This window comes from Vipera berus, assembly GCF_964194415.1.
Source record: "Vipera berus genome assembly, chromosome: 4".
NCBI classification, from domain to species: Eukaryota; Metazoa; Chordata; class Lepidosauria; order Squamata; family Viperidae; genus Vipera; species Vipera berus.
In genome coordinates this window covers 56,218,546-56,289,645 of record NC_138206.1, presented here as the reverse complement: position 1 = coordinate 56,289,645, position 71,100 = coordinate 56,218,546, and the positions used below count along the sequence as shown (strand labels likewise).

Sequence of the window (71,100 nt, the reverse complement as noted above, 5' to 3'; positions counted from 1 at the left end):
TAATAATAATAATAATAATAATAATAATAATAATAATAATAATAATAATAATAATAATAATAATAATAATAAAAAAAAATTTAATTTCTATACCGCCGGACTCAGGGCGGTGTACAGGGCAAATACAGTAAAAATACAATGTACAAAAGTTAAAAAAGAATTAAATAATACAGCCCAATTCCAATAAAATTAATACAGTTAATGTTAAAATACCCCAACCCTTCAGACCAGGCCGGCTTGTTCAAATAAATATGTTTTTAGGTCACGTCGAAAGGAGCGAAGGTCGGGAGCCATCCGGTGCTCCACCGGTAAATGGTTCCAAAGGTCTGGCGTGCCCACAGAGAACGCCCTTCCCCTGGGGGCCGCCAGTCGACACTCTTTGACCGACGGCACCCTAAGGAGGCCCTCTCTGTGGGAGCGCACTGGACGAAGGGAAGTCAATGCCGGCAGCAGGTGCTCCCGTAAGTAATCTGGACCCATGCCATTTAGGGCTTTATAGGTCATTACCAGCACCTTGAATCTTACCCGGAGGGCAACCGGAAGCCAATGCAGCTCGCGGAGTAGAGGTGTTACATGGGAGTATTGGGAAACCACCACCACCACTCGCGCGGCTGCATTCTGCACCAGCTGAAGCCTCCGAGTAGTCCTCAAGGGCAGCCCCATGTAGAGAGCATTGCAGTAGTCCAAATGAGAGGTCACGAGCGCATGAGTGACTGTGCGCAAGGCATCCTGGTCCAGATAGGGCCGCAACTGGCGCACCAGGCGAACCTGGGCGAAGGCCCCCCTAGTCACAGCTCCTATATGATCTTCCAAAGAGAGCTGTGAGTCTAGGAGGACACCCAAGTTGCGAGCCCTATCTACGGGGGGTAAAGTCTCAACCCCCCATGGTTAGAGATGGAATAATCTGAAATTCCCGAGATGCCGGCACGCACAGCCACTCAGTCTTGTCAGGGTTGAGCCGAAGCCTGTTCCTCCCCATCCAGACCTGAACCGCCTCCAGGCAACGGGGCATCACATCGAGGGCATCACTGGGGTGGTTTGGGGTAGAGATGAAGAGCTGGGTATCATCAGCATATTGATGATACCCAACCCCAAAACCACGAATGATCTCACCCAGCGGCTTCATATAGATGTTGAACAAGAGAGGCGAGAGGACCGACCCCTGAGGAACTCCACAAATGAGAGGCCTCGAGGTCGACCTCTGCCCCCCTGCCAACACCGACTGTGAGCATCCCAGAAGGTAGGAGGAGAACCACTGAAGAACAGTGCCTCCCACTCCCAACCCCCTGAGACGCCGCAGCAAGATACCATGGTAGATGGTATCAAAAGCTGCTGAGAGGTCTAATAGGACTAGGACAGAGGAGCAACCCCTGTCCCGAGCCCGCCAGAGATCATTTACCAGAGCGACCAATGCCGTCTCCGTGCTGTGCCCGGGCCTGAAACCCGATTGGTATGGGTCCAGGAACAATGGGAGCTGATGCGCCACCACGCTTTCAACAACCTTTGCAAGAAAGCAAAGGTTGGCGACCGGTCGAAAGTTGTTTAATACAGCTGGGTCCAAGGCAGGCTTCTTGAGGAGAGGTTTCACCACTGCCTCCTTCAAGGCAGCGGGAAAACTACCCTCACTCAAGGAAGAAGTTATCACTGCCTGGATCCAGCCTCGTGTCCCCTCCTGAGCCGCATAAACCAGCCAGGAGGGGCACGGGTCCAATAAACACGTGGTGGAGCTCAGCTTCCCCATGATCCTGTCCACTTCGTCCAGAGTCACAGGATCAAACTCCTCCCAGATAATATCAACAAGACCGCCCATGTCCTCATTGTCAGACTCTGCCCAGTCGGAGTCCAAACCGGTCCGGATCCGAGCGATTTTGTCCGACAGATGTTGGCTAAACTCCTTGGCATGGCCCTGCAAGGGCTCCTTCCTCACCTCCTGATTAAGAAGGGAACGGGTCACCCTAAACAGAGCGGCCGGGCAGTTATCTGTGGACACGATGAGGGTAGCAAAGTAATTAGACCTTGCCCTCCTCATCGCTGCGAGATAAGACCTTGTAAAGAACCTTAGTCGCAATCGGTCAGATTCAGACCGGCTGGATCTCCAACAGCTCTCTAGGCCCCGTCTCCGACGCTTCATCTCCCTGAGCTCCGCGGAAAACCATGGAGCCCACTGGGATCTGCACCAGGTCAGGGGCCGCATGGGTACAACTCGGTCGAGTGCCTCCGTGGCTGCCTTTTCCCAGGCTTCCACAAGGGCGTCGGCCGAGCTGTGAGCAAAGGAGGCAGGTGGGGACCCCAGCGCTGCCTGGAACCTCTCAGGGTCCATTAAGCGCCTAGGATGGAACCATCTCATTGGTTCAACAATCCCATGACGGGGAGTGGCAAAACGGAAGACCAACCGCAAGAGATGATGATCGGTCCATGACAGGGGCATAACAATTGGAGAACCCCCACCCAGATCATCTAACCACCGTCCAGATAGAAAAAACAAATCGGGCGTGTGGCCCCCCCACATGAGTTGGGCCCTGAATTACTTGCATCAGGTCCATGGCCGTCATGGAAGCCATGAACTCCCGAGCTAACTCAGATGATCTTCCCAGGGATGGTAGATTAAAGTCACCCAAAATCATAAATTTGGGGAACTCAATCACCAACCCCGAGAGGATGTCGAGAAGTTCAGGCAGGGCTGCTGCTGCGTGACTAGGCGAAAGGTACACCAGCAGCAAGCCCAACTGAGCTCTAGGGCCACATCTCAAGAGGAGGGACTCACACCTGCCTATTTGGACAACGGTGGCCTCCCGCGGACAAAGGGTCTCCCTCACAACTACCGCCACTCCCCCACCCCTACCCTGAGCCCGAGGCCGGTGCAGCACCCAGAAACCTGGTGGGCAGAGATCGACCAGAGGGACACCAACCTCTGAGCCCAACCAGGTCTCCGTAATGCAAGCCAGGTCCACATGCTCTCCCTCAACCAAATCCCGGATGAGAGGAGCCTTATTAACTACGGACCTGGCGTTGAAATACACAAGCCTGAGCTCAGGTGGCTGCTCATCCTTGCTCCCGGAACCACGGGCCAAAACCAGAGGGTCGGAGCACATCACCGCTTGAAGATAGCGGGGACGCACTCCCGGATGTTGATACGGCCCTCTGTTCATACACCTGCTGCCATTCCCTAACGTCGTGGGAATAGGTAGTCCCACACCCCGTTCCGGGGCCCCGGAGGCAACCAGCCCTAGCTCCCCCCGGACGTGATCATTCCCAGACCTGGCCTGAACAACAGTTGGTGGACACCGCCCAGTTTCCAACCAAACTTGTAATCCCTCCCCCCTCCCTAACCCCGTAAAAATTTAGCTAGAAAATTAACCAGGGGCCTCTTATTAAGTTTATACCGGAGGCTCCTGTCCCTGCCCAACCATCTCTCAGGGTCCCAACAATTGGGCCCTTCATCAAGAGGAGAAGTGGAGAAAAAGGCAGGTCGCACCCAGGAAGGGGGGGCACCCCTGAGGGCGAACAAGTCCGTGCAAGTGTAGCAAAGGCGAGTCATGATTGTCCAAGCAAGACCAGCAAAAGGCGATCCCATAATTAATCAGGAGGATCTAAAGTCAGAAGGTGAGTGGGTATCCAGACCGCCGACCCAGCTCCACTGCCACTCAAGCTGGGTAAACCTCCAGAACAGGTCAACCACCGTCCTCTCATGACGGTCGTAGCTCTGATCCGGGGAGCGGCCTGGAACACACACCCAGGGTAAAGCATACCCCATAGATCTCTCACCTCTAGGGGACAGCAGATGGTAAGTGTAAACCACTCTCTCACCATGACTATATACCCGGGTCCTTCTGAATCCTTTGGGCAGACAAAAGAATTAGGCAGCTTTTCGTCCAAGGCATAAAAGCCTGCTGAATCATAAAATAGCAAAATATCCCGGCAGCAGATGTTCTTCTTCGTGGGAGGAGAGGGTCAGGCGATAAGTGGGCAAACAAGGGAGGAAACCAAGATTCCCGCCGATCTTCCGCTAGGTCGCAAACTCAGTTCAGCCGGTCTCCCGGAGCACGAGCGACGTAAAGATGGTCTGTGCCGCCCAACCGTCCACAACACGAACCGTCCGCACTCCACCACTGGACCACGGGTCTCCACATCGGAGCAGCCACAGCACTCCAGCTCACCTCCACACCAGCCGCTCCAGACGCCACAGCAGTTCCTCCGCCACTCCGCCATTCCGAGCGCTGTTCCAAGCCGCAGCTCCATAGGCTCCGACCATCAGCTGATCGGCACCTTTCAGAGCGCGGCTCCTCCGGGCCTTCCAGGCTCTTCCAGGCTCCGCCGGGCTCCATCGGCACCAATAATCTGCTGATAGGTGCCTCACAGAGTGCCTCACAGAGCGCAGCTGTTCCGGGCTCCTCCAGTCCCACCAGGCTCTCCCAGGCTTCACCAGGCTCAGCCGAGGCCCCTCCAAAGGTCGCCGGAACTCACGGAGCTCACGGAGGACTGCGCCGCTGCCACTGCCGAAAACACCGCCACCGCCGAAAACGCTGCCTCCGCCGAAAACACCACCGCTGCCGAAAACGGCAAACCAACAGCCCTTTGTCTGCCTATCCTAACCCACCAACACAGAGGGCACAAAGCACCTCTGTGGGACTCCTATGGGACGCCGAGCAGCTGGAGCTCACGGAGCTCAGCCAAGCACGTCCGCCATCTTGGGCATGCTCAGTGACATTTTAGAACAATTCTTTCTTTCAGGAGTCAACTGTCAACCAGTCAGAATTGCAATTCAATATGTTTAGCCACCTTAAATCCTTCCTGTAACTTCCTCTCTCAAAGATTAGTCATAGATCAAAGTTTTTCTTTTTCTGTAGACAATTCATAAATTTAGACCACAATCAAAGTATTTCTTTTCCTTCAAACACTTTTCAGTCTTATAGCTGGCCCTGTTGTGATTCAGGGTCAGCCTGTGGGTTCGGCAGTTGGGTCGGACGATTCAGAGGATGAGGAGGGGGGTGTTGGAGAGCTTGCTGAGGGTGTTGGAGAGCTTGCTGATGAGAGCCCTCAGCCAGGCCCCTCCCACCTGGTTACGACGCAGACCCAGCTGTGTGAGCCTGACAGTGTAGATGAAGATGACCCACAGCTGGCCCTGTTCAAGGACGCCCGACGCAGGAGGCAGTCAATCAGGAGTAAACAGAGGAAGGCAATGGGGCACCTCGGAAGGAGGCAGAGAGAAGCCACGCCCTGAACTGTTTAAAAGGGGAATGCGTGGGAGGGCTGGTTTGCTGAAGGCAACCGTTTGAATAGCTCCTGTTTCATGGTTCGTGTCTTGTTTTTGCTCTGTTTGCTTTTGTGTCCATAAATTTGGCAGGCTTAGTTCCAGCTTCTTGCCTTCTTGTAAAGGGGTTCTCCCTGCCTTATCTGCAGGGCCGGTAGTAGGCTGGTACAGAACAGGCCCAGTGTACAATCGCTTCTTTATTCCCTGGCAGCTATCTTCTGAAAGGTTATTAGAGTTCATGGGAACAGATTTTTCTTTGTTTCTGGGTGTTGTCTTTAATGTGCTATGTTCTAACTGTCCGCTAGAAGTCAGCAAATCTTTGTTTTCCAGCTCTTTCAGACAAGAAATTATTCTTATTGTTTTTCTTTTTTTATAATTTCATCAAAATCCTTTGGAATATAATCTTAGCAGTTTGTTTTAGTTTCTAAATTTGATCAGATTGTAGTATTTTGAATTTAATTTCAATATGTTTCCTTCCTCCTTAAAGGTTAATTTGCTGCTTCCATCTATGGGGGAATGGGAATGTAATCCCCTCCCTTCACTTTTGGAGGTTTTCTTGATTTGGGGATCTTTCCCAGGGACTTAGTTGCAAAATAAGGGAGAGAAGATCAAGTATTCTCACCAGTTCCAAGCACACTGTTCACCGTTGTTCTGGCTAGTGCTCTTGGACTTCGGCTGCAGGTAGCTTGAGCTAGAGTAGACACTGGCATGCGGCTAGCCTTTCTCCTGTCGGGTCAGAGGGTTCCCCGGGATTGAAATGGAATGACTGCCATTGTTCTGTGATCAACGGGATGCCCCTCTTCCTTTGCCACCTCTCTGGGGTGACTTCAGCCCCATTTAGGCTCCCCTGGAAGGACGAAAACATCCACGGGATGCAGATTTTCACAATCCTGTGGCCATGTGCTACTGCACAAAAACCAGAAGTCCTGAAATACCCCAAAATGTTAATGTTTATAAATATTGTACAATAAAGGAATATTTAGAAACTAATTTTTATGGGATTTTTTTTCCCTATTTTTTCTCTGTGTGTGTATTATCAGTGAAGATTTTGGCACTTAGCTCAGAGACTCAAATCTTTTTCCGTATTGTTAAAATAATTTAATGTACTTTTTTGTAGTTAATTTGCAATCAATGATAACTGAGCAGTAACTGCATAATCTCTGCCTCATTTTTTTCCTTTTCTCCTTTCATTTGTTTGTTCATTCTTTTTTTGTTTATTTTAAAAGAAGTGAAACTTCTTTACTTTTTAATTTTCTTTTAAATATATATTTAAATATATGTTGGGCTCAGAACCTTCTTTCCAACTGCTTTGTCATTTGTCTTTCTCATAATTTCCTTGGACAATTTTTTTTTATTTGCAAGTGAATTTATTTCACCAATGGGAACTAATTTTTTCTTCTTTTTCATTCCCTCCCCCAAAAAAACCTCAGACTATTTTTTTCATTTTAAAACTGCTGTATTTATCCCTGCTTTTGTTCCTACTTTTATATATATCCAATGTCATTTTTCAATACTACCTGTCTTTTCTGCCCGTTTTCCTTCAGACAGCTCCACATGTATGTATGTATCATGCAGCTTTTCTCTCCTTAAATTCTTCTAATCATTGATGGGTGTATTCCAAGTCAAGTGCGTAAGAAGACAGGGAAATGTAAATGCTCCTCTCAAATTCTGACAGTTAAGATTGCTTAAGCAAGATGCCCACTGAATTTGGAAGTTTTTCAAAATCTTGAAACATGCTTTGTCAAGTCACAATGCAAACTGCTCCTGTTATATAAAGTATATGCCTGTTTGCAACGTAATGGTGCCTATATAAAGGGGGCAGAATTTACACTCAATATATGTTTAATCATTTGCCCTCCTGCACACATACCCTGTCAATATCCAAACTAGCAGATCTCACTTTTGTTGCTTCCAGATAAAGCAGGATGTAAAAAAATGTGATCTTCAGCTTTACAGAAGCATTTTGCATTGTCTCCTCCCTAGTGAATGAAGCAAGAAAAACAGTCTTCATTTTTCATTTTTGGAATGGGGGCTTGGGGACAAAATGTGTTGAAAGAAAAATCTTCTTCAGGATCCAGTCCAAGCAGGGAATAAACAAAATGGAGACTGCTTTAAAAAGAAGTTTGTAGTTTATTGAAGAGCAGAGCCAGACAGAAAGGTAGCGCTGGAAAACCTGACCCCGTGGAGCAGGGAGTGGTGGGTTTTTATACCTTCTTGGGCTTTTATGTTTGGAGTTGTTCCTGTGGCATGAATTTTGACTTGAGGTTCAGTGTGCCTTTCTGGTATTCTAATGGTGGTGGTTTAATCCTATTATGTCCCAAAGGTCATATCCTGCTTCCCTGTGGCTGTGGCTGATGGCTATGTCCTGTGTTGGATATTTTTTTTTTGGATGAGGGGTTGTTGAATCTAGGGATCTTTGCCTTTCTAATCCCATCAGCTCCAAGCTTCCTGGCTCCAGCCTTTCTGAAAGGATTATCACATCTGCATTTCTACAGTCCTGGTTTCTGCTGAGTTTCTGACTGGGGAGAGGGAGATGTTTCTGCCTTTTTAAGATCTTCTCTTATATTCATTTGGAGAAATATAATATTCTGCCTTTTTAATATTTCCCAAAATATTTCCTTCTCTAGGGAGCTGGGTGGATGCTGACTTCCAACAGTTGTTATAAGGCTTGTAGGGTTTAAGGAACTATCTTTCAAAGTAAATTTCCTTTTAAAAATAGGTCCTGCTCATTTTTGGAGTGCTTCTCTTGTTTGTCTGTTTATTCAGAATAGCCATATGCAAACCCTGGTTCAGTTCTCAGATCAAAAGAACCCACACATATCTGAAATAAGAGGTTCCAAGTAGGGAGGGCTAATAAAAAGGCATTGTTCACCTATTTTAATTTTTACTTAACACATTTTTAAATGTATGTCTTTAAAATGTGTAAAAATAAGGCCAACTTGAATGTTGAAGGTTTCTGAACTAGAAAGGAATAACTTGCTACTTTTTTTACCTTGATTTATCTGTCACTGCCATTTTTTAATTTGGTCAGCAGCTCATTTCTGTCTGTACATTTTCTCCTCTGCTCTCTGCACCTGTGTTATTATCTTATCATGTAACCATAGTGAATCTCACATGTCCAGCTATGTTATGGTTTCAGACTGTTTTGTGCACATGCTTAGAAAAAGTTTCCTACAGTTACTTCTTTACTTTTCTCTTCTGCCTGATGAGAGAATGTAGTCAATTTAGGTCTTTTGTTTTCTCATTAAAAGTTTTACAATAGAATATGCCTTGGATTTTCTTTCTTTGATATTCACCATGCAAATGAATCACGGTCCATCCTCCTCTGGTTAATTATTCCGCGACATTTGGTAGCAGAGGATGGTTCGTTTTTATTTTCAAGATTTATTGATAGGCTATTAGCCAGGCAGTTAGTCCGGCACTGAGGAGGCTGTGATTAATTGCTGCAAATATGCCAAGGAAAAGGAGAAAGAAGAAGGCCGGTTATCAGTCTGCTGAGGAGGAGGCAGCCGTTTCACAGAGAGATCTCCCTTCAAGTTTACAGACTCCGTTGGCATCGGCTAAACGTCTTGGAGAAGCAGCCTCTGAGCCAAGGTCAGTTTCACCGTTTTCTGTTTTTACTCTCAAGCTGATGCCCCAGTAGTAACCTATGCTCATGGGGATCAGGCTGATTATGAAAGATTTGGTGCTAGACAAAGATTTGGTGCTAGACAATGACACGCGAGGATACAATGGTGCCTGAATCTAACGTTATAGCACCATCTGCTGGTGAATCTGTTTTACATGATGCATTTCAAAGAATGCAGAATGCATTTTCACAGATGTCTCTTCATCAGGCATCGCTCCAAGCTGCCACACCTCCTCATTCATTGGGAGCTTCAGCTAGAATGCCTATTAATACTGCTACTATTCAGGTTCCTGTCTCAGATGGAGCACAGCAGCCTTCAGCCCAAGTGCAGCCTCCACTGGTTCCTCAAATACAAAGGCCAGTGCTAACTGCAGGCAAACTTAATGTAGCAGCTCAAGCGCCAGCACCGTCTGCTGGCCAGGGTGGTATTGCAGCTCAAGTACAGCCACCCCCAGCACCAGTACCTGTAGCAGCTTCAATGTAACTGCCGCAAGCCCTGGCACATGAAGGACGCTAAACCAGTGAGTATACCCATGCAAACTGACTTTCACAACTTGACACATGAACCGAGTCCTGAGTTTGAGGATCAAACACTTTATCGCTCAGTCATTGGGTTGCTGCTATATATTAGTAGTTGGACTAGACCTGACATTGCACTTAGTGTTAATCTCCTATCACGACACGTAGGCAAGGCAAAACAGTTTCATTGGACATGTGTTAAGAAATTATTGAGATATCTAAAACACACCAAAGACATGAAGTTATTGTTAGAACCCACACATACCGACTATGCAGAGTTATGTTGTTATGCAGATTCTGATTGGGCAAGTGATAAAAAATCACGTAAAAGCACTTCAGGTTATATGATGTTTTTAAATGGATGTCCTGTTTACTGGCATGTGCGTAAACAGAATTTTGTTTCTTGTTCCTCTACAGAAGCTGAGTATGCTTGTGTTTCTGATGCATGCAATTCCTTAACCTGGTTTGATGCTTTAGACATTCTTTCTCCTGTTCCCGTGACCTCCCTATGATGTTCCGGAAGGAGTCTACGACAGGCCGTGGTGAGAGGGCGGCTCTGGACTGGCTATCAATCCCCTGCTGGTGTGAGAGACTAGCAAGGTGGACTTTTGCTTCCCCAGCAATGCTGCCCTTATCCATCCCAGGCTGGATTTCATGGCTAGGTGAGAGGACAGTCATGGGCTCTTGTCTAGACCGGCTCAGGTGAGAGCAGAGCCGGATTGGCAGACTGCTGGATGAAGACACGTTCCGGACTTAATGTTTTTTACATCTGAACTAACATCTCATCAGCTTAATAACTTTTGACCCCATTTGTGAACAATGGCTCATATGGACAGTTCCATCTTACGGCTCGCGTACAGTACTCTGGATCGGACTTGTGCGCCCTCAGAGGGGTTTCTCCCTCCTGGATACGACCAGCCTTCTTTTCTAACATTCCCCTTGATGACGGACCCAATTGCCGGGGTTCCGAGAGGTGGCTGGGCTTAACTAGGGGCCTCGAGTGGAGACGTGCTAAGAGGCCCCTGATAAAATTTTTAGCGGGTTATTTTAAAAGGTTAGGGAGGGGGAGGGAGGGGAGGGTAGGGAGGGAATCTTTAACCGGCACTCAGTCTGGACCTGTTAGAGGTCCTGACGGGACGGGGTCGGGGGGGTGGCTGCTGGTTCTGGGAATGTGGGGGTGGGGCTTCAAATCCCCACGGCGATAGGGAATGGCAGCAGGTGTTTGCGCGGAGGGCCATATCAACACCTGGGATCGCGCCCCCGCTATCTCCGAGCGGTGGCACGCTCCGACCCTCCGGTTAGCACCCTCTTACCCGGGGATGAGGGTGATCAGGCCCCTGAGCTCAGGTTGGTCTATTTTAACGCTAGATCCGTAGTTAACAAAGCTCCCCTCATCCATGATCTGATCGAGGAGGAAGGTGCGGATCTAGCGTGCATCACGGAAACTTGGTTGGGTTCGGAGGGAGGGGTGCCTCTCACCGAGTTATGCCTGCCAGGTTTCCGGGTGCTGCACCAGCCACGGGCTCAGGGCAGGGGTGGTGGGGTGGCAGTGGTTATTCGGGAGACTTTGTGTCCCCGGGAGGCCACCATTGTCCAGATGGCCGGGAGCGAATCCCTCCTCTTGAGATGTGGTTCTCGGGTTCAGTTGGGTTTGTTGCTTACATACCTGGCGCCCAGCTGTGTGGCAACAGCCCTGCCTGAGCTGCTCGACACCCTCTCAGGGTTGGCGGTGGAGTTCCCCAGGCTTATAGTCCTGGGTGACTTCAACCTGCCGTCACTGGGAGGGTCGTCGGAGTTAGCTCGGGAGTTCATGGCTTCCATGACAGCCATGGGCCTGACCCAGGTTATTGAGGGCCCGACTCATGTGGGGGATCATACTCTCGACCTGGTATTCCTGTCTGGACAGTGGTTGGATGATCTGGGAGGGGGCTCCCCGTCCATCACCCCTCTGTCATGGTCAGATCACCACCTCCTGAGGCTGGTTTTCCGTCATGCCACCCCCCGCCGCTGGGCGGCGGAACCGACCAGGTGGTTCCGCCCCAGGCGCCTAATGGACCCGGATCGATTCCAGAGGGCGCTTGGGCCTATACCTATCACCCTTACCCACAGCCCAGTCGATGCTCTGGTGGAGGCCTGGGAAACGGCTGCCACCAGGGCACTTGACGGCGTTGTACCCATGCGACCTCTGACCCGGCGCAGATCCCGTTGGGCCCCATGGTTCTCTGTGGAGCTCCGGGAGATGAAGCGTCGGAGACGAGGTCTAGAGAGCGGTTGGAGATCCAGCCGATCCGAATCCGACCGATTGCAGTTAAGAACCTTTATAAGGTCTTATCTTGCGGCGATAAGGACGGCGAAGTCTAACTACTTTGCCGCCCTTATCGCGTCCGCAGATAATCGCCCGGCCGCCCTGTTTAGGGTGACTCGCTCCCTCCTTAACCAGGAGGTGAGAGAGGATCCCTTGCAGGGACGAGCCGAGGAGTTTAGTCATCATCTGGCGGACAAAATCGCTCGGATCCGGACCGGCCTGGACTCTGACTGGGCAGAGTCTGATGTGGAGGAATCAGGCGGTCTTGAGCACGTTATCTGGACTGAGTTCGACCCTGTTTCCCCTGATGATGTGGACAGGATCATGGGGAGACTGAGCACCACCACCTGTTTGTTGGATCCGTGCCCCTCCTGGCTAGCTTATGCGGCTCGGGAGGGAACACGAGGCTGGTTCCATGCAGTAATAACTGCTTCTCTGAAGGAGGGTGTCTTCCCTGCCGCCTTGAAGGAGGCGGTGGTGAGACCCCTTCTCAAGAAGCCTGCTTTGGACCCGGCTGCTTTAGACAACTACCGTCCAGTCTCCAACCTTCGCTTTCTGGCGAAGGTTGTTGAGAGTGTGGTGGCGCATCAGCTCCCTCTGTTCCTGGAGGAAACTGATTATCTGGACCCGTACCAATCGGGTTTCAGGCCCGGACACAGCACGGAGACGGCATTGGTCGCGCTGGTGAATGATCTCTGGAGGGCAAGGGACAGGGGTTGCTCCTCTGTCCTAGTCCTATTAGATCTCTCAGCGGCTTTCGATACCATCGACCATGGTATCCTGCTGCGGCGTCTCAGGGGGTTGGGAGTGGGAGGCACCGTTTTACGGTGGTTCTCCTCCTACCTCCGGGGCCGCTCGCAGTCGGTGTTGACGGGAGGGCAGAGATCCGCCCTGAGGCCTCTCATTTGTGGTGTTCCTCAGGGGTCGGTTCTCTCGCCTCTCCTGTTCAACATCTATATGAAGCCGCTGGGCGAGATCATTCGTGGCTTCGGGGTGGGGTATCACCAGTACGCTGATGATACCCAACTTTTTCTTTCCACCCCGAACCAACCCAGCGATGCCCTCTCTGTGATGTCCCGGTGCCTGGAGGCGGTTCAGGTCTGGATGGGGAGAAACAGGCTTCGTCTCAATCCCGCCAAGACTGAGTGGCTGTGCATATCGGCATCTCGGGTTAACCAAGTTATTCCACCTCTAACGATGGGGGGTAAGGTGTTACCCCCCGTTGATAGGGCTCGCAACTTGGGCGTCCTCCTGGACTCACGGCTCAATTTTGAAGATCACATAGGAGCCGTGACCAGGGGGGCTTTTGCACAGGTTTGCCTGGTGCGCCAGTTGCATCCCTATCTGGACCGAGACGCCCTACGCACAGTTACTCATGCGCTTGTGACCTCCCGTTTGGACTACTGTAACGCTCTCTACATGGGGCTGCCCTTGAAGACCACTCGGAGGCTTCAACTGGTGCAGAATGCGGCCGTGCGAGTTGTAATGGGGGTCTCCCGATACTCCCATGTAACACCTCTACTCCGCGAGCTGCATTGGCTTCCGGTTGCCCTCCGGGTGAAATTCAAGGTGCTGGTTATCACCTATAAAGCCCTACATGGCCTGGGTCCGGGGTATTTGAGGGAACACCTGCTGCCGTCATCAAACGCCCTTCGCCCAGTGCGCTCCCACAGGGAGGGTCTGCTCAGGGTCCCGCCGGTAAGAGATTGCCGGCGGGTGACACCCAGGGATAGGGCCTTCTCAGTGGGGGCGCCTGCCCTCTGGAACCAGCTGCCGGTGGAGCTGAGGACTGCTCCCGACCTCCGATCATTCCGCCGGGGCCTGAAGACCTGGCTCTTCGAGCTCTCGGGCCCAGACTGAGGAGAAATTTTAATTTGGGGTTCTTTTTAATCGACTACAGGGTCAATTTAATATTTTTTAATTTGGTTCTTAATTTTTGTATTTTGGATTTTTAATTCCCTGTAAACCGCCCTGAGTCCTCAGGGAATAGGGCGGTATATAAATATAACTAAATAAATAAACTAAATAAATAAATATCTGGACACCTCCAATTCGACCAATCACTGTGATGGAAGACAACGAATCTGTGGTTTACATATCCGAGAATCGATTTACAGGTTCCAGGTCTAGACACATTGACATCCGTTACCAAAACATAAGACAAGCAGTTAAACAAGGTTTTGTCAAATTGCAGTATGTGTCTACACATGACTAAATTGCTGATATGCTGAACAAACCACTTCCTACAGCCCAACACGAGTATCTGCGCAAGAAGATGTGCCTTATCTGATTTTCTGCTTCGCTGACAAAAGAAGGGGATGTCACTGCCATTTTTTAATTTTGTCAGCAGCTCATTTGTTCCATCACTAATGATGGGGGGGTGAGGTGTTACCCCCCGTCGATAGGGCTCGCAACCTGGGCGTCCTCTTGGATTCACGGCTCAATTTTGAAGACCAAATAGGAGCCGTGACCAGGGGGGCTTTTGCCCAGCTTCGTCTGGTGCGCCAGTTGCGGCCCTATCTGGACCAAGATGCCCTACGCACAGTCACCCATGCGCTCGTGACCTCCCGGCTAGACTACTGCAACGCTCTCTACATGGGGCTGCCCTTGAGGACCACGCGGAGGCTTCAACTGGTGCAGAATGCAGCCGCGCGAGTTGTTATGGGAGTTTCCCGATACTCCCGTGTAACACCTCTTCTCCATGAGCTGCATTGGCTTCCAGTTGCCCTCTGGGTGAGATTCAAGGTGCTGGTAATGACCTATAAAGCTCTAAACGGCTTGGGTCCGGATTATCTAAGGGAACACCTGCTGCCGGCATCAACGTCCCATCGTCCTGTGCACTCCCACAGGGAGGGCCTTCTCAGGGTGCTGGAGGTTAAGGAGTGCCGGCGGGTGATCCCCAGGGGGAGGGCATTCTCTGTGGGTGCACCTGCCCTTTGGAATGATTTACCGGTGGAACTTCGGACCGCCCCCGATCTGCGTTCATTTCGCCGGGATCTAAAAACCTGGTTTTTTGATCTATCAGGCCTGGACTGAAGGGGTTTTAGCTTTTAATATTGTTTTAATTGTTGGGCTTATGTAATTTAATCTTTTTTAATTTATACTATTTTTATATTATATTTTATGCTGCCCTGTAAACCGCCCTGAGTCCTTTGGGAATAGGGTGGTATAAAAATTTAATTAAATAAATAAATAAATTTCTGTCTGTGCATTTTCTCCTCTGCTCTCTGCACCTGTGTTATTATCTTATCATGTAACCATAGTGAATCTCACATGTCCAGCTATGTTATGGTTTCAGAGTGTTTTGTGCGCATGCTTAGAAAAAGTTTCCCACAGTTACTTCTTTACTTTTCTCTTCTGCCTGATGAGAGAATGTAGTCAGTTTAGGTCTTTTGTTTTCTCATTAAACATTTTACAATAGAATATGCCTTGGATTTTCTTTCTTTGATATTCACCATGCAAATGAATCACGGTCCATCCTCTTCTGGTCGGAACGTTAATTATTCCGCGACATTATCAGGAAAATATTTTCTCTGTATGATGTTTTCCATAAGTAACTGGGTGAAAGAAATAATGTTGCATCCCTACTCGAGCAGGGGGCTGGACTAGAAGACCTCTAAGGTCCCTTCCAACTCCATTATTCTATTATTCAAATGTCAGTCTAGGTATTCTGTAAAATGTAATACTATTATTTTAATCTTTTTAGTTCCTTGAAAGAACTCAAGGCTCTGGAGGCATTGCATTCTGTGAATGAGATGCTAAGAAAATAGCATGTTGATTAATGAACATATCAGTTCTTTAAGAAGTGAATAATAAAATGCTAGGGACCAAAATCATGGTGATCTTTTTTGATACAGAATCAGAGAAAACAACTTTTAAACATATTAGATGAAGCCTTAAATAAATCTTGATATCATACATTGTTTCTTTGTCTGACTACAGTGCCATTTCCTTTGGGACATTTAAAGTTTAATTGACTGTCTTCCCTATCATTGGTGGAATAATGGCTTCTCATGATACATCACTTCATCATATCATCCAAGAGGATAAGGCATGTGGAAAATGTAGAAAGAGTGGAAGGTCAAATGATTCTCTAGGTAGATTTAGTAAGAGCAACAAACACAGTAAAAACAGTAACTGTAGCAAAAGTTCCAACTGGTCTGGAAGTGCTCAACTTAACTGTTCCAATGACTTTTGTGATCATGCTTCAAGAACGGCTGTCAATTGCAGCAGCAACAGCACTTGTTCCAAACAGAACAACTGTGGAACTTCTCAGAATTACTATTATGAATATTTTCCCTAAAATTCCTCTGAAACCTCCATAAGCGAAGAGTGAGGAAGCTTCATCATCCCATTGCTCCAGCAGCCAGAAATTAAAAAGCGGAACTTACCAGAGAAGAAAATGGAAAATCATCTCCAGGCAAAAGGTAAGAAGGCCATTGGTCACACACAATACTACTGCATTCATTATGTTTGGGAGATTACAACTAAACAAATGGCAACTAAGGCTTTGCTGAAAAGGAAGCAGTTGTGCTATAACTGCACTTTTGCTGAGCTACCCTGATGTTTCTATACTGTAGAAAGTATATTTTTGAAAGTCATATGAGTGTTGTTAAAAATATTTAAACTGTATGTAGTTGACTAATATATTAATGTACTCCTTTCAACACCCCCAGCCAGTATTTCTTCCCTCTAAGTAATGGGAGTTGTGTTGATGGGTGTAATTCACCAGTTATTGGTAATGGGTATAGTTCACCAGTTATCATAGTCATACAGATGTCAGTGTCTCATGATTTCAATAATTAAACTAAGGGACTGGGAATAGGGTCCAGAAAAAAAGGACTTTGCAGATTTGAGTGGTCACTCTTCCATTCTTTTTGAGTCTATTACATTCAGCCTGGTGCGTCAGTTGCGGACCTATCTAGACTGGGATGCCTTACGTACGGTCACTCATGCGCTCGTGACCTCTCGTCTGGACTACTGTAACGCTCTCTACATGGGGCTACCCTTGAAGACCACTCGGAGGCTCCAACTGGTACAGAATACAGCCGCGAGAGTTGTGTTGGGAGTTTCCCGACACTCCCATGTTACACCTCTGCTCCGCGAGCTGCATTGGCTTCCAGTTGTCTTCTGGGTGAGATTCAAGGTGTTAGTAATGACCTACAAAGCCCTACATGGCATGGGTCCGGAATACCTTGGGGAGCACCTGCGGCCGGCGTCAACTTCCCTCCGCCCAGTACGCTCCCACAGAGAGGGCCTCCTCAGGGTGCCACTGGTCAAAGAATGCCGACTGGTGGCCCCCAGGGGGAGGGCGTTCTCTGTGGGCGCGCCGGATTTATGGAACCACCTTCCGGCTGAGCTCCGGATGGCGCCTGACCTCCGCTCCTTCTGGCGCGATCTCAAAACCTACCTTTTTGAACAAGCTGGCCTGGCCTGATGGGATGGGGTTGGGTTTTATAAATCGGTTTTAACTTTTTAATATGTATTAATTTATTCATGGGCACTGTTGTTTAATTGCTTTTAATTTTTGTATTTTGTTTTTTTAATATGTATTGCCCTGTTCACCGCCCTGAGTCCTTCGGGAGAAGGGCGGTATACAAATTAAATTAATAAATAAATAAATAAATTATGAGAGTTCAGTTATGATTTTTCACAATATGTTGATCAATAAATAGTTGAATCAGAGATTGACTCAAGAAATTATATAAAAGGAAGTGAATCCATGCAATGAATACATTCCAGCATTTGGCTCAGAGACTTACAGTACATAAAATTATGTGATAATTACTTTGCTCAATCTTATATTTCACCTTGATATTTTTTTAATGTAGGAGGTAAAACATTGCCTAAAAAGAAACCTCAGCATAAGACCACATTTACGACTGATCATACTATCAATGCTCAGGAGAAAAATAGCATAGCTTGCTGTCTATTGTCAGCAAGAGACCATAACATTAAAGAACTGAAAAATGAAGTGGTTGTTCTGCAGAATAAATTGGAGACATTTACTATGGAAAATAAAAACTTGCGTCTTCAGTCTCAACATTTAAAAGCTATCAGTAAATATGAAAATGCAGAGATTAACCTGCCTGATCTTTTGGCCATGCAGTCTAAGGAAGTGCTGACTCAGAGAGCACTTCTAAGAACATCTGAGGAAGAAGAGCGTAGAGCTTCCAAGAAGCTGAGAAACATTCAAGCAGAACTCTTAAAAACAATGGCTGCCTTGTGGGTTTTGCAGAAACATTCTGAAAACAAGAGACTTGAAGAGAGAGGAGAACGTAAGTGTTAATTTTTTAAATTATTATTTTAATTCCATTTATATCCCGCCCTTCTCCGAAGACTCAGGGCGGCTTACAAGCTTAGCAGTAGCCTTCATTCTATGTATATGCCTGCTTATTAGGGCTTTCACACACACCCCAAGTGGCATTATTACAAAGTCAGCTTAATTGCCCGCAACAATCTGGGTCCTCATTTTACCTACCTCGGAAGGATGGAAGGCTGAGTCAACCTTGAGCCTGGTGGGATGCGAACCTGCACTAATTGCAGGCAGCTGGTGTTACTTAAGGAGGCATTAGCCCACTGCTCCACCAAGGCTCCTTCAGTTACCCCAAAATTGGATGCCAGTGATAAGGGAATTCAGGTAACGTGCAACATACATTGCTTAGAACAACATAGCAAGGCTCTGTATACTACGAACCCAAGTTCCAGAGTAGTCCAGTCCATTAAAGTTTTTCTCCTAGTTAGATGGAAACAGTTCAACAGGCGAGGCAGATCAAAATTCCACTTTCAGACTGTCCAGCTGCAGAGCTTGTCACTGGAGAGGGAATGGTGGGATTTTCCATGGACTCACACTTTGATTCCTTCACTCTCACTGCAGTTGAGGTCAGGAGGACTTGGCATGGTTGGGACCACTTAAGATAGGTGACAGTTCTTTTCACCTGAACCCACTCTCCAGGACCAATATCGGTCAGAGATAGGTGATAGGGCAGCCTGGGCCTGTACTGGAATAGAAGTCAAAACCTGCACCAGATTATGTAAATACTGAGTAACATTCTTCTCTTCTTCATTGACATTCTTGAACCTTCGTGCAACTCCCATCCATCATTTCAAACAGGACAAGGCAAATTTTCCAGAGTTGAGTCTTGTACTAAAATGGCCTCACCACTAGATGTCACAACGTGTCCAGCCATTGTGTACCATCCACAACATCAGCCAAAAAGTAAACACATAACTCCTCTCCCTCTCAACTTTCATTTCCTTTGTGTATCTACCTGCCCCATTTCAGCCTCCCATGTGCATTCTCTTCTCTCAACTTTATGTGAATAACTTTGTCCCTTTTACTATTAATCTTTCTAATTTCCAAAACTATCCACATTCTCTTCTTCTTACTAACAAATTCAGAGCCTGGCTCAGAGCCCAGAGGCTTCAGTTAACTACAGGAAACTCCTCCCAGCTTCCACTAACATTCTTTTCTCCAATATCCCACATCCACTATGTCCCTTTTCAGCTACTTTGCTATGTCCATCCATAAACAGGTCAGGCTGAACCTTTATCTGCAATTCTATCCCTTCATGTTCTAATCAGATTAGTTCAGTGAGTTCATAAACTGGGCAGGTTCTAAATAAGCTGGTTTCTTTCTCCTGGCCCAGTCCTGAGCTAATGCAACTTTTGCTATTCCAGAATCAACATTCATAAAGAGATTAAAAAAACTTTTTTTTCAGTGCAGCTTCACAAAAGAGAAAAAAACTTAATGAGGTATTCTAAGTTAATGTACTGAAAAGACTGAAATTAGGGCATCAAACCTTTTGAAAACATTTACAAATCTAAGCAAAACAATTCAGAATCATTTTCCTACAGTTCTTTTTTTTATAATACATTTAGCTTTAACAGAAGGGAGAGCTCAGTTGTTATTGGTTACATTATCTATCACGTTAGGTCAGATCATTTTGCATACACACAATCGTTGACAAGCCCAAAAATTTCAAACAGAACTAAAGTCTCAACAGAGAAAAGGGGAGGGGGAAGGGATTTTGCATTTCTGAGCTTTGAACACAAATTGCAGCAGGGAAATGAAATGATACATTTATGATAAGGAGAAGCCATGCTAAACAATTTTTTTGTTCTTTGTCCCTGAGCAAAATTAGAAGCCAAAAACTGCAATCTCAGACTTCACACACCCCCTTTTCCTCCTCTCCCTCTGCCTTCCAGGCCAGAGTTAAGCAGAGAGAAAAAAAGTTTTAAAATGATCAACCCAAACCTCCCCCCTCTTCTCCCTTTTTCCGTCTCTCTCTTCCAAAGCAAAGGAAAAAAAAGCAAGCCGGTAACAAAGAAGGCTGAACAATTTTTTTTTTTAAAAAATGCACAGGGACCTCAGCCCCTTTTGAATTTCTCTCACATCATCCTTTCAACAAAATAATTTTCTAGACTTCAATAACCCCACACCCTTCTGTTCAGGAATCCCAGTTTCTTCTAGTAATCACACATTGCAGGCAAATAAATTCCTGCCTTTCAGGCAATTCACACATACACACACACACACTTGCACATTCAGCATATTCATACATTCACTTCCATTGAAACTGCTTGCATGAGCAATTTCACATACAGATATTTCATTTTCATGCTTTTTCCAGGCAAACCATTTATTTTTAAATAAGCCCTTTTTGTTTGTTATTATCAGAGATTTTTGTCCCTCTCTCAAGACAAATATATACACAGATACCTTTAAGACAACATTTCCAGGCCAGTTGCTTGTTCTCCAAGAAGTGAGAAAAATCAAGATGTGATTCCAGTCAAAATGTTACATTGGCCCCTGAACCATCTCTTATTTTTCTCATCATTCCAAACCCAAACTTAATTTTCTGGATGGTCAAATATTTTAAACTCATCTATTTGGAGTTTGAGGCCAAAGCAGCCTCCCTTTCAATCTTTTTCCAAAAAGGGAGAGGAGCATTTATGGTTGCTTCCAATTATTCCCCAGCAAATTGAAAGGGGAAAACTACAGAGAGCAGCCTCCTCTCTTCACATCTGACAATAGAGATGATTTCCAAGGACAGTAGATGGTGCCATTGTCTAACAGGAAAAAAAAATGTCAAAGAGCCAGATTAGAGAGAAAAAAAAACTTGATTCAGTTCTTTTTTTTCTTTTCTTCAGTGGCTAGATTTGTTAAAAAGATAAACTAGCCAAATGGAAGTGTACAAAATTTTTGCAATGTTGCTTTCTTGAAGATTATTTTTACTACCATAATTTCAGTGCTTTCCAATGCGCTAATGTGTAGCCTACTGGAAACACCAGTTCATTTGCTCAGTGTAAATGAACAACCCCCAAGAGAATTCTCGATATGTTTCCTTCAATTATTGGGGCTGGCCACACCCTCTCTTATGCAGGAGTCTCTTACAGGAGGGGTTACCTTAAGGTGGTTTGAACAACGATTTTCCCTTGCCTGTTCCCCATATTGTTTTCTTGTGTCTTGTCCTTAAAGGGTTTCTCAGTCTTTTTATCAAGATCGAGGTTAGCTAGGCTCCCCCTTTGTATATCGGATGAGACCCTGCCTGATACCAGCCAGAAACTCAACAAACACTCTCCCTGTCACTTTGGAGCAGACCTCTAACAGGAAATTCTCTGTCTCATTCTTTGATTCTTGCAAACAGCACTCCCCACTTCCCCCTAATTCCAGAATGTCTGTTTCTACTTACCAAGTTTCTGCTATGTTCTCATCTCTCTTACCTTCACTGGGATGAGATGGAAATCTCCTTAAACATGGAGGGTTCAGACAAACACAGGTCTGCTGGGCTGGCTAATTTAAAAGTCACCTGACATGAGACTTCCAATTTTGTACAGTAGCAACAGGTCACAGGCTTGCGGGTTCTCCGCACCCCCGTGGCTAATTTCACCCTGCCAGGGGACCCTAAATGGGTCTATGTCACCCTGGAGAAGCAGCAAAGAAAGAAGGGTGCCCCAGTGATTCTGGAACAATGGCGGTCGTTCCGTTCAACTTGGGGAAAACCTTCTAACCTGGCAGGAGAAAGGCTGGCTGTACTTCATTGAACAGCCCAAGCTACTTGCAACCGAAGTCCAAAAGTACTAACCAGCACAACTGTGAACAGCGTGCTTGAAACTGGGTGAGGAATTTGATTTTCTCTTTTCTATTCTATATTTAATTTCCTAGAAAAGATCCCGAAGAAGCAAAATACCTCCGAAAGGGAAGGAGGGGGATTTTTGCCCCACCCTTACTAACGGAAGCGGCGAATTAATCCTTTTATGGAGGATCAAAATATATGGAAGTGAAATAAATATAAAATTTAAAATTTAAAACTTAAATCTGGATAAATCTAAAATTGTTGAATGGTTAAGACTCTCATTCTAAAGATAATTTTTCATTTTAGAAATTGAAAAACAAATAGATGCTGACAGCTAGTGGAGGATGAAGACCATGACAGCTATGACTTTAATATAAGACTTGGCAAAACCTGGGAAAAGTTAATCTGTGTTTGTGATCTTCAAAGTTTTAACAACAAAGAACAGCTGTGACCAAAAAAAGACAATAATCTGAGTTGTAGACAAAGAATTATAAATTTCAGAAAAACTTTTTTAAAATATTTGGATTACAATTATTTATTTAATTGGGACTCTAAAGCTATTTGCAGAGAAAAGAAAAGAAGAGAAAAACTCAAATTCTTGGCCATCATTGATCAGAGACATGTAGAAAGAACATATCAAGAAAACAAATACTCCACAGGAGGAGATATATAGTATCTGTATAGCAACTATATAGTATCTATATAGCAACTAATTCAAACAATGATTTCAAACCACAAAGGAATCCAAAATAACTTTGAAAATATAAATCAATCTATTTCCAAGTTAACTCTACAACAAAAAAATTCCCAGAAAACAACAATAGAAAAGGAGCAGATAAAACAGATAAATGGATACAAAATTGAGAATAGAGACTTAAATACCGAACTTAACCAAACAAGGAAACATGATTTAATCCTAGTGGGGAAAAATTCACAAGAATTGGAAAAAACAATTTATCCCTTAAGACTACAAAATAAATCTGAGGACAAGAAAACAGATTGGATAAAATGGACTATAGAGATGTCAGGAACATCGGAGAGAAAGGAAATGATAAGAGAAGCGAAGAGAAAGAAAAAGAAAAAGACCTTACAAAGGAAAAAAAAGAATGAAAGTTTAGCCTGAGCACATGGCAGGCCCCTCCCCACATCTAGCAACCAAGGAGTTGGGCCTGCATGGTAAGTCCCTCCCACGAACACTGGGGGATCAAAAGGGGTGCTGAAGCCTGCCCAGCCTTTGGAGTTGCTTTTGGATCCCAGACTTGGTGGCTTCCGTCCCTCAGGCTAGTGCCTGGCAGCCTAGTTGTGGACATTGGGTAAGTTGTGGATGACTGTGTGTGTTTGTGTGTGTAAGACCAAATAGATCTACTTCATAATCAGTAAAAGTCTGTTATTTTAAATTCACTGGGTCTCTGTTTGTTTTAAAGAGCCATTTGTGTCTCAGTGTTCAGTTGAAATTGGTTTGCGTGTGGCAATCTTCCATGGCTGCAAGGGTTCCTGCTTGCTTTCACTGACCAGCTAAGGTGATCTTCCTGCCTTAGGTGACCTTGCTGGAAGTAGAATAGGCCAACAGCAACGTGGAAAAATTAAGTAATATGGATAAAATTTGAACCTGAAACACGAGTTCATCTCCCTGAAATATAACCAGTGCACAACATTTTAAACAGGACATTCATGGGTAGAAACCATAAGTGACTATAAATATTGAACCGTAAAAATCACAAGACATACCTTTTGCTTAACAATTCAAACACAGTGATATAATGCTTTTTTATGATTACTCTGTGTTACTGTGAATAATGTCTATTCAGAAGAAATACAGAATTTGGCATGTTTCTTGGACCGTTTATTTAAACTGAAGGTGCCAGTTTAAATAATTTGTAACACTATAATGTCCTTTTGTCACTGTTGTTTTCTCTAACAAATAATGCATATTCCTAAATAATTACTGTTGAAATAATATTTTTGGCAGAATTACAAAATGAAGAGATCTGTTCCAGGAGAGAAAGAAATATCCAGTTTGAAAATATACAAAGACAGAAGAACAGGAGAAAAGGCAAGGGTTGGAGTTACTGAAAGATAAATTTGATAAATTAAAGACAGAACCATCATTTCTTCCTATACATCATGTTTAGTCAAAAGAAAACAATTTTGACGATGTTAAAGTTGACAAACATGAAAACAAAGAAGATAAAGAGGCAAAAAAAGCTTTTTGAGACAAATTAATAACAGGAATACAAAGTTATAGACCATCTAACTTTAAAAAGTAGTATGTATTTTCAGAGGCCATTGATAATTTACATCAGGGATATTCTTCAACAGGTCCCTTAGTGAACCCAAAGAAGCCACGCAATGGAAGACTAAGGAACCGGCAACAGGGTGAAATAGTTCACTTTCTAGGAGATTCTGTCACCAATTATGAGCCCTAATTTGCTAAATTTCTCAAGGAAAGACAAAAAGACAACCCTTCAACTCCTGGTGAAGAAAACTCCCAAGATACTGCCGGAAAAGAAAAGGCTTCTTTTGGAAAAACTGGTCCAAACCGCATCTTAAACACAAAATGATGGCTTGTTTTATTCCAGGCAAGCTCATAGAACTAATAGATATTAAATAGTAGATTTCAGATAATATTAGAACTAGGACATATTAGATAGTAGGTAGTGGATATTAGTATTAGAACTAGGATATATTAGATACTAGATATCACATAGTATTAGAACTAGGGCATATTAGAGTGTAGATAGTTGATAGTATTAGAACTAGGCGATATTAGATAGTAGATATTAGCATTAGAACTAAATGATATTAGTAGATATTAGTATAACTAGGAGGTATTAGTAGTTTCTGTAATTATCATTGTAATAAGCATCACAAAAAATTGTGTTTTGTGAACATTTTGCACATTTTTTACAAAACATATTAAAGGAATTTTGAAAAAGATGTTTTATGACTTATGGTTATCAATCTTGAAGCTTCTTTCTTTCCTACTTGAAACGAATAAAGGAGAATATTTCTTTGCAGCTTCTATTCAGTGGTGCTGTTTCACCACACGAGGGAGCAAGACTGTAATCTTGGTGGAGCAGTGGGCTAATGCCTCCTTAAGTAACACCAGCTGCCTGCAATTAGTGCAGGTTCGCATCCCACCAGGCTCAAGGTTGACTCAGCCTTCCATCCTTCCGAGGTAGGTAAAATGAGGACCCAGATTGTTGGGGGCAATAAGCTGACTTTGTAATAATGCTGCTTGGGGGGGGCGAAAGCCCTAATAAGCAGGCATATACATAGAATGAAGGCTATTGCTAAGCACATTGGTTTGTGCTTAGAGTGTAAGCCACCCTGAGTCTTCGGAGAAGGGCGGGATATAAATGGGATTAAAATAAAAATAAATATATATATATACTAGACCAATTGGAATTAACGTTATAAACTTCTAATTTTTAAATTTTAGTTACATTTTACAGCAAGGGCTACATGTAAGAACTGAAAGAAATGAAACAAGATTATCAGGAGAAGTTGACTCTTCAAGAGCTTTTTTGGATGAATATACAGCAAAAACACATGAAGTAATTCGGGCATTGGGAACAAAGCTTGAACTGCATTCCAACCACTAAGTCATGGTGACACGGGTTAGAATCCAGTATCGCAGGCTAACTCTGTCCACAGCTAGGAGTTCAATCCTAACGGGGCTCAAGGTTGCCTCAGTCTTCTGTCCTTCTGAAGTCAGTAATAGGAGAACCCAGATTGCTGGTGGCAACATACTAAACCAGAGGTCTCCAACCTTTTGGGCACCAGGGACTGGTTCCGTGGAGAGAGTTTTTTCCATGGACTGGAGGGTGCGTGGTTTTGTGTGCTGCCTGCATCTTGTGGATGGGGCTTTGCTTGTTTGTGGGAACTGGTTGCTGGCACGCTGCGTCCCAGTACTGGTTCAAGAACTGGGGGTTGGGGACCCCTGTACTAAACCAATTAGAGAGGACTGTAAAGTACTATATAGCAGTACATAGGTCTAAGTGCTATTGCTAAATCTTACACAAAAGAACTCCATGAGGAGATATAAGTCTTAAATGGAGATATTAAACACAGAAAGGATAGAATGGAACAAATGAAAGTTTAGAAAATGAAAATTGGGAGCATCTGAAGCCCAGAGCCTTATGCTTTCACCTATAAAATAAAGGAATGGATAAACTGGGTGGCACAGAGCCAACCAGATAGGCAGCAAAATTTAACCTCGCTGAATTACATAGTGGATCACATTCACTATGGCATTGATTTTGCATTCCCTATGGTCTTATATATTTATGAAAATTCTTATGGCTCCTGAACTCACTCTAGGCTGCCTGGAAGTTACCTATTGAGTCAAAGGGTTGTTAACTTCCACTATGCAACAACTGTCCTCTTGAAAGAATACTAAGAGCAAAAGGAAGCAGGCGAATAAGGTAGTGATTTTCTTGACTACTACTGGCCATACTCACTCCTTAGGGCAGGGGTTGGCAACCTGAAACAGCAAAAGAGCCACTCGCAACTGGTTCCATCACAAAAAAACCACTTGGAGCCGCAAAATGTGTGCGCGCATGCGCAGAACAGGCTTGATTGAAGAGTGGAGCCTAAGGCAAGATGTGCACCAGCCCTGCCCCCGTCCACCTCTGGTATAGACGACTTTGCCGTCCTGGCTTCTCCTCTCCTCAGAAGACTGCTCTCCCCCCGCCCAGCGCTCTCTCTGGGACTTTCTTCTTTCCGCCTTTTGGCGTGAAGGTTCCAAGGGAGCGGAGGATGAGGCCGATGGGGAGAAGGAGCTGCTGCAGCAAATCTTCCGAGGCTTTGTGAAAGAGGGAGGCGGTGGTGGGATTAAAATAAAACGGGCAGGGGAAGGTTGAGGAAAACCAGCAGAAGCCTACATCAGAGGACAAGCAAAAAAGGCAAGATTGGGGAGAGGAAGAAAGCTTTTGGGGCTTGCCCAGCAAGCAGCTGCTCCCCGCTCTCAGAAATCGCCATGGCAGGAGTGGAAAGAAGCAGGTGAACGCCTCTCCCCAGTCTACCAAGCAAATAAAAGTTGAATGCAGAGGCTGGCAGGCAGGGACCACGAGAAGCAGCCAGGATTGGAGGAGCAGAAATTAACACTGCCAAAGAAGAGGAAGCAAAGGAAAAGTGGGGGTCTTTAAATAGTCCCGCCCACTTTTCCCTTTTATCCTATTTTTTGCAATGACCGGTTGCAGATATGCACATGTGTATGCTTGTCAGGTTTGGAAGCCTCCGTTTAAGTCTGTGTGTGTGCACAGACATAGGCTGACTCCTCATCTCCTGCCCTTGCTGCCTCTCTTGTTTCTCTGCCTCTCTCTCTGCCACTTAAAGCCATCCTGCACTTAAAGCCAGACCCCCTCCTTCTTTCCCCTTTTCTCTCTCTGTGTGTGTGTGTGTGTGAGAGAGAGAGAGACCAAGTCCGTTGATTTACCAGCGAGCCACCACTGCCTCATCTCCTGCCCTTCCTGCCTCTCCTGTGGAGATGCATTTGCGTCTCTGTGTCTTTCTGTGCCACTCAAAGCCATCCTGCAGCAGTTTCAATTGGCCCCAATCGGCCCCTTCATTGCCAAGCGTCCCCATGGAAGTCAATGGAGGTCCGTGGTGCCTCGAAAGGTCAGCTGCAGCACCTCCGTTGGTTTTACCAGCGAGCCACCGCCTCCTGCAGCTCCGCACCACCTTCTTTCACTCTGAACCGCAGCCCGTGAGGATTCCTCTGCCCACAGCTGCCATGCCAGTTCGCCCTGTTGGTGACACGAGCTGTGAGCCACAGGGATGCCTCGCCCCGGTGGCGTCGCTAGCCCGCCTCTGCTGGCTCCTCTGCTCTCCCGTTGTGCCGACGATGTCAGAACCGCGCCGAGCCACTCGTTGACTCTGGTGGCATCCCGGAGCTGGCCTGGCCTCGGCTGATGGGCCACGGTCCGCACGGTCCGCTCATCAGGCCACCTGCCTTCCTGGCAGCACATCGCACAGGGGAGGTCTGCTAGGGAGGCGGCGATCCAATGTTGTTTCCCCCCGTGTGTGTGTGTGTGTGTGTGTGTGTGTGTGTGTGAGAGAGAGAGAGACCCGCGGGAACGGCTGGTAGAGGCGGCAGCAGTCCGGCGTTGTTTCCCCCCCTCGTGTGTGTGTGTGTGTCAGCCCTGTGGGAATGGCTGATAGAAGCGGCGGCAGTCCAGTGTTGTTTCCCCCTCTCGTGTGTGTGTATGTGTGTATCAGACCCATGGGAATGGCTGGTAGAGGCGGTGGCAGTCCAGCATTGTTTCCCCCCATGTGTGTGTGTGTGTGTGTGTCAGACCTGCGGGAATGGCTGGTAGAGGTGGTGGCACTCCAGTGTTTGTGTCTGTGTGTTGAACCCTGTGGGCCCGACACACAGGAGGGGGGGAAAGCTGGACCACCGCCTCCGTACCAGATGTTTCCTGCGGGTCTGACACACACATGCACAAGGAGAAACAATGTTGGACTTCTGTTGCCACACACACACGCACGAGGGGGGGAAACAATGCTGGACTGCCACCGCCTCTACCAGCCGTTCCTGCGGGTCTGATACACACACACACGAGGGGAGGAAACAACGCCGGACTGCCGCCGCCTCTACCAGCTGTTCCCGTGGGTCTGACACACACGCACAAGGGGGAGAAACAACGCCAGACTACCGCCGCCTCTGCCAGCCATTCTCACGGGTCTGACACACACAAGGGGGAGAAAAAAATGCCGGACTGCTACCGCCTCTACCAGCCGTTCCCGCAGGTCTGACATACACACACGCATATGGACAAGGGGGGAAACAACGCCAGACTGCCGCCTCCCTAGCAGACCTGTCGTTCCCGCAGGTCTGACATACACACACACATATGGACAAGGGGGGAAACAACGCCAGACCGCCGCCTCCCTAGCAGACATGCTGGTGTTCGGGCCGAGGTGCGGTTTGGAGACCTGCTGGTGCCGGTTTAGAAAGCTGCCGCAAGCCGCGGCAACTTTCTAAACTGGCACCAGCAGGTCTCCAAACGGGTGTTTGGGCGGAGGTGCGCGCGCAGCTCCGCCCGAACACCCGTTTGGAGACCTGCTGGTGTTCGGGCCGAGGTGCGGTTTGGAGACCTGCGGAGACCGGCTTGCGGCAGCTTTCTAAACCGGCACCAGCAGGTCTCCAAACGGGTGTTTGGGCGGCAGTTTGGAGGTCCCGGGGGTGGCTCCGGCAGCGCCCGGGCTGAAGGCGGCGCCGCAACCCAGCGCCCATCACCACGGAGACCCGTCGCTGCTCCCACTTTTTTTATGTGTGATGGAACCTGTTCCCAGTGGCTCTTTTGCTTTTTCAGGTTGCCGACCCCTGAGATAGACTCATTACATGCAAAGCAAGATAGTTCAAGCCATGATTTGTCATAATTGTGATGATTGTGGCGTACAGCTCATGAAAACCCCAAATCCACAATCTCAGAAAATTAGAATATTACATGCAATCAATAAAACAAGGAGTGTACGTAGAACAGTATCGGACCTCTGAAAAGTATAAGCATGCATATGTACTCAGTACTCGGTTTGGGCCCCTTTTGCAGCAATTACTGCCTCAATGCGCCGTGGCATGGAAGCTATCAGCCTGTGGCACTGCTGAGGTGTTATGGAAGACCAGGATGCTTCAATAGCAACCTTCAGCTCTTCTGCATTGTTCGGTCTCATGTCTGTCATCCTTCTCTTGGCAATGCCCCATATTCTCTATGGGGTTCAGGTCAGGCGAGTTTGCTGGCCAATCAAGCACAGTAATCCCACGGTCATTGAACCAGGTTTTGGTGCTTTTGGCAGTGTGGGCAGGTGCCACGTCCTGCTGGAAAATGAAGTCAGCATCTCCATAAAGCTTGTCTGCGGAAGGAAGCATGAAGTGCTCCAAAATCTCCTGGTAGACGGCTGCGTTGACCCTGGACTTAATGAAGCACAGTGGACCAACACCAGCAGATGACATGGCTCCCCAAATCAACACAGACTGTGGAAACTTCACACTGGACTTCAAGCATCTTGCAGTGTGTGCCTCTCCATTCTTCCTCCAGACTCTGGGTCCTTGGTTTCCAAATGAGATGCAAAAGTTGCTCTCATCAGAAAAGAGAACTTTGGACCACTGAGCAACAGACCAGGTCTGTTTTTCTTTAGCCCAGGTAAGACGTTTCTCACGTTGTTTGTTGTTCAGGAGCGGCTTGACAAGAGGAATACGACATTTGAAGCCCATGTCCAGGATCTGTCTCTGTGTGGTGGCTCTTGATGCACTGACTCTAGCCTCAGTCCACTTCTTGTGAAAGTCCCCAACACTTTTGAATGGCTTTTTCCTGACCATCCTCTCCAGGCTGCGGTCATCCCTGCTGCTTGTGCACCTTTTTCTTCCACACTTTTCCCTTTCACATAACTTTCTATTAATGTTTTAATTGCAACTTCTTTTGCAATTACCTTTTGAGGCTTTCCTTCCTTATGGAGGGTGTCAGTGATAGTTTTCTGCACAACTGTCAGGTCAGCAGTCTTCCCCATGATTGTGATTCCTACTGAACCAGACTGAGAGACCATTTAAAGGCTCAGGAATCCTTTGCAGGTGTTATGGCTTAATTAGCTGATTAGAATGGGACCCTTTGAGCCTAGAATATTGCACCTTTTCACAATATTCTAATTTTCTGAGATTGTGGATTCATGAGCTGTAAGCCATAATCATCACAATTATGACAAATCATGGCTTGAACTATCTTGCTTTGCATGTAATGAGTCTATCTCATATATTAGTTTCCCTTTTTAAGTTGCATTACTGAAATAAATGAACTTTTGCACGATATTCTAATTTTTCGAGTTTCACCTGTATTAGAATTAGTAGATATTAATAGATTTTAGATACATGTACATACAAGTGTAGCGTCGCGCACAGTTAATATTTCATATTCAGCATATATCCTACACATCATCTAACAATGAAAGGAAATAACTATATATCAAGCGAAAGTCATTGATTGTAGAAGTTATGTTTCAATAATTGAACATTCAACTATGAAGTGAACAAGAATTAAGGAGTTGCACATTTACAAATATTGTTACTTCCATAAGAGTGAAGAAAATTTTAAATAGTTGGTTTTTTATTTTACTTTAAAAGCTGCATCCTTCTAGTCTTTCACTTTCTTGAGATTTATCTCCAATCATATCAGAATACTGAAAAAATGACAGGGTGTTCAAATATTGTTGAAAGTGAGACAAGTTTCTTTCTCAATTGAATGGGTATAGCATAATGGCAACAACTTTGTTGCAAACCACCAACCAACATGTAATTCCGACACCACCTAAAAAAGATTAAAAGGTATGCTGTAAATACCAAGTATCTGTAGCTCATGCATATATATATAAAAGGATTTGCAAAGCAAAACTGAATAAGCAGTTAAATCTGCCCTTGGGAGTTTAGGAAAAAAGAGTAATTATTGAATCAGGTGATTATACAGTACAAGTAAAATATAAAATCTGGAGATTTTGTGTATATTGGCTATTGCCCAGAATTATCTGCTTTACTGTAATTTTCATTAGAATGAATGGAAATTGGTCAACAAACTGCTTTTACAACATTAACTTTTCATTTTAAAGAAATATATAACTGGCTCCCAATGAGAAATATTCAGATGCATTAAGGAATAAACCAAATATAATATGATTAATAGGTGAAATACACTACTAATCTTAAACATTTAGCCATAATTATGGCTCTTTAATATGCAAGTTTCCCTTAAATATATGAACTACAGTAGCTCTATCTTGTAGGCATGCTCTCCTAGAATCAAACACAGATTATTTAGCGCTATATTGTTTATAATAATAGGCAGATGATCATTAGATCTGGAACATTCCCAGCTCTATGAAAAATTAAACCTGAAAAAATTGTTAATTTGTATGCTTCTATTTGTTAAATATATATCTATAGGATCCAGATACAGGGATATAGATTATGGGGTAAAGTTTCTAAAGAAACCCACATAGAGTAATGTATTTAAAATCAAGAAAGAAAGAAGTATTAGATTCATACAAAAGAGCAGAAAGTATTTTACATGCAATAGCCTTACCTGCCACTCCTGTCGGAAAAGCTACTAAGCGTTCCAAAGGGGCAAGCCATTTGCTTGGGAGCAGAGTAACTGGTTCAGAGTAATATTTCCAAATTAATGATATCATTAAGGCACCCTGAAATAAAAAAGTTATTATTCAGATATGTGTGAAAGGTACAAACAAAGCCATTGCATTTTTTACTATAGTAACTATATATTTCTGAAGCTTACTGTTATATAAGAATACTATTTTGTGAAAATGATATTTGGATGAATCCAGGTCCCTCTATTTCATAAGATACTTTTATTTCAAAAAATATCAGAAACACTATTATTTTTTTCCTTACTCTTGAGCTTGCCCTACTTTGCAAGAAAAGGGACTGAGGCATTCTTCCCCAGCCACATTACTGAACCCAACAATATATGATTAATTGCTTAAAAGAGAGGCAGGGAAAAGGAAAAATCATATGGCTTAATTCACAAATCTGTCTGATTTGATTGTAAATTGCAATTATTTCAGACAAATGAATGTATGAAACAGTACCATTGATATACAAATCTAACGCGAACGAAGAGAGGCTTATGGGAAAAAAGTTCTAATCTTATTTTCTTTGGTTATTTTTATTACTAATTAAAAGTTTTAAGCTACTATATATAGAATTTATTTTATAACATGTATCTTTAGTGTGTATAATTTAAATTTACTTACTTGCAAAATGTAGAACACAATATTTATTACCCACTTTATTTTGGCTAGTTGAGCAGTTCGTGTTTTCACTGTTAATAGAAAATAATAATAATGTGTGATTTATATAAACAGATGTAATATTTTTATGGCAGATTTTATTTCATTCCCATTTACTTGTTTTTTTTACTTATTTATATCTATTTTATCTATTTCACTTTTTTTTCAAACAATCAAAACAGATATTCCAAAAAGAACATAGAATACTGTGTATGTGGGGGGGGAGGGTACGCACATGCACACGCATACACATACAGTATATAGGTAGTCCTTGACTTCAACCATTTGTTAGTGACTGTTCAAAGTTACCACAGCATTGAAAATAGTGACTTATGACCATTGTAGTAGTACTTCCCATGGTCATGTGATCAAAATTTGGATGCTTAGCAAGTGACTCATATTTATGACAGCTGCAGTGTCCTGGGGTCATGTGATCTCCTTTAGCAACCTTCTGACAAACAAAGTCAATGGGGAAGCCAGATTCACTTAACAACCATGTTACTAACTTAACAGCAGCAGCGATTCAATTAACAACTGTGGAAAGAAAGGTCATAAAATGGGGCAAAACTCACTTAACTATTTTGCTTACCAACATACATTTTAGGCTGAATGGTGGCTGTAAGGCAAGGACTACCTATATATACTATATACACACACACACACACACACACACACACACACACACACCCCTCTATACCTATATCAAACCCAATCACATCATGGGCTGTATCATGAGGTATCGGGACTTGTTTGCCCTTGCTGGACCGGGATGGGTGTGGCTCACGTGTTTGACATGCCTAACCTATATACATACATATATATATATATATATATATATATATATATATATATATACGCATATATGGGTGTGGCTCACGTGTTTGACATGCCTAACCTATATACATATATATATATATATATATATATATATATATATATATATATATATATATATATATATATATATATATATATATATATATATATATATATATATATATATATATATATATATATATATATATACGCATATATGCCAAATTTGAATATTGTTATTAAAACAGATTTCTACTAATTCAGCAATTTTAGAAATGTCATACCAAAATCAGATTCTTTTAGAAATCTATGCTGAGTTTTGATAACCTGTACTGAAGAATGTGACATGTGAAATAAACTGAATCTTGGCACGAACATATACACACACACAATTCCAATTGATTAAATAAAAAAATGCATTATTTTTAAAAAATAAATCTACAATTAATTTGAATTAAAAGTGCATGTGTTTTATTTTTTTAAAAGCTGAAGTGTTCACATAAGAAAATATGATGAGCCAATATATGGCTTAATCCCCAGACAAAATGTATTTTGATATCGCCAAATTTTGTTTTGTAGCTAAGAAATCTTAAGATTAGCAACACTTTTGAAAAAAGCTGGCAAAAATGAACTGACATTATGCAAATACAGTTAAGAAATCTGTACCATGTGTCTTAAGCTTATCAGTCATTTTATTAATTTTCCTTTCTAATCGAGCATATCTGGCAAATTCATCCATCATACTAATGGTAGAAAGTTCTTGCTTCATGCTGTGAATATCAGATCGCATTTCAGATTCCTGCTCAGCATCCTTTTGTAGCAACCTAGACATCTGATAAAGAGAAAAAGAAGTCATAATTTTAAATGTGTGTCTAATATATGGTTATTACACAAAATAATCGCAACATTCATAACAAACATTCTTCTGTTCTTGGTCTGCAATGTTTGGAAAAAAATGTTTTATTTCCAGAATTAGAATTTCATCACACTTGAACTGTAAGATTTTTCCTCCAAACTGAATCAGCATGTCTGGTAAAATCTGGGAGCAGTTGCTGAGGGCCACATTCTACCTATAGCATATTTGGAAAGCTATTTACATGGTTCTTCAAGAAAGCACTCAAGAGCAACAGAAAATATACTATCCCAAATGTTGGTACATCAGGCAGATTGTTGTTGCTTTTCTATAGTGTTTCCTGGAAAATAAGACCTACCCTGAAAATAAGCCCTATTTAAGAGCTCACCCACTCCATAGCACCTGGTTGCATGAGATAAGGCGAGGCACATGGGTAAAAATCAAGCTAATGTGGGGATGGAGGGGTGGAGCTGCCCCACGATCCCCGCACCCTCTTACCTCAGGACACTTGCAGCCAGGCCTCCTATGCCCCGACACTTGCCTCGCCTCGCCAGCCCACTTCTTCTGCGACTACTTGCTGCCGCTTGGACGTGTTGCTCCTGGCCTCCGTTTTGCCGGCAGAGACCTTCAGGAAAGGCGTCTGCAGCCAAGAAATGAGCTGTGGATTGACCCGCATGGCGCCCCTGGCCTCCATCTCTCAATCAGAAGCCAAGGCCTCTGATGGCGAAATGGAGGCCAGGGAGTGCCACGCGTGTCAATCCAGAACTCATTTCTCAGCTGCAGAGACCTTTCCTGAAGGCGTCTGCTGTTCAAATGGAAGCTGGGGGAGCCACATGTGCGAACGATGGCAAGCAGCTGCAGAAGTGGGCCGGCGAGGCAGATGTCGGGGCCCGGGAGGCTTTAATCCTATTCTGTAAAATATTTTATAAGCCCCTTGGAGCCTTTGCCTACAAACTGAAATGACCAGAAATAAAAATTACAGAAAGGCAGAGTCCAAGGAAATGTTAGGAAGACAACTTTCTAACAGTAAGAGAAATTCACATGTGGTTCTAATTAGGAGTCATGGATTCCCTTTTGCAGTTGTTTTTTTTATCAAAGCTAGACAAGTTAGCCTTGAGGAGTGCCTTAATTTTATTCTTATACAAGGATGGAGTCCATAGCAAAACTAGTTTCCTCAAACTACTATGTTGTTGTTGTTAGTTGCGAAGTCGTGTCCGACCCATCGCGACCCTATGGACAATGTTCCTCCAGGCCTTCCTGTCCTCTACCATCTTCTGGAGTCCATTTAAGCTCACGCCTACTGCTTCAGTGACTCCATCCAGCCACCTCATTCTCTGTCGTCCCCTTCTTCTATTGCCCTCCATCTTTTCCAGCATTAGGCTCTTCTCCAGTGAGTCCTTCCTTCTCAAACTACTATAGGAACATTTAAAAACTTCAAATGATTATTCATCTTTGATATCAGCATCCACTGGAAATTTCCTTGTGAATCGATTCTATATAGTAAAAACTGTGTGTGTGTATAACTTTTAAATGGGAAAAGCAGTGCATCATAGGGCAACCATTTCTGAACCATGGTACCTCAAATAGGCTAGCTTACATAATGTGTCCAAAACGTGGAACCCATGATTCCTATGAAACTGAAATTTGGCAAATTGTTATAAAGCATTTTATCACATAAAATGATCATACATCATTTAATGATACAATACAAAGGGTCACAAAACATTCCCAGTTTTAACTGTGTTATACAGATCAACAGGTTATTTTCAAGATACGTCTCCAAATGTCTCCCAGAATTCTAAAGAACTTTTCCAGTGAAGGAAGTACATTAGAAGCTCTGTCATTCTTGAAGGCACTGAAGAATCTGGCAAGGAAACATCTCTGAATGAACATGTGTAGGGACTATAGCTCGCTGTATTCATGCAAGCTAGCAAATCTTGGACTTGCAGCAGGATACTAGGTTGGGAAGTGTTGCCAAGGGAAAAATAAATAAGGAGAAAATAAAATAAGGAGAAAACAAACATGGGGTAGGAAGCCACCTTAGAATGTTTCCTCTCGTCCATCTGTCTCCCATCCTCAGGGAACAAATCAATAGTTTCTCTTCTACTGAGAAATAAAAGAAGATCGAAAGGTGCATCAAATGCGGTCGCCATGGAAACCCGGTCGGCCGATGACACTTACAATGGAAGAACAGGAGGGCAGAAGGATTTTGAGGAGGTTGCATAAGAACACGGAGCTCAGGACGAGAAGCCATGCGCCACCATGCGTTGTCAACTGTTTCGCCTCTACACGTAGTTCAGTCATGTCTTGGGTTAGAGATGTGCAAAGAAAAGGGAGAAAAAGAAACGCTGTTCTCAGAAACATAATTACTCGAACGGGCAAACACTTGAAGCGGGCGCCCACTTGTCAAAAATGCGCAAGCGCGCATCTTTGCGGCGCGGCGGTGCCTCACAGAAGCCGTTCAGCAACACTGCGCAGATGCGGCGGCCATCCGTCACACTTCTACTGTGACGTGTGCAACATGGGCGGAACCCCGGTTAGATCCGCCTAGATTAGGAGCATCCGAGTCTCCGAGGTAGACCAAATTCAAAGAGACAATTTGCAGACGGGGCCGGCGGTTGAGGTGTTTTTTTTTTAGCGGTCCTATAAGTCAGACGGCCAATAGGAACGAGCGCGTCCAGTCGATAGAGGGCGGCGCTGAGGAGAGCGCGCGCGCGCGCACGCCCACCCTTCCCTCAATCCGGCTGGATCTTGTTGCAGTGCCGCTGGCGCTGCTGGGATGGGGGGGGGGGAATCAGCAGGCAAGAGACAGTTTGTGCGCAGCAGTGAGAATTTGGCTCCCGTAGGCTCGCAGTCGTCACCGCTCCGGCTGTAAGAACAAGCGCCCGCGCTGCCTGACGCTAAGGGCAAAATATAAAGCACAAGAAAAGGCGAGGGCACCTTTACTCAGCTATGCCGAAGAGAAAGGTTGGCGACGGGCGGGCGCACACAATAAAGCGCGTCCAAGGACGCACAGTCTCTTCTCTTATCTCATCATTACCTCATCTTGCCGTTCCTTTTATGATTGATGCATTTTATTTTTTTTAAAAAAAAAAATAAGACTGGGAGGGCGTTCTCTTTTTTAAAAAAAATTGGAATAGTTTTATGTGGCGACTTGGGCTTGAGGCCCAGTATTTCGGTGCTCATGGAGGGAGCCGAGAGAGGGTGGGGGACGTAGCGAGTGTTACTGGCCACGAGTTGGCCTCCCTTCGAAGTAGTTCGAAAGTCCCGAGATCGTTCCGAGGGGACTCCCAGCTCCTAAATTTTGCGTGGCCTTTGGCGCAACTCGGCCTCAGCCTAGCGATCCCGATACGGCGGTGGGAAAGGGGGCGTGCGCGCGGTGAGATCACGGCTCTGGGTCTGTTTTCAGTCTGTTAACGCGCATGCGAGGTCGCCTCCCGCGGTTTTTAATACTATTAACTCTTTCGTTGCAGGTGAATCCTGCCGAAGAAGAGGTAAGTGTTGCTTGGCTGGAAGAGTAATAGAAAGGGGAGGGAAAGGGGTTACGTAGGCAGTACTGAGCAGGCTGTTAACTTCAGGATTTTGTCCTCCTTTTGCGACAGCCGAAGAGGCGATCCGCACGATTATCGGCTGTGAGTAGAAATTTTAGTTGACTTCACTGCTGTAATTTGTGCAAAGAGTGAGGCATAATAAAACACGTTTTTTTGTTGTTCCTTTCAGAAACCTGCCATCACCAAAGCCGAGACAAAACCAAAAAAACCCACTTCAAAGGTAAGGATTGGTTTTTTTGTGTGAGAAGTTTATTCAGTTACTTGAAATCTGGCTTGGAAGCTTGGCTGATGATTTAAAAATATGCATGTTAACTATCACCGTCTGATGTCTTAGCTTTGTAGAACTTGACAAATTGTAAAACTATTTTCAACAGAAATGTAATACTACAGTATACAGGTTACAATGGAACTGAAAAAAGTGACATGCGTGTTCACACTTAAAACAGTAACCTCATGGTCACATAATCAAAATTCGGATACTTTGCAACTGGAATGTATTTGTGCCTGTTGCACTGTCCTGAGGCAATGTGATTACTATTTGTAACCTTCCCCAGCTGGCTTCTGACAAGCAAAGTCAATGGGGGAAGCCAGATTTGCTTAACGACTACATGATTCACTTAACAACTAGAGTGATTCACTTAACAACTGGCAAAAAAGGCTATAACAGGCAAAACTCACAACTGCCTTGCTTAGCAATGGAAATTGGGGCTCAATTTCGGTTGTAATTTGAGGACTACTTGTATGTAACTACCATGTTACAAAAGAGGCGCCAGATCTTATTTTTTTGGGGGGGTTGTCTTTTCCACTCACCTCATGGCGGCAGCCTCACCAGCTGAAGGAGCAGCTTCATTCTGCAGCTAAGAATAGAGCTCTAGCCTGTATTTTGCAGTCGGAGGCCTTCCTGAAAGGTTTCTGATTGTGAAATGCAGGCCACGGGACACCACAGAAAATGTGGGCTGATGAGGAGAGACAGATTTTGATTCATGGGAGGCCTGGTAAGTAGGCACAGGGTACATGGGGCAGCTCCACACACACCACACCCCCTTGCCCTAGCTTGATTTTAGGCATGTGCCTCTTCAAAAAAGTAGGGTTTATTTTCGGGGTAGGGCTTATATTAGGCCCACCCCCCAAAAATCTAGGGCTTATTTTGGGGGTAGATCTTACTTTTGGGGAAACACTGTAACTTATACTGAATAGCTTTATTTGGGTAAATATTGTATGCTTTGTTTCTGCCCAGTGGTTTAGAAGTAAAGTTATCAATGGTTGACAATTGCCTTTATAAATTATCTATTCTGAGTTACTATAGGTTAAGTCTGAGGAAAAGAGAGCTTCAACAAAAGGGAAAAAAGGACTGAAAGAGAAACAAACTGAAGATAATAACAAAGAAGAAATAAAGGATAATTTGCCTGCAGAAAATGGAGAAACAAAAAGTGAAGAGGTAATTCTATTAAACCTTCATAGATACCTGGAGTTTCTTTTAGTTAATTTGTATGTTTCAAAAAATAGGCTTCACCTCAGTAGAGAATTGTATATAGATGCATGCTACCAGACCCTTGCAGCTTGCTGTATGAATTTATGTGAGGATACTTTAAAATTTTAGTGTCATAATACTTATTTAAAGGGTGTAAGGGCAGCAGGAAAGAGGTAGAACAGAGTACAAAAATTGGAGATGGCACTGGAATTCAATTTTATTCTGGATAAAAAAGGGGGGGGGCTTGTTCCAGGATTTGGTAAATTAATCCTCTATTTGCTGTTTCCTTTCTGTCAACTATCTAATGGAAAAATAAATTTGACAATGTCCACTATAAATATTCCTATTTAAGAGCAGAGAACTAGAGTTTTCAGCCTGAACATTGAGGACATATAAATCAATTCAACAAATTTCAACCATGTATTGTTTTATATTATGTTTGAGTATAATAAAGCAAGGTTAATTCTCTAGCTTAATTATTCAGTAATTGCTAGGTTTCCTTAATAGAATAGGATTGCAGAAAATGCAAATGTGATATAATTCACATTATAGCTCTTAGTTATAGAACAGTATTGTATACCTTAAATAGTTTGTGTTCATTGTGTTTCATAGTTTATTCCAAATATTTTCCTTTTGAGGATTGAACATGTTAATCTATAATGGCTACACTGAAGCAGAAATTTTAAACTGAAATGATTTAATACATCTTGGCTCACAGTATAAAAGTTTTGCTGACCTATATATCAAATTTGACATGTTTTAAGTGCTTTTAAGTTTGAACTTGGAAATAAAGTATTACTATTACTACTACTAAGTTTTCTCTTTTTTTCAGGACCCAGTATCTGATACACCAGGGGAAAAAGAAGAAAAATCTGAGTAACAGTTTTTGATCAGTGGTTCTCTCACCACTGCCTTGTACAATCCAGAGGAATATTTTTATCAACTATTTTTAAATGCAAGGTTTTTTTTAGTGATTTTAGCAAATACATTTTTAAAATAGGATATCTTCTATATTTCTTTTAATGTAATTGAATGTATATGCCTTGTTTTAATGAAATTAAAAATCATGTACTGGTTATTGGTTTTCTGTACAACCAGTAATTTAATGGAATGTTAGATGAAGGAATATTTTCAAATTTTTACTGCTTTACAGAGCTATCTTTTGGATGTCTATTTAGAGGCACTTAAGTCAATAAGTATACATAGGATTGTAGGTTTAACATTCCAGAAGCCCAGGTGGGCAACTTACAATATATCTTCTATGTAGGATTTTAGTTTTAATGAATACAGGATTACTTCTTTAAATTTCTAGCTCTTAATTGAAAACAATACTTAGTATATGCCAGTAGAAAATAAATTGCTTATTTCTTCTGTAGACTGAAAAATAATTTGATGAACTTTTAAGAGAAGCATTGCCTCAAGTAGATTAAGGGTGGGTGAGTGGGGGAATTCACAACTCTGTTTGATTCCTTGATGGTTGATCTTGCTTTCAAGTTAGTCTGTGACAGAGTTATTTTTTGTAGTACAGCTGTAGTTTATTTTTTCTAATACATTATGAAATATTGGCGATTGGGGTATGTAGTGTGTGTACTGTACAAAATTTTGGTTTAACGATACGGCTTGAGATGGCAGTATTTGAGACACTGGTACTTTTCTAATTTGAATGTTTTATCTAAGAAGTTGTGATAACATGGGGTTTACATTCAATTATTGGAAGAAAAAGCTATCTAAATGTCTGTGATTCATCCTATGATCTAATAAAATATTGACAATTTTAGAATTTCAACTTGACTCTAAATCAGCTTTTATATAATAGTTTACAAAATTCAATTATGTCTTGTTTTAATACAATAATAGGAAAGTGGTAAGAATTATTTTCCCCCAGTCTGTAAATTGCTACCATTAAATTTTACTTCTGTTAATGTGAGATCACAAGTGCTTACTGTTACTACTTTTAGTAGTCTTTGTAGTGAATTATACTGGTTTGACTTCTTCAATCTAGCAAGAGGAATGGTAATGAAAGCTCTATTCTCAATTATAGGAATAGAGTCACCAAACAAACTCTAACTTCTAGGAGAAAGACCAGGGCAAAGATCTCATATTCTGCTCTTGGAAGAGAACTCATCAGTCCTGGTTCTGAACTGACATTTAGAAAACAAAAGAAATGATATTGCTATTCCATTTTTCTTCTCCCCACAATCATTGCCTTTTAAAAAAACACATTCTCTTTCATTGTGATTAGTTTACCAAAATCAATTGAAATAAGTTTTTTAATCGGTCTCATTGGCTATTCCCGAGTAATTGGAATAATCAAGAGTTCTCTAAAAAAAATTTCACGGGAAATCTGGGATTTAAAATACCAGTAAGTGTGGTTTCATAGGATCAAGGCATTCATGTTATGTTAAGATGCTGATTATTGAATAATGCATTTTTTAATTTTTTAATGCATTTGTTTGGCTGCCTTTATTATTTTTTACAAATAACTCAAGGCAGTGAACATATCTAACACCCTTTTCTCCTCCTGCTTTCCCCATGACAACAACACTATGAGGTGGGTTGGGTTGAGAAAGTGACTGGCCCAAAGTCTCCCAACTGGCTTTAATGGCTAAGGCAGGATTTAAACTCATGGTTTCTCACTTTCTAGCATGGTGCCTTATATCCGCTAGACCAGGGGTAGGCAACCTTGGCTCTTTCGTGACTCGTGGACTTCAACTCCCAGAATTCCTGAGCCAGCCACACTGAGGGAAAAGAGAGGTTTCCAAGGTGAGCCATGCTGGCTCAGGAATTCTGGGAGTTGAAGTCCACGAGTTGTAAAAGCCAAGGTTGCCTACCCCTGCCCTAGGCCTAGGCCGCTTTATGACTTGTGGACTTCAACTCCCAGAATTCCTGAGTCAGCCATGCTGAGGGAAAAGGGAGAGGTTTCCAAGCTGAGCCATGCTGGCTCAGGAATTCTGGGAGTTGAAGTCCACGAGTCATAAAAGAGCCAAGGTTGCCTACCCCTGCGCTAGACCAAACTTACGAAATAACAATGTTTCAATTTAATATGTTGGTTTTGTTGATACAACAATTAAAATATAAAAAGAATGAAGGCATATATTCCCTGATGATATGTGCTAGTGTTCATTCTGTGTTGATTGGTGGGGAGAGATTGTTTCTCAGTCACATCAGGTGAGGTACTGCAGGGCTTTATTCTCTTTGTTTTCAACATCTACCGTACATGAAACCACTGGGTTAGTCATCTGCCAATTTGGGGTTTTGGGGTTTGGGATGCGGTGGCTCATTGGGTTAGGACGCTGAGCTTGTCGATCAGAAGGACGGCAGTTTGGCGGGTCGAATCCCGAGTGCCGCGTAGCAGAGTGAGCTCCTGTTACTCGTCCCAGCTTCTGCCAACCTAGCAGTTCGAAAGCACGTAAAAATGCAAGTGGAAAAATAGGGACCACTCCGGTGGGAAGGTAACAGCGTTCCGTGCGCCTTTGGCGTCTAGTCATTCTGGCCACATGACCACGGAGACATCCTTGGACAAGCGCTGGCTCTTCGGCTTTGAAATGGAGATGAGCACTGGCCCCTAGAGTCAGAAACGATTAGCACGCATGTGCGGGGGAACCTTTACCTTTTATCATCAGCATGTTGATGATACCCAATTAAGGTACCATTTAAGAATATAGGCAGTTCTAGGCAGGGTGGTAGTTAGGGCGTTCAGGTCTGATCAATATTTCCAGATATTGAAGTTCTTTAGGTATTGCTCCAAGGGCTCTAGTCATGATTGGTACAACGGAGGATTTCTTTTTCCATAAGCATTTGACTTGGATCTGCAAGTATTAGGTATTTTTCCCCAATTGTTTTTTTCTCAGTCCTGTTATCACCTGGAATAACATCAATGATCCAGACTTTCTTTCAACAGCTGTTATATCAGACATGTTACAAGATGCCTTTCTGTTTGGATCTAAAAGTCCCATAAAATGTTAATCCACTCATTTCCCCAAAACTCAACTTGATGGTCCCAATAGTTTTTATTATATTCAAATCCAAATGTAGCAAAATTTTCAATAATTCTGGCAACTCAGTCATTACACCCACTACTTGTAGTCAGTTTGTGAAATTTTGCTGCAGCAATTGATCAAATGGTCAGTTGTTTTATCCTTTTTGCTACAAAGGTGACATTTATTGTTAAATTTAATTTTTGCCTTCATAAAATTAGTTGGCAAAACCTATTCTTGAGCCACTAAAATAAAGCAAGCCTTTAATTTATTTAACCCTCTTGATTTTAACTAACTCCGTGTGGGTTTGTTATTCACTTTTCCTTCTAAATCCTTCAAATATTGACCATGCATTGTTTTGTTCTTTCAGTTAGCATATTGGTTTTTAATGCTTTTTTTATAATCAGTCTTCATCTTTGTTTTCAAGAGCATTCCTTGAGACTTTTTATTCTCCCTCCAAAACAAATACAGTCATGGCCGAAATTGTTGGCACCCCAGAAATTTTTCCAGAAAATCAAGTATTTCTCACAGAAAAGTATTGCAGGAACACATGTTTTGCTATACATGGATTTATTCTCTTTGTGTGTATTGGAACACAACAAAAAAGGGAGGAAAAAAAGCAAATTGGACATAATGTCAAACAAAACTCCAAAAATGGACCGGACAAAATTATTGGCACCCTTAACTTAATATTTGGTTGCACACCCTTTGGAAAAAATAACTGAAATCAGTCACTTCCTATAACCATCAATAAGCTTCTTACACCTCTCACCTGGAATTTTGGACCACTCTTCCTTTGCAAACTGCTCCAGGTCTCTTATTGGAAGGGCGCCTTTTCCCAAGAGCAATTTTAAGATCTCTCCACAGATGTTCAATGGGATTCAGATCTGGATTCATTCCTGGCCACCTCAGAACTCTCCAGCGCTTTCTTGCCATCCATTTCTGGGTGCTTTTTGACGTATGTTTGGGGTCATTGTCCTACTGGAAGACCCAAGATCTCAGACGCAAACCCAGCTTTCTGACACTGGGCTCTACAGTGCGACCCAAAATCCTTGGGTAATCCTCAGATTTCATGATGCCTTGCACACATTCAAGGCACCCAGTGCCAGAGGCAGCAAAACAACCCCAAAACATCATTGAACCTCCACCACATTTCACTGTAGGCACTGTGTTCTTTTCTTTGTAGGCTTCATTTCGTTTTCAGTAAACAATAGAATGATGTGCTTTACCAAAAAGCTCTATCTTGGTCTCATCTGTCCACAAGACGTTTTCCCAGAAGGATTTTGGCTTACTCAAGTACATTTTGGCAAACTGTAATCTTGCTTTTTTATGTCTCTGTGTCAGCAGTGGGGTCCTCCTGGGTCTCCTGCCATAGCATTTCATTTCATTTAAATGTCGACGGATAGTTTGCGCTGACACTGATGCTCCCTGAGCCTGCAGGACAGCTTGCGTTCCTTTGGAATTTGTTTGGGGCTGCTTATCCACCATCCAGACTATCCTGCGTTGCAACCTTTCATCAATTTTTCTCTTCTGTCCACGACCAGGGAGATTAGCTACAGTGCCATGGGTTGCAAACTTCTTGATAATGTTGCACACTGTGGACAAAACAGTCCAACCTACCCAAACCAGTGCCATAAAAAACAATAGAAACGCAAGTTAAGATAGGCAAGAAAATGGTAAGTGAGCACCTGTCCAGCCTAGACAAGTTCAAATCACCAGGCCCAGATGGATTACACCCCAAGGTTCCGAAGGAACTGGCAGACGTGATCTCAGAACCACTGAACTATATTTTTCAAAGATCCTGGAGCACTGGGGAACTACCAGAGGACTGGAAGAGAGCTGATGTAGTTCCCATCTTCAAAAAAGGGAAAAAAATAGATCCAGGAAACTACAGACCTATCTGCCTGACCTCAATACCTGGGAAGATTCTGGAAAAGATAATCAAACAACAAATCAGTGAACACCTTGATGCAAACAAAGTCATCACTAAAAGTCAACATGGGTTTGTCAAAAACAGATCATGCCAGACAAATCTTATTACATTCTTTGACCAAGTGACAAAACTAGTGGACCAGAGGAATGCTGTAGATATAATTTACTTGGACTTCAGTAAGGCATTTGATAAAGTAGATCACAACCTACTACTTGATAAGATAGAAAAATGTGGGTTAGATAGCATTACCACCAGATGGATTCGTAGCTGGCTGACAGGCCGTACTCAGCGTGTGGTCCTCAATGGAACTGCATCTACATGGAAGGAAGTGTGTAGTGGGGTGCCCCAGGGCTCTGTTCTGGGCCCAGTGCTCTTCAATATCTTCATTAACGATTTGGATAAGGGGATAGATGGGGAACTCATCAAATTTGCAGACGACACCAAGCTGGCAGGAATAGCCAACACTCCAGAAGATAGGCTTAAGATACAGAAGGATCTGGACAGACTCGAACGAACACTGGGCACTATCTAACAAAATGAAATTCAATGGTGAAAAAAGTAAGGTTCTACATTTAGGCAGGAAAAATCAAATGCATAGGTATAGTATAGGTGGTACCTTGCTCAATATTAGTAACTGTGAGAGGGATCTCGGAGTCTTAGTAGACAATCACTTCAATATGAGCCAGCAGTGTGCTGCAGCTGCCAAAAAAGCCAACACAGTGCTAGGCTGCATTAACAGAGGGATAGAATCAAGATCAAGTGAAGTACTAATACCACTTTACAATGCTTTGGTAAGGCCACACCTGGAATACTGCATCCAGTTTTGGTCACCACGATGTAAAAAAGATGTCGAGACTCTAGAAAGGGTACAGAAAAGAGCAACAAAGATGATTAGGGGGCTGGAGGCTAAAACATATAGGGAATGGTTGCTGGAATTGGGTATGTGTAGTTTAACGAAGAGAAGGGTGAGGGGTGACATGATAGCAGTGTTCCAATATCTCAGGGGCTACCACAAAGAAGAGGGAGTCAAGCTATTCTCCAAAGCACCTGAAAGCAGGACAAGAAGCAACGGATGGAAACTAGTCAAGGAGAGAAGCAACCTAGAACTAAGGAGAAACTTCCTGACAGTTAGAACAATTAACCAGTGGAACAACCTGCCTCCAGAGGTGGTGAATGCTCCAACACTGGAGGTTTTTAAGAAGAGACTGGACAGCCATTTGCCTGAAATTGTATAAGGTTTCCTGCCTGAGCAGGGGGTTGGACTAGATGACCTCCAAGGTCCCTTCCAACTTTATTTTTTTTATTGAAAAGTTTTTCAATACATTTTATCTTTAACAACCCCTCCCCCCCACCCCCTACCCAACCCTTCCTAACCTTCCCCCCTCCCCTTCCCCCCTCCCCATCCCCGACTTCCCAGAGCTAAATACAAGGTATAAAAATAAAAGCAGTCATAAACAACCATATGCTAACAACAATAAACTATTAAGTCTATCGCACTCTAGCTCATATAAAATGACTACAAGCAACTATTATCACATCAAAATTTATACAAATGCCAAGTGAAACTTTTTGGTCCCATATTGTTCTGGATGTAATCAATCCACTTTTTCCACTCCGTAATATAGCGTTGTTGCGAATGGTCTTTCAAATAAGCCAATATCTTTGCCATTTCTGCCAGGTCAGAAACTTTTAAAGTCCATTCTTCTATAGTCGGCAGTTCCTCCTTCTTCCAATATTGACCTACTAAAAGTCTTGCTGCTGTAATTAAGTTCAACATCAACTTAGTGTCCACAACAGTAGTATCCGTAATTATGCCCAATAGAAACAATTGCGGACAAAACTTTATCCTTTGCTTAAATATCTTCTGCATATTCCACCAGATTTTAATCCAAAAAGCTTTAACCTTTTTACAGGTCCACCATATATGAAAATACGTTGCGTCTTCGCCACATCTCCAACATTTAGGTTGATAGTTCGGATACATACTTGCAAGCTTTTTAGGATCTAAATGCCACCTATAAAACATTTTATAAAAGTTCTCTTAAATTTTGAGCTTGCGTAAATTTTACGTTCCTCACCCAGATCTTTTCCCAAGTGTCCATTGTGATAACTTCTTGAATATTCTGAGCCCACTTTATCATACAATCTTCCAACTTTATTATTATTATTATTATTAAGGCAAATCTAGATCTCTGGAGATGGACTTGTAACCTTGAGATTGTTGATATTTGTCCACAATTTTGGTTCTCAAGTCCTCAGACAGTTCTCTTCTCCTCTTTCTGTTGTCCATGCTTAGTGTGGCACACACAGACACACAATGCAAAGACTAAGTGAACTTCTCTCCTTTTTATCTGCTTTCAGGTGTGATTTTTATATTGCCCACACCTGTTACTTGCCCCAGGTGAGTTTAAAGGAGCATCACATGCTTGAAACAATCTTGTTTACCCACAATTTTGAAAGGGTGCCAATAATTTTGTCCGGTCCATTTTTGGAGTTTTGTTTGACATTATGTCCAATTTGCTTTTTTTCCTCCCTTTTTTGTTGTGTTCCAATACACACAAAGGAAATAAACCTGTGTATAGCAAAACATGTGTTCCTGCAATACTTTTCTGTGAGAAATACTTGATTTTCTGGAAAAACCTCTGGGGTGCCAACAATTTCGGCCATGACTGTATATCCCTATTAACATGGTGGACTTGATGGAACATGGGGAAGATAACACAATAAACTGAATTGTGTTAAGGAAACTACAACTTATTACTGTATGTGTTTAGAAGTTAATTATTTATTTAAAAAGGAATTAAAATAGCTTTTAGAGAATATAGAGTCATAATGTGGTTTCCTTAATATGGTTTAGGTTTATTTTGTTAAAGTAGGCTGTTTATACTATAAGCTGACTCCTAGTATCTTAAGATTTTTCAGCAAGCTGTCAATCTGCCTTTCCTGAAATTAAATATATATTCTTAGCACTGATAGATTGAGATTTTCCTATCTTTGCATTTGAAGTTTCCCTCAGTCCTGTCCTATCTATACTTCTCATATCCCCCTCCCAGGTCACCCTTTCACCTTCTGGAATATAAAAGGGGAGAAAGTACCCTGCATTACAATGCTTTGAATGATGATCTAATGCCAGTCATTGCAAGATTGTTTTGGAATAGCAGCAGTGGTAGTTAAGAAAGGTAAAATTTTAATCCTGGTGCCTAAATGCATTTTAGTAAAAGAACTTTTCATAGTTTTTTGTCAATATTACTGGAATGCAGAGGGCATGAAAAAAGTGTACAAATTTATGTCAAATCTCCCAGATTAATATAGTACATGTACATGAAAAGGTGTGGAAGTGAAATTTGTTTAGTACAAATTTGTTCATAGTTAAAATTAATTTTACTTGACTAAAATATGTAATACGTGGCCAAGTATAGAACATAGAACTCGATATTCTTCAGAAAAATATGTGTTATTTGCATTCTTCCATTTCTGTCTAGAGAAAGCATTTTGTCCTGTTGGATAAATCTCTATTTGACCCTGCAGAATTGTCTGACTGACTGAGAGGCATGATTTATATAACGAGCCAAACTTTATTATGCATGACATTGGAACCTAAAAATTTCAATGTCAGTCATTAATCTTGTCAATAATGCTGCAATGCAAATAAGTCCCATCTGTAAATATCCATTTGTGCTACTTTATTTAATCAAAATGTGATTTTCACTAAAGTTCACATGTGAATATTTAAAGGCTACATGTTTTACAGTTGGGGTATTACAACTGTTTCATGCAGAGTACATCATGCAAAATGCTGGGCTGGATGGATCACCACTTTCGCGTAACTAGGCTATCATGTATGGCAGGTTTTCTTGGGATTATATTGTTGAAATATGCGATGCAAGTAATTTTGATATAAACCAGTTTATTAAGAAATGAGACAACTTGAATAAGAGCAGTTCCTGCATCGCTGGAAATAAAGCTACACGTAACGAGGCTTATAAAGCTGGAAATAAAGCTACACGTAACGAGGCTTATTTCCAACTGTTTTCAATACGCATTTAAAAACGTTTGAATGCCTTTAAACACCACTCTCTCCCTTCCCGAGCCGCAACGAGTTTCACCACCAATTCATTTTACAATTCGTTTTGCTCTCTCCTTTCCTCTTTGAAGTGGTTTACTGTGGTGCAACTAACTGTATCTCCTTCCGCGTTTAGGCCACACGCGTTCATCAATTTTCAGTTTGTCCCTTTATGCAAAGTAGATCATCCCACTACACCCTGTAAGCAAAGAAAAGCCAATCAATCCCGGATAGGATTGTATCTTTCTAAGGCAACGTTTTCATTTGTTGCAGAAGATGGACTACTTTTCTCAGCTCCCTCCTGCTATTCCCCGTCAGTCTTCCCCGCCTCTCCTTGGTCAGCTGATCTCACAGTCGTGTGCGGTTTCTCGGCAATAATGGCAGCAACGGGGCTGGAAGAGATGAATCCGAGACGCGGCGGCTAGGGTGGCGCGCGCAGGAAAGCGCCCGCGCGCGCGCGCCCGCCGGATCGTTGTCCCTCCTTAGACATACATAGACATAAGAACGGAGGGGGAGGGGAGCGCTAGCAGGTTTATGTCGAGCCAGGCCTGGGCCGCCGCGCCAGACAGAGCACTGAATCTTAATCTCGATCTGGCGACAGCGGCCGCTACGGAAATGGCCGAATTGTCGAAGGCCTCCAATTCTGCCTTGGCCGCTGGCGGTCTCTCTGTGTCGCTGATTGAATCAGGTAAAACAAACCAGTGAGCGCCGTCGCGAAAGGGGACGGGGAAATAAATCTAAGAGGTGGACGAACCCAGCGTCTCACTTCCCTGCCCCTCCGACGCCGCCATCTTATACTCGTGATCCTGATTATGAATTACAGTCACCTAAGGGGATCTCCCACCCCCTCCCCTCTCTCACCCTCCTCCAACTGAGCTCAGCTCTGAAATTCATCTCTCTCTCTCTCTCTCCCGCAGAACTGTATTTCCTCATAGCTCGCTTCTTGGGCGCTGGGCCTTGTAGAAAAGCAGCCGAGGTGAGTTCTGAATCAGCGCTCTACTTCTCGGCTACCCCCAATAAAAATTCAGAGTAGCCCCCTCGTTTTGGCCAGCAGCCGCGTGTTGTTTTTTTTTTAAATTTTAAAGATGTGGTTCTTCCTTTCCCTACAGGTGCTGGTGCGAGAACTGGAACAATACCAGGTCTGCTTGACTTGTTTTAAAATTCTGTTTTTCTTTTGTGACCCTCAAATTTTGCTCATAGTTCTTGATTTTATTTATAGACATGTCTTTTAAAAGATACTAGTGCAAGCATCCATCATAACTTTAACGTCTTTTTCGTGTCCCCCTTTTTCCCTTTGAACTTTAGTTGCTTCCTAAACGATTGGATTGGGAAGGAAAAGAGCATTACAGACGTTATGAAGACCTGGTGAGATATAGTTAGTTTAGAAATGAACTATAAAAGTGCATTTATTAAGATAACCATTGCACTATTAATCATCCTACTTTGACGTGTTATTTTGCTAGACAACAAAACCCATAAATGGGACTGCAAACTGAGAATGTTGTCATCACAAAGGAGATGGAGTTTGTGAGACACACAGAGGATGAGTTGTGAAACAATATCCTTGATGCTTTTGCCTCTCTGTCTTTCAAAATGAGAAAATATAAAAAGAGACTTTTTTCCTGATTTGTTCAGAAATTTCTTAAATAATTTTAGTTTAACAGGGATTACTATTAATTACTATTGCAAAAACAAATTTCTTGTTTTTCTTTGAAGACATTTTGCTTCTCATCCAAGAAGCTTCTTCAGCTCTTACTGGATGGTGGGGAATGAATCCAGTCATTGATAAAGAGCCTTGAATGAGAAGCGAAATGTCTTCAAAGAAAAACAAAGTCCAGTTGCCTATTGAAAAAGCACCTTTGGGACAACCATGATCTGGATGACTTGAGAATATCCATAGACATTATTTCTGGTTAATTTAAATTTCTTCGCTTTTGAAGATGTATTTATTTTCACTCATAACCTGGATCATTTTGTATTATGTGCTGAAGAAGTTTGATCTCTGTTTCTTTGTTCTAAGAAAGTGCTGCTTAGTAGTCTTGTTGAATATTTGTGCACTGATTTTATTTATTTATTTATTAATGGGATTTATATCCCGCCCTATCTCCTGAAGGACTCAGGGCGGCTAACAACAAAACATATAATAAGTACAGAAATTAAGATAAAAATAAAATTAAAATCATCTGTGCAATAAATTAAAATTAAAAACTAAAAATAAATTAAAAATTGTAAATATAATTAAAATGCCTGTCAGTCCAGGTCAGACTGGTGGAATAGGAGTGTTTTGAGGCTGCGGTGAAAGGATTGGAGATTTTGGGCCATCCGAAGCTCAGGGGGGAGCTGATTTTAGAGCTTTCAGGGAGAAAGGGATTCTTAGTGAGATCCTTATCATTTTCTTTCTCTCCATTTCTTTCCTTCAAATGATACACAGTTTAAATATTAAACTCTCGGTATATTCTGTTATGAAATCCATGTTCTGTTATGAAATCCATGTTTAAAGGAAATGCCACTGATTGTATTGAGCATTCATTTAATATATTGAGGCTAATACAGTTATTGTATCCTGTGGTTTAGCAGTGGTTTCATTTTTTTCTTGAAGTTATGAGACTTTTTTAAAACAAAACTTTAAAAACATTAGAATTTAAAGATTTTTTGTCTTTATAGGATTTCCAATGAAAAATACAGTACATAAAAACTGAACTGCCAAGTTTTAGTAATTTATTATTAGAAATATGTGTATCTGAAATTAATGAGATTTCTCATTTGGTTCCATGCATTTAACTTCAGAAATAATTAATTTTTCTACTTTAATGTAATAGCTTCTTAATCCTGAATTTTCTTCTTGCATCTCTCTCTGACATTATTATAGTAGATAAATGTTTCAAGAATAATCAATTCAGTGGTTGGTTGGTTTGATCACAAAAGATTCTCTTGAGACTAGGTATTTTATACTTAAATTGTTTCAAAACCAGATCAATGTGCTTAACTTCATGTTGATATGAAAAGCAAAATAAGGTGCACACTTTAAGGTGTTTCATTGCAGCAGTGAAACTCAGATGGTAGTGCCAGATCAGGAAAACACATTCATATGAAGTAAAAATTACTAAATTGAAAAGTTTTTAAAAAATAAAATAGTTTTGGTCAGAAAGGTATTAAAAGAAGTGATGACAGAGATTTAATAGATAGGGTCCCACAGCAAAAAAAATGTTTTCTGCCCTTGAAGAGGTATCCTCTGGGATGTTTCAGAGTTCAGATTTAGGGCAAATTATAGAGGTATGATTGGTCCTGATTTTATGTAGATAATGATAGTGAAAAACAGCGATTGTTGGCTTTTGATATTATGTTACTATTATGTATTCTTGAGTATTTCTGATAGAAGGCAACCATGTAATTAATTTGAAGTTATTTTGTTATAGGCAATCTAATCTAAAGTATCTTTTAGGGATAGGGTGAAATAATGTAAATACTGAAATGGTGTCGCTTTTTTAAAAGGCTAAAATATGTGATGTCAAGTGTTTCCAACAAAGAAGGGATAAATAATCGTTTCTGAAGTATTTAGATTATATAAACAATATCCTAATTGAGTTACATTAGCTTTAATTTTTAATCTTGTTTTCATGTTAGGTGTTATCTAACAAACATGTGGCTCCAGATCATTTGTTACAAATTTGCAAGCGAATTAGTCCTATACTGGATAAGGAGATTCCACCCAGCATTCCAAGAGTGAATTCATTGTTGGGTGCTGGTAAACAGTCCCTGCTGCGAACAGCAAAAGGTATATTAAGATTTTTGTATAATGCATTCTTCATTAAATTCTAATCAAATATGTCTGAGCTTAGTATATGCAAAAGTGCACATCTTAGTTTTCCAAATAAGGATGAATATCTTTACCAATTTAATCAAAACTTATTGTTACACAGTTTGAAGTGTTACACTTCTGAAAATACAGTACATTTCTTTGTAACATTTCATAGTGTTGAAGCATAGAAAAAGTGACAGACCATATAGCAGCAGAGTTCTCTAAGTTGTTGCAATAGTTACTTCTTATAATGCTTTTTGAAAAATAATTTGTGCTTATTTTTAATATATGCTTATTTAATATATACTTATATACTTATTTTTTAATATATAGTCTTAGCTTAACAAACTAAAGATATTCCATATAGAGCAGGGGTGTCAAACTCGCAACATCATAAAATGTGCTATCTGGACAATATCTAGATGATTAGCCTGTTCTTCCCTCATCTCCCTTGGGAAGTGAAGGCCAGAAGTAAAACCAGAAATGGACAGTTGGGCCTCATCAACCATTAGTCTTCCTGACACCCAGGTTTCCACTCTGTTTGATTAACCTTTTCATTTACAGATTCCTTGGGTGGTTTTGGTGCAGGCCAGGAAGGCTGTGGCTTTTCTTGGAAATGCTATGTCAGAATCCATTTATATCATATTCATAAATGGAATGTTTCAAACATTATTCCATGGATTCTGCCATCTCCTGAAGAGAAGAGAATAGATGTGTATTGAACCGGCAATAGGCATTTCAAAGGAAAGGAGAAGCCTTTTGAACTGGGGAAACAAAAGGGGGGGCTAGCATCTGGTTTTTGTCACGGAAGACAGCAATAAACAGGAAGAGTCCTAAGTTCCTTTTTCCCACGAGATGGATGATACATACGAGAGAAAGAATCGGGGACTGACCAAATGGGGGTTAAGGGGGGTTAAACCGGGAACTCTTTATAAGGGTTTACTTCGTGGAATAATATTAAGTCCTGTCTCGTTCCTACAACCAAGCATGTCATAGTAAAGATTCTTTTTGGAATAGATTTGACTCCAAGAATTTTGTCTTCCTAAGACGTGGTTTGGGGTGGGTCCTGACATGCTAATGGAATTGCCACAACAGGTTGGGTGTGCACATCTGGCATTTTCTAGAAACAGTCAGATTCTAGGTTGCCCTTCCAATGGATCAAATGATACCTATGCCCCTTTGTCTAGAGTCCAAAATTTCTTCGACTTCCTTACCATGCTCCATAACTGGCGGAGCCAATGGGTACTGGGAGCATGTAAGGCTAGGAGGGCCTTCTTTGACTAGCAACGATGAAAAACTGGGTGACTTGCACAGATGGTAATAATTGCAAATGAATGTCTACAGGATTAATCTGCTGGAGGACCTTAAAAGGCCTTGTGAAGTTTGCATCAAGTTTCTTAGAACAGGGCTTTTCAACCTTTTCACCCATTGTACCACTTTTAGGATATGGCAATATCTGATTACCACCAGTCACCTAGCAAAGTGTCAAAAGCTTGATGACCAAAAAAAAAAGGAAAAAAGTGATGAAGTACAGGTAGTCCTGGACTTACAACAGTTTGCTTAGTGACTGTTTGAAGTTACAATGGCACTGAAAAAAGTGCCCCCCAAGCCACAGCCGAGCAGGACACCTGCCTGCCCGCCTGTCAGAGGTTTTCATTGTTGTGAACATTTCTGTTGAGGATTGGCAGCGGGGGTGGGGTGGGGAGTTTGGTTTTTATCCCCACCCCATCTGCTGGGTGGTTGCAACAGGTTTTGGTCACTTCACATGACCTTGGGACACTGACTGTCATAAATATGAATCAGTTGGCAAGCATCTGAATGTAAATCACAAGACCCTGGAGATGCTGCAACATTCCAGCTGATCGGTGCTTCTGGGCTCAGCAAAAGCGCCAGGATCAGTGCTGAGCTCCAGCTGGAACCTGGTGCTGATCCTGGCGGTTCCGCTGAGCCCTGACAGCCCTGCAGCTCCAGCCATCTCTCACTTAGGCTTGTGCAGTGCTGCCACCAGTTCAGCTCATTCTCTCCCACTATCACTTTTCTGGGATGGTCGCGTACCACCTGCCGGGTGCCAATGTACCACAGGTGGTACCCGTACCACTGGTTGAAAAGCCCTGTCTTAGAAGGCCTAGCAGAAAACAGGAATTTGATAGAGAGTCAGACTTTGTTCTCTTCAGCAATCAAGTCCTTCCTGCTGATGGGCGTCTGCAGCCTTCTTGTAAGACTAGATAATTCAGTTTGCTCTTTCAATAGGATCTGGGCAGCCGGTTCTTGAAAAAATCTGGAACAGAGCCTTTCTCCCACAATGCACTCAGATGTCTCCCATGCAAAGTTTAAAAGGGAGTCATAGCAATCGGTGTGTGCGGAGCATTATTCTATGAAAATTTTGTGAAGGGAATACAATAAATGTCTGCATGGTACTGATTGGAACCTCACTGGTTGGGTTTGGAGAACTTAGGTCTTATTTCTTTGGGACAAAGGGGTTGGGCAATTTTGAAGATGTAATAAAACCTTTTTGCTGATTAGAATCCAAATACTGTTTCAAAGTTGATAATTCTTTTTCTGACATGGGATGTTGCTCTTAGCAGAGATTTTGGTCCCTTGGGACCAAATCAGTTGCACAATCGTATGGGGAAAGGACTGATGGCTCTTTTTCCCCATCTACAAAGTCTGTGTACTTGGATGGCAACTTTGCCTCTTCGTCCTTGGAATTTTTTTTTCTCTGTCTCAAAGAGGAAGTTGCTTGTACATGATGGAATTGGCAAGGTGGAGTGGGAAGAGACAGAATTCCTGTCTCCTCTAGTCTATTGCGGGGTTGTCAAACTTCAGCCACACTGATCCTAATATGATTGGGATGTGCAGGTGACGCACGACACAAAGGGGCAATTCTTCTGCATGCTTTGCTATTTTTAGTTGTGGGGCCAGTGTAGTCTGTGAGATTGGACCTGCTCTTACGGGTTCCCCATCTGTTGTTTCAACTTGCACAGGAGCAGCAAGACTTACTATAAGGATTTACAAAGCTTCAGTTGTTGCTAATTTCTTCTCACCCAGGGGGGGTAAAAGTAACAGAATCAAAGTAACAGAAATTTTCAACAACATAGCTTGATTCAAATGGAGTCAAACCCTATTTAGTCTCTCACATGTTGTCATTTCCCCAGGCCTGAAGTCTGCACTCAGGGCAGTGTTCTCGCACACCCTGGCTGGATGACCTTTCTTCTCTTGTGAGGGCCTTTGGTTGGGCAGGTTCTTACTGTATATCCAGGCTCTCTGAAATAAAAGCAGAGTGCTAGGTCTCCACACCTCTGTCTTTCTTCAGCTGCTGTTCTCTTTGCTACCCTTATTTGCATGGCTTCCTCTTCCCCCAACTCAGTTCCTGTCGGCATGAGTGGAGAGAAGGCTTGAATAGTAAGTTGTTGATCTCAGTTCTTTCTGAATTTCCTCCAGGCATCAAATTTCTTCCAGGTATGCGTTGATGATCACACAAAGCTGATGAAGCTGGTCTAAATTATGGGGAGCTCCTTGTCTTGCCAGCTTGATGGTGATTTTAGTGTTTAGCTCTTGTCTATACTGAGCAATTAGGGCTACTTCGTTCTATTCCAGATCTGTGGATTTAATCTGAATTCGGCTAAATACAACCTGAACCTTCTGTTACTCTGTTTAAGCTGATGGATCTGGAGGATAGCTGTCACTATTATTGGATCTCCAAAACAACCTCTGAAGTTGTCCATGAAGTTTTGATAATTATCCATAATTGGGTCATTGTTTTTGATGATTGGGAGCTGCTGACACTGTTCAACAGATTCAAGATTAAGAATACCCTTGAGAGTCAGTTGAAAGTTCCGCCACTCAGGTTTTTGTACCTGTTGCACTAGCTGAAGTATTGTTGCTCTCGAATTGTATACTTCATTCTCTGTTCTATTCTGTCTCCATAGCACAGCATCCATTATTCCTTGGTGTGCTGCTGCTCCCACTTGGGCCTCAGTTGCCATCCCATAGTTGTTGCTCTCTGGTGGAAAAGGTGATGTGCATGAGATGTCAGATGCAAACAACTAGATCCACAGATGAGTTTTATTGCTTAAGCCTAATACATAGGAATCTTCTCAGATTGACAGTTTGCACCAAGGTGCAAAGAATAGATAAGGTTCAACAGCGTTCAAAACTTTCCCTCTTATTCCAGACTAATTTCCCTTTTGACTCCTCCCCTTAGCTTGCACAGTCTTTCTCCAATAGCCAAGTTAATTTATAGTTAAACAAAACTTTGATGCTATTTTATAAGAGCGTTTCTTTCCATTGTTGCTGCTATCCCTATTACAAACATCCTATCTTTCCTCAGCCTCTTTAAAGCAAAAAGGTAATATAGCTGTCAGTCCCAAAATTCTCTTTCAGTTCATTTTCACATGCATGTCTGTCTCCTTAGATGCAGTTAAGGACTGACAGAGTTATTTTCATACAATGGAAAATGCTTATGTGTAACAGAGTAAATATGGTTTAAAAATTGAGATAGAGCATTAAAAGACATAAGATTACTCCAGTGGATGTTGCTAGTAACCAGGATTGAGTTAAATCTTGGAATTGAGTTAAATCTTGTAAATGTTTGCAGTCTTAGTGTAATGTCTTAACAGATTGTTTAGGCATAATTATAATGATTACCATAAAATATTTTCCCATGAGCCTAGCAGTCTTTTAGTCATCAATAGAGGTTGTTAAGTCAAATGTGAAAATACTGTGTTAAGTAGGCTATTTTTAAAGAAGATTGAATTTGAAATACTTTTTACGTTTAGCCTGTAGGTTACACACATTTTTAAATTCATAAAATCCTCATATGATATATATAGAATATTTTATATGTAAAAGGTATATTATTGCAAAGCTCTAAAGACATTTTTGAAATGAGCGTTGGTGTCTCTTTGGTGACTGCACTTGAACAGTTTTTTAACAGGTTTTATACAACTAAAATACACTTTTACAGATTGCAAATATACAAATTGGAAAGGCTCAGGTATTGCTGCCCTTCACAGAGGGAGACCACCTGAAATACCTATTAACTGTGGCAGAAAACCAAGTCTAGGTAAGTGAATTTTTTTTATTAATATCCCATGCTCACACTTGTTGTTTTTGTGCATGCTGTTTATCTTACTGAAATGTGTTATTAAGTAATATAATTACAATGATTAGATTTCAAAATATTAGAAAGGTACACTTGATATGAACAATCTTAAGTTAAAAATTACTGGAAAAAGTTACAGAAAACTGCATGTTTTGTACTTTTCCATTATCTGTTAACTTTTCTGTTACTCTTTGCTCCGAAACCTGAAACCAGAACCAGCAAAATTTTCTACTTAATTAATTCCCCCACCTTTAACACAAACATATTGTCATCTTAGAGTTATTATAACAACCTAGGAGGGAAAGTAGCTGCCAAACTCAAGAATTCCCCTTGTCCAATTGCAGGGCTTATAATTGCTTTGACTTGATTTCTCGCTAAGCAGCTTTTTGAGACACGGCTATTGCTCAGTGGTTGTATACATGCTTTGTATGCAGGAGATCTGTTCATACAATTTGAATAAAAATGAGACATAATGTCACTCAAAATAACCAGTGTCAAGCTCGATAGATGAAAATGTAACCTGTTGCAAGGGAACTTTGTTTTTTCCGTATTAGTTATTGCAGCCTATATAACCATTGATCAGATATCCTAAATATAACATAATCTGAGTATTACCTTTTCACTTTTTAAAAAAACATAATTTTTTCCTGTTTTAGTGGAATTAAATTATGCAAAACAGTTGATTGGATGTACACGATTCAGTTGTTCATTCCCAGAAAATATGTACCAACATATAAAGATGCATAGACGGATTCTTGGTCATCTTTCTGCAGTCTATTGTGTAGCATTTGATAGGACTGGACATAGGATATTCACTGTGAGTTTATTTATTTATTTGATAAATGTATATGATTGCCTGATAGATATAGAGTTCTTGATGACTAACAAATACAATAAAATTATTAAAAGCAATCAAAAACATACATATGTGCACAGAGCAAAATGAGCTCACCCAATATCTGGATCCTACACTTGAGGAAAAAGCTGGGTCTTTAATGCCTTTTGAAAGGCCAGCAAAATTAATATCATCCAACTCTTGGGGGTTCTGATTTTCTCCTGGATCCCATTGGATAGCATTGTTTCATAGAGGGAGCCTTATTGGACCTCATAGGATGAGCAGAGATCATTGGAAACAGGTGGAGATAAGTTTGTTGTTAAAGTTTTATTTGGAATTTAATAGAAAATGGAGAGAAGTGAACTAGCAATTGATATTAGGTACCGTATATACTTGAGTATAAGCCGACTCGAGTATAAGCCGAGACCCCTAATTTTACCCCCCAAAACTGGGAAAAGTTCTTGACTCAAGTATAAGCCGAGGCTGGGATCCGCCGAGTGGCTTTCAGCACTGGAGAAAATGCAAAATCGCTCGAGACCAAACTCGAAGGAATCAGCTGCCGGTGGGAGCGAGGCGATCCGTGCGGTCCCGTGACAGCCAGTCGGGCAAGCAACGCGAAGAGCGGCAGGGCTTTATTTTTGCACCGTGGAGCTCCCCCTCCCCCTCCTCCCAAACTCCCCTTCTCTCCCCCTTCCCCCCACTTCCCAGAGCTGAATACAGGGTATTAACCGGCGGCGGAGGCTTGCAGAACGGCGGATTGAGCCTCTGTCGCCGGCGGCTGGATCCGCGCTCCGCAAGCCTCTGCCGCCGGCGGAGGCTGGATCCGTGCTCCACAAGCCTCTGCCGCAAGCCTCTGCCGCCGGCGGTTCCAGCCTCCGCCGGCGGCAGAGGCTTGCGGAGCGCGAATCCAGTGGGGGGGAAAAGCCCTTTAGCAGGATTTGCCTGCATGCCGGCGGAGGGTGGATCCGTGCTCCACAAGCCTCTGCCGCCGGCTGGATCCGCACCCTGCCGCCGGCAGAGCCTTGCGGAGCGCGGATCCAGTGGGGGGGAAAAGCCCTTTAGCAGGATTTGCCTGCATGCCGGCGGAGGGTGGATCCGCGCTCCGCAAGCCTCTGCCGGCGGCAGGGCGCGGATCCAGCCGGCGGCAGAGGCTTGTGGAGCACGGATCCACCCTCCGCCGGCATGCAGGCAAATCCTGCTAAAGGGCTTTTCCCCCCCACTGGATCCGCGCTCCGCAAGCCTCTGCCGGCGGCAGGGCGCGGATCCAGCCGGCGGCAGAGGCTTGCGGAGCGCGGATCCACCCTCCGCCGGCAAGCAGGCAAATCCTGCTAAAGGGCTTTTCCCCCCCACTGGATCCGCGCTCCGCAAGCCTCTGCCGCCGGCTGGATCCGCGCCCTGCCGCCGGCAGAGGCTTGCGGAGCGCGGATCCACCCGCTTTGTGTTACCTGCCATGAAACCAGTCCTTGCAGGCGTCGCACTCTATCATGAAGCGGGTTACATCGTAGGGCAGCCAGGCAGCGGAAAGAAGCAGGCAGGCAGGGCACGGAGGTCCGGAGACCTGCCGACGTTTGGGGAGGTTTGGGGAGGTGCGCGCGCACCTCCCCAAACCTCCCCAAACTTCGGCAGGTCTCCGGACGGCGGCGGCTTGGGAGAGGTGCGCGCGATCCCGGAAGCACCGAAGCCTCGGCCGCGCGCAAGTCCTTGGTAAGTTCTTTTTTTTTGTTCACTGGAGTATAAGCCGAAGTGGATTTTTCAGCCCAAAAAGTGGGCTGAAAAATTCGGCTTATACTCAAGTATATACGGTAATTGCTGAAATTGAAATTCTGGCTTAGTTGGGATTTGGTATTTAATTTAATACAGACTATGGTGAAATATACATTTTCTGGTAAAGTGACTTAAAAAAAATATGTTACAAGACTAGAAGATTTCAGTGAAACAGGAAGTATGCCAGCTACCAGAATTTGTATTGGTGGATATTGAGACAGGAAGAAAGCATCCATAACCATCTTGACTGAAATCCAGATCTGTCAAATCATTTTAGAGTAGAGTCACTCATTTTTATTAATATTCTGAAATCTTGATTTAAATGTGTTTCTGTTTAACCAAGTTTGGGTACAATGGACCAGATTTGAATTTAGGCTTCAGCTCTGAAATAGTGGTTCAAAAAACAATTTCCATTGTTTTTTTGAAGTCTGTCCAGACAATTGATGCAATTTACATCAGTGAATGTAATTTATTTCATAATGTAATGGATGCATTTATGCCCATATGCATATTTCTGTAATTTTGTTAATGCAAATTACAAAAATATCAATTTTGTAATTTTATTAATTACATCAATTGCACAATTTCAGATTTAACAAACATTCAGCTTTATTGGACAGTTCCACTTTTCCTGAGATGATCCATTAAAGGGAGGTTTTACTGCATATGCAATCCTGGTATAAGAAGCAAATAATACTGTATGATAATTCTTTATGTCCATTCTCAAACCTAAGCTGCTTGAGAGGCATAGGATTCAAAACTTAATTGTTAATTCCACCAAGTCCTATTTAAAACATATTTTCTGTGTTTATTTTATCACTCATTCTGAAACTGATAATTAATTTGGATTGTATGGTTGTAAAACGGGTAGCTATGAATAGAACATTTTATTGTTGCAAGCTTCTCTTCTGTTAAGAACTGTTTTGCTTTTACATTCTCTAAGAAATCAAGATAAGGCTGAGCTAAGGCAACAATAACAGAATAAATGTAAAAATGTTAAAAATATATTATTGGGAAATATATTAGTCTGTGCTAAATTAAATATCACAATGGCAATATATTGATCCATTAGTTACTCTTTTTGTCTATTTATTTGGTATGTCAGCCTATTAAACTTAAATTGTAATTAGGATAGCCAATTACAGACTGTTAAGTTTACATTTTGAAGTATATCATGAAAAATCTATACTGTCATTTAAATAAAGCTAAATTATAAACTGTGATGTACAAACTACAGTGATGTATTCTCAAACATCCTGAACTTGAAAGACCACATTATGGCTTAGCACAATGTGAGGCCAAATAAGTAGATGTTCATTTTGTCTGTTACTCAAATGTATTTTCTTATTTCAAGACCGTTTTATATGTAGAATATTACACATCATTATATTAAACTGCATTTCAGAATAAATTTATATATATTCCTGTGACACATGTAAATTGAAGTGATGATTAGATGCTAATTAACTTTTGTTTTTATTCAGGGATCAGATGACTGCTTGGTAAAAATTTGGTCCACACATAATGGTCGGTTATTAGCTACCCTAAGAGGCCATTCAGCAGAGATCTCTGATATGGCCGTGAACTTTGAGAACACAATGATTGCAGCTGGTAGTTGTGATAAAATTATCAGAATTTGGTGTCTTAGAACATGTGCCCCAATTGCCGTTTTGCAAGGACACACAGGATCAATTACATCTTTGCAAGTAAATTTAGTTATATATGCTTGTTAACACATATTGAAAAATTATTTTTAAAATTGCTTTTTATAGTACATTTGAGATCTTTGTGTGTTTCTAAATTTGTAATTATCAGAAAGTTGCAGTTGTGTAGTTAATGATGTCTGTGAAAATGATGTGAGTTTTCCTTGTTGCATGTTTAATTTGAAATGGTATTTGTAAATTTCTAAAATTATATTTATAGACCACCAAATCCATTAAAATAAGACAGAAAATTTGGTCTAGTGGTTAAGGTACCAAGTTAGAAACCATGAGACCGTGAGTTCTGTTCATCATGTCCAGACACTCACTCTCAGCCCAATTCATCTCACAAGATGGTGGTTGTGGAGAAAATAGAAGGAGAAATAGGTATGTTTGCTGCCTTGCGTTATTTATAAAAAAAAATAGTGTTGTTGTTGTTGTTAGTTGCGAAGTCGTGTCCGACCCATCGCGACCCTATGGACAATGTTCCTCCAGGCCTTCCTGTCCTCTACCATCTTCTGGAGTCCATCTAAGCTCACGCCTACTGCTTCAATGACTCCATCCAGCCACCTCATTCTCTGTCGTCCCCTTCTTCTATTGCCCTCAATCTTTCCCAGCATTAGGCTCTTCTCCAGTGAGTCCTTCCTTCTCATTAGGTGGCCAAAGTATTTGAGTTTTAGCTTCAGGATCTGGCCTTCTAAAGAGCAGTCAGGGTTGATCTCCTCTAGGACTGACCGGTTTGATCGCCTTGCAGTCCAAGGGACTCGCAGGAGTCTTCTCCAGCACCATAGTTCAAAGGCTTCAATTCTTTGGCGCTCAGCCTTTCTTATGGTCCAGCTTTCACTGCCATACATTGCAACTGGGAAGACCATAGCCTTGACTATACGCACTTTTGTTGACAGGGTGATGTCTCTGCTTTTTAGTGTGCTGTCTAGATTTGTCATGGCTTTCCTCCCGAGGAGCAAGCGTCTTTTAATTTCTTGGCTACAGTCCCCATCTGCAGTGATCTTGGAGCCCAGGAAAATAAAATCTGTCACTACCTCCATTTCTTCCCCATCTATTTGCCAGGAATTGAGAGGGCCGGATGCCATGATCTTGGTTTTCTTAATGTTTAGTTTCAACCCAACTTTTGCACTCTCCTTCTTCACCCGCAACAAGAGGCTCTTTAGTTCTTCTTCACTTTCTGCCATTAGAGTGGTATCATCTGCATATCTTAGGTTGTTGATGTTTCTTCCGGCAATCTTAATTCCAACTTTTGATTCATCTAGCCCTGCCTTTCTCATGATGTGCTCTGCATATAAGTTAAACAGGCAGGGCGACAGTATACAGCCTTGCCGGACTCCTTTCCCAATTTTGAACCAATCAGTGGTTCCGTGTCCAGTTCTCACTGTTGCTTCTTGGCCCGCATATAGATTTCTCAAGAGACAAATAAGATGGTCTGGTATGCCCATCTCTTTAAGGACTTGCCAGAGTTTGTTATGATCCACACAATCAAAGGCTTTAGCATAGTCAATGAAGCAGAAGTAGATGTTTTTCTGGAACTCTCTAGCTTTCTCCATGATCCAGCGTATGTTAGCAATTTGATCTCTAGTTCCTCTGCCTCTTCGAAATCCTGCCTGTACTTCTGGTAGTTCTCGATCCACATACTGCTGGAGTCTAGCTTGTAGAATTTTAAGCATAACTTTACTAGCATGAGAAATGAGTGCAATGGTGCGATAGTTTGAACATTCTTTGGCACTGCCTTTCTTTGGAATTGGAATGTAAACTGATCTTTTCCAATCCTGTGGCCACTGTTGAGTTTTCCAAATTTGCTGGCAAATTGAGTGTAGCACTTTTACTGCATCGTCTTTTAAGATTTTGAATAGCTCAGCTGGAATACTGTCACCTCCACTAGCTTTGTTGTTGCTCAGCTTTTCTAAGGCCCACTTCACTTCACATTCTAGGATGTCTGGCTCGAGGTCAGTGACCACCTCATTGTGATTATCAGGGACGTTAAGCTCATTCTTGTATAGTTCTTCTGTGTAATTTTGCCACCTCTTCTTAATCTCTTCAGCCTCTGTTAGGTCCCTGCCATTTTGGTCCTTTATCATGCCCATTTTTGCATGAAACGTTCCTTTCATCTCTCCAATTTTCTTGAAAAGATCTCTGGTCCTCCCTATTCTATTGTTTTCTTCTATTTCTTTGCATTGTTCATTTAAGAAGGCATTCTTATCTCTTCTAGCTATTCTTTGGAATTCTGCATTTAATTGGGCATATCTTTCTTTTTCTCCCTTGCCTTTCGCTTCCCTCCTTTCCTCAGCTATTTGCAAAGCTTCCTCAGACAGCCATTTTGCTTTCTTGCATTTCTTTTTCTTTGGGATGGTTTTGGTTGCTACCTGTTGTACAATGTTGCGAACCTCTGTCCATAGTTCTTCAGGCACTCTGTCTATCAGATCTAATTCCTTAAATCTATTTGTCACCTCTACTGTATATTCAACAGGGATATGATTTAATTCATACCTGACTGGCCTAGCGCTTTTCCCTACTTTCTTTAATTTAAGCCTAAACTTTGCAACAAGAAGCTCATGGTCTGAGCCACAGTCAGCTCCTGGTCTTGTTTTTACTGACTGTATAGAGCTTCTCCATCTTTGGCTGCAGAGCATATAGTCAATCTGATTTCTGTGTTGACCGTCTGGTGATGTCCATGTGTAAAGCCGTCTCTTGGGTTGCTGGAAAAGAGTGTTTGCTATGACCATCGTATTCTCTTGACAAAATTCTATCAGCCTGTGCCCTGCTTCATTTTGTACTCCAAGGCCAAACTTGCCTGTTATTCCAGTTATCTTTTGGCTTCCTACTTTAGCATTCCAATCCCCCATGATGATAAGGACATCATTTCTGGGTGTTAGTTCTATAAGGTGCTGTAGGGCTTCATAGAACCGGTCAATTTCATCCTTTTCAGCACCGGTGGTTGGGGCATAGACTTGGACTACTGTGATATTGAATGGTTTGCCTTGGATTCGAACTGAGATCATTCTGTCATTTTGAGGATTGTATCCCAGTATTGCTTTTCCTATTTTTTTATTGACTATGAAGGCTACTCCATTTCTTCTGAGGGATTCTTGCCCGCAGTAGTATACCTGATGGTCATCTGAATTAAATTCACCCATTCCTGTCCATTTTAGTTCGCTGATACCTAAGATGTCAATGTTTAGTCTTGTCATCTCTTGTTTGACCACGTCCAGCTTTCCTTGATTCATGGATCTTACATTCCAGGTTCCTATGGAGAAAAAATCTTTACAGCATCGGACTTTCCTTTCACCACCAGACATATCCACAGCTGAGCGTCCTTTCGGCTTTGGCCCAGTCGCTTCATTCTTTCTGGCGCTACTAGTACTAGCCCTCTGCTCTTCCCCAGTAGCATATTGGACGCCTTCCGACCTGAGGGGCTCATCTTCCAGCGTCATATCGTTTTGCCTTTTGGTACTGTCCATAGGGTTTTCATGGCAAAGATACTGGAGTGGGTTGCCATTTCCTTCTCCAGTGGATCACGTTTTGTCAGAACTCTCTGCTATGACCTGTCCGTCTTGGGTGGCCCTGCACGGCATAGCTCATAGCTTCATTGAGTTACGCAAGCCCCTTCGCCACGACAAGGCAGTAATCCATGAAGGGGAAAAAAATAGTAAAGGCAGGATATAAAAAAAAAAAATGCCAGTCTAGAACATCCGAATAGAACTTATTGGCTGATTTTGTGCTGAACGTTGCTTTTTTCCATTACTTCGTTAGAATAAAGATCTGCTTGTTGAAAATACTGGTGATGAAGTTTCTATCCTCTTACTGCACCTCTGTTGTGATACCTCAGATATGCTGTAGAACACGGGTGTCAAACTTGCCGTGTCACGTGACGTGTCGCAACGTATCACGACTTTTTTTGCACAGCCGGAGCTGCGGCCTCTGCATGATGCAACCGGCCCGCGGGCCAGCAGTTGGACATCCCTGCTCTACAATATTCAATTGTCTTGAATAGATTTTGAGAGTCTTCATAGGATAAGAAGGAAACCATTTCCTAGTCCTCAGATAGGCTAATAGAAACCATTGTATCATTAGAAAGTAAGCATTGATTTCACTTATTTTACATAGTTTTGGACAAGTGAAGTAGCTACAGTATTACAGAGTGTCATAAGATAGAATTCCAAATTTAAATGTCTAGTATCACATGAAACTAAAACCAGCTCCATTATGACAGTGGCAGAATATGTGAGCCTACTGAGCATATATGTGATTGTAGATCTTATTTGCTGTAGTGTGTTAATAAATTATATCACTTAGTGCTACATTTTATTTTTACTTTTGAATGGTTTTAGAGATGGAGTATATAAATTATATTTAGCTAAGGAATAGAACATGGAAGTTTGTACACTGACAGAAATGCTGGAATTTCTAACATTAATTGAAAACATTTTGTATGTCTGTCTATAACACACACTATGACTGGTTATCTTACAGTTCAGCCCATTAGTCAAAGGTTCAATGAGATATATGGCATCCACAGGTGTAGATGGAACAGTGTGCTTTTGGCAGTGGGATACCACATCCATGAAATTTAAGTATGTATCTATGTTAATTTTTGTGATAAATAGCATGTTTGGTTTGTCAGATTTACTTTTACTTTTCAATAAGAAAATGAATACTCTGTAATTTTTATTACAGAATATAGAAAGTTAACCTTATTGCTACAAAAGGAAGTAAAGAAAAGCTATTTTCTTTGTAAAATAGAGTTGTCTGAATGCATTGGAAATAGGAATTTATTTTTATGAACTGTTAATATAAAATCTCCATACAATTTATAGTGCTACATACATGCAAGTAATTCTTCTTGTCTTTGAAGTAACAGGCCATTGAAATTCATAGAAAAACCTAGACCTGGAGTTCAGATGCTTTGTTCTTCTTTTAGCGTTGGTAAGTATATGAACTAAAGCCGAATGTGTTTGTACTAGTCACTTTTATACTTATCCAATCTCAAAAAATACTATTAAAGGAATCAATTATTTTCTGTGCCCAAATCAGGTACTATTTTCCTTAGTATTGAAATTAAATTGTTTGAACACTGTAGACTTCTGTGTAGATATATGCAAAATTGGATAATGAATAGTCCAGGTGTTCTTAGAATAATTGACAATTTTTCACTAAAGACTTGAAAAAATATTTCCAGATCTGTAGAAATGGATTAGATACAATTCAGGTTAGCTTGAGAGGACCTATTACATTCAGGATAGATTGGTTAATGAACCCATCAACTTCTTTAGAAATAATCCAATTTATTCTGGTTCCAGTCCATAATTTGCATTTGTTTCCTTTCATTGTTTTAAGCAATTTCTTATTTTTTTTAGGTGGAATGTTTTTAGTAACCGGAAGTACTGACCATGTTATCAGAATATATTATTTTGGTTCTGAAACTCCTGAAAAAATTGCAGAACTAGAGAGCCATGCTGTAAGTAATGTAATATTAAAGTTTGCCATAAATTCACATTTTTACATAAAAGAAAGATTTATGACTGTCTATAGTCTAAATCAGGGGCTCCAATCCTGGGTCAGTAGACCGATCCTGGTCTGTGGCATGCCAGAAAATGGGCTAAGAAAACAAGTGAAGCCACATCCGCAGGATGCAGGCAGCATGAAACCATGCTCCCTCAGGTCCGTGGAAAAACCATTCTCCATGGAACTGGCCCTGGTGCCCAAAATGGTGAGGGTTTCTGGTTTAAATGAGGAAAACATTTTATCTCACAATCCAGGTTGAAGTAATTGGTTGTTGTTGTTAGTTGCGAAGTCGTGTCTGACCCATCGCGACCCCATGGACAACGTTCCTCCAGGCCTTCCTGTCCTCTTCCATCTTCTGGAGTCCATTTAGGCTCACGCCTACTGCTTCAGTGACTCCATACAGCCACCTCATTATCTGTTGACCCCTTCTTCTCTTGCCCTCAACCTTTCCCAGCATTAGGCTCTTCTCCAGTGAGTCCTTCTCATGTAGCCAAAGTGTTTGAGTTTCAACTTGAGGATCTGGCCTTCTAAAGAGCAGTCAGGGTTGATCTCCTCTAGGACTGACCGGTTTGATCGCCTTGCAGACCAAGGGACTCGCAGGAGTCTTCTCCAGCACCATAGTTCAAAGGCCTCAATTCTTTGGCGCTTAGCCTTTCTTATGGTCCAACTTTCAGAGCCATACATTGCAACTGGGAAGATTATAGCCTTGACTATACGCACTTTTGTTGACAGGGTGATGTCTCTGCTTTTTAGTGTGCTGTCTAGGTTTGCCATGGCTTTCCTCCCCAGGAGCAAGTGTCTTTTAATTTCTTGGCTGCAGTCCCCATCTGTGGTGATCTTGGAGCCCAGGAAAATAAAATCTGTCACTACCTCCATTTCTTCCCCATCTATTTGCCAGGAATTGAGAGGGCTGGATGCCATGATCTTGGTTTTCTTAATGTTCAGTTTCAACCCAACTTTTGCACTCTCTTTCTTCACTCGTAACAAGAGGCTGTTTAGTTCCTCTTCACTTTCTGCCATTAGAGTGGTATCATCTGCATATCTTAGGTTGTTGATATTTCTCCTAGCAATCTTAATTCCAACTTTTGATTCATCTAGCCCTGCCTTTCTCATGATGTGCTCTGCATATAAGTTAAACAGGCAGGGTTACAGTATACAGCCTTGCCGGACTCCTTTCCCAATTTTGAACCAGTCAGTGGTTCCGTGTCCGGTTCTCACTGTTGGTTCTTGACCCGCATATAGGTTTCTCAAGAGACAAATAAGATGGTCTGGTACTCCCATCTCTTTAAGAACTTGCCACAGTTTGTTATGATCCACACAATCAAATGCTTTAGCATAGCAGAAGTAGATGTTTTTCTGGAACTCCCTAGCTTTCTCCATGATCTAGCATTTGTTGGCAATTTGATCTCTAGTTCCTCTGCCTCTTCGAAATCCTGCCTGTACTTCTGGTAGTTCTCGATCCACATACTGCTGGAGTCTAGCTTGTAGAATTTTAAGCATAACTTTACTAGCATGTGAAATGAGTGCAATGGTGTGATAGTTTGAACATTCCTTGACACTGCCTTTCTTTGGAATTGGAATGTAAATTGATCTTTTCTGATCCTGTGGCCACTGTTGAGGTTTCCAAATTTCCTGGCAAATTGAGTGTAGCACTTTTACTGCATCGTCTTTTAAGATTTTGAATAGCTCAGCTGGAAGTAGCTTTGTTGTTGCTCAGTAATTGGTACAGTGAAGGAAAAAAAAAATTGATCCCCTGCTGACTTTGTACGTTTGCCCATTGACAAAGAAATGATCAGTCTATAATTTTAATGGTAGGTTTATTTTAACAGTGAGAGACAGAATAACAAAAAAATCCAGAAAAATGTATTTCAAAAAAGTTATAAATTTATTTGCATTTGAATGAGTGAAATAAATATAATAAATATAATAAATAAATAAATAAGTACTTGATCCCCTATCAGCAAGATATCTGGCTCCCAGGTGTCTTTTATACAGGTAACAAGCTGAGATTAGGAGCACTGTCTTAAAGGGAGTGCTCTTAATCTCAGCTTGTTTACCTGTATGAAAGACACCTGTCCACAAAAGCAATCAAATCAAATTCCAAATTTTTCCACCATGGCCAAGACCAAAGAGCTGTCCAAGGATGTCAGGGATAAGGTTGTAGAACTACACAAGGCTGGAATGGGCTACAAGACTGTTGCCAAGCAGTTTGGTGAGAAGGTGACAACAGTTGGTGTGATTATTCACAAATGGAAGAAACACAAAATAACTGCCAATCTCCCTCGGTCTGGGGCTCCATGCAAGATCTCACCTCGTGGTGTTTCAGTGATCATGCGAAAGGTGAGGAATCAGCCCAAAACTACACGGGAGGTTCTTGTCAGTGATCTCAAGGCAGCTGGGACCATAGTCATCAAGAAAACAATTGGTAACACCTACACCATGAAGGACTGAATCCTGCAGCGCCCACAAGGTCCCCCTGCTCAAGAAAGCACATGTACAGGCCCGTCTGAAGTTTGCCAATGAACATTTGAATGATTCAGAGGAGAACTGGGTGAAAGTGTTGTGGTCAGATGAGACCAAAATCGAGCTCTTTGGCATCAACTCAACTCGCCGTGTTTGCAGGAGGAGGAATGCTGACTATGACCACAAGAACACCATCCTGACCATCAAACATGGAGGTGGAAACATTATGCTTTGGGGGTGTTTTTCTAATAAGGGGATAGAACAACTTCACTGCATCAAAGGGATGATGGATGGGGCCGTATATCGTCAAATCTTGGGTGAGAACCTTCTTCCCTCAGCTAGGGCATTGAAAATGGGTTGTGGATGGGTATTCCAGCATGACAATGATCCAAAACACATGGCCAAGGCAACAAAGGAGTAGCTCAAGAAGAAGCACATTAAGGTCCTGGAGTTGCCTAGCCAGTCTCCAGACCTTAATCCCATAGAAAATTTGTGGAGGGAGCTGAAGGTTTGAGCAGCCAAACGTCAGCCTTGAAACCTTAATGACTTGGAGAGGATCTGAAAAGAGGAGTGGGACAAAATGCCTCCTGAGATGTGTGCAAACCTGGTGGCCAACTACAAGAAACGTCAGACTTCTGTGATTGCCAACAAGAGTTTTGCCACCAAGTAGTAAGTTATGTT

At 42.5% G+C, this 71,100-nt stretch overlaps 4 protein-coding genes across 9 annotated transcripts in view; 3 read left to right on the top strand and 1 right to left on the bottom strand.

Annotated features, from left to right (window-relative positions):
* Positions 1–15,706: 15,706 nt before the first annotated feature.
* LOC308667217 (lebercilin-like protein) lies at positions 15,707–26,647 on the top strand (the record flags this gene model as incomplete). The annotated part of the gene is made up of 3 exons (XM_081326361.1): positions 15,707–16,000; positions 17,531–17,981; positions 26,526–26,647. 3 exons carry the CDS (start codon positions 15,707–15,709, stop codon positions 26,645–26,647), a joined length of 867 nt encoding a protein of 288 aa, XP_081182487.1.
* A 3,941-nt stretch (positions 26,648–30,588) lies between these two features.
* Positions 30,589–36,716, bottom strand: GET1 (guided entry of tail-anchored proteins factor 1). 2 transcript variants are annotated; one of them, XM_081326234.1, is made up of 5 exons: positions 36,285–36,716; positions 34,059–34,224; positions 32,541–32,608; positions 31,853–31,967; positions 30,589–31,084 (listed from the first exon to the last, which is right to left on the bottom strand). In XM_081326234.1, the coding sequence occupies exons 1-5, from the start codon at positions 36,396–36,398 to the stop codon at positions 31,011–31,013; spliced, it is 537 nt and encodes a 178-aa protein (XP_081182360.1). In that variant the 5' UTR covers positions 36,399–36,716; the 3' UTR covers positions 30,589–31,010. The 2 variants fall into 2 exon arrangements, with proteins under 2 accessions (XP_081182360.1, XP_081182359.1); XM_081326233.1 differs by having other exon boundaries at positions 36,427–36,715.
* Positions 36,717–37,003: 287 nt separating this feature from the next.
* Positions 37,004–41,053, top strand: HMGN1 (high mobility group nucleosome binding domain 1). Of its 2 annotated transcripts, none has more exons than XM_081326231.1 (6): positions 37,004–37,212; positions 37,719–37,739; positions 37,848–37,877; positions 37,966–38,016; positions 39,103–39,226; positions 40,100–41,053. In XM_081326231.1, the coding sequence occupies exons 1-6, from the start codon at positions 37,198–37,200 to the stop codon at positions 40,111–40,113; spliced, it is 255 nt and encodes an 84-aa protein (XP_081182357.1). In that variant the 5' UTR covers positions 37,004–37,197; the 3' UTR covers positions 40,114–41,053. The 2 variants fall into 2 exon arrangements, with proteins under 2 accessions (XP_081182357.1, XP_081182356.1); XM_081326230.1 differs by having other exon boundaries at positions 37,009–37,212; positions 39,103–39,234.
* Positions 41,054–49,615: 8,562 nt separating this feature from the next.
* BRWD1 (bromodomain and WD repeat domain containing 1) overlaps positions 49,616–71,100 on the top strand; it is a 79,872-nt gene continuing 58,387 nt past the window's right edge. For 2 of the 4 annotated variants that reach the window (XM_081326227.1, XM_081326226.1), the window contains exons 1-11: positions 49,616–49,928; positions 50,158–50,216; positions 50,350–50,379; positions 50,546–50,605; positions 52,865–53,015; positions 58,006–58,104; positions 58,800–58,960; positions 62,227–62,448; positions 66,925–67,025; positions 67,307–67,377; positions 67,809–67,909. In XM_081326227.1, coding sequence (XP_081182353.1) covers positions 49,775–49,928; positions 50,158–50,216; positions 50,350–50,379; positions 50,546–50,605; positions 52,865–53,015; positions 58,006–58,104; positions 58,800–58,960; positions 62,227–62,448; positions 66,925–67,025; positions 67,307–67,377; positions 67,809–67,909 — 1,209 coding nt within the window. In that variant the 5' untranslated portion in view covers positions 49,616–49,774. Of the gene's footprint in view, positions 49,929–50,157; positions 50,217–50,349; positions 50,380–50,545; positions 50,606–52,864; positions 53,016–58,005; positions 58,105–58,799; positions 58,961–62,226; positions 62,449–66,204; positions 66,824–66,924; positions 67,026–67,306; positions 67,378–67,808; positions 67,910–71,100 lie in introns of those variants that run through there. The other 2 variants (XM_081326228.1, XM_081326229.1) reach the window with 2 other exon arrangements.

Excerpts from the sequence above, each read along its gene's own strand:
- GET1 (XM_081326233.1), bottom strand. The coding sequence starts at position 36,609 with ATGTTTCTGAGAACAGCGTTTCTTTTTCTCCCTTTTCTTTGCACATCT. Across the intron at positions 34,225-36,426 it reads TGCCCTCCTGTTCTTCCATT|ATGTCTAGGTTGCTACAAAA; the intron begins GTAAGTGTCATC and ends TCTCTTTATCAG. Across the intron at positions 32,609-34,058 it reads TGATAAGCTTAAGACACATG|TGAAAACACGAACTGCTCAA; the intron begins GTACAGATTTCT and ends TTCTATTAACAG.
- HMGN1 (XM_081326230.1), top strand. Across the intron at positions 37,878-37,965 it reads GATCCGCACGATTATCGGCT|AAACCTGCCATCACCAAAGC; the intron begins GTGAGTAGAAAT and ends TGTTCCTTTCAG. Across the intron at positions 39,235-40,099 it reads GAGAAACAAAAAGTGAAGAG|GACCCAGTATCTGATACACC; the intron begins GTAATTCTATTA and ends TCTTTTTTTCAG.